The sequence below is a fragment of the Pseudorca crassidens genome, chromosome 3 (genome assembly GCF_039906515.1).
Source record: "Pseudorca crassidens isolate mPseCra1 chromosome 3, mPseCra1.hap1, whole genome shotgun sequence".
NCBI lineage: Eukaryota > Metazoa > Chordata > Mammalia > Artiodactyla > Delphinidae > Pseudorca > Pseudorca crassidens.
Genome location: NC_090298.1, coordinates 153,302,629 through 153,374,717, shown reverse-complemented (window position 1 = coordinate 153,374,717; position 72,089 = coordinate 153,302,629). Strand labels below are relative to the sequence as shown.

Sequence of the window (72,089 nt, the reverse complement as noted above, 5' to 3'; positions counted from 1 at the left end):
TAGCCATACACATGATAGAACTTCTATTATTATAGAAAAATAAATATGGGATAGAGACTAGAAATCTCAGGGTCCTTGAGGGATGGCAACATGAGTAGCATCTTTGTGGGCCTCAGCATCTGTGCAGCTCTGAATTTTTTTATGGAATGGTTCTGGCTGTAGCCAAGGCTCTAGTTTCCCTCTTATACTTTCTTCTTTATGTTCTTGTCTCTTCTCCCAACTTGCTTCTACCTTCTGGGAGTGGAAAAGCCTGTTTTATCACAGGATTTTCCTTTACTAGGCTTAGGTCAATGGCATTTTTTATGAGTTAAATAGTATTTGCACAATTGCTCTGTTTTTACAGACTGGAGAATAAGATTGATGCCTAAACATATACCTTCAAAATATAATTCTTGGGCTTCCCTGCTGGTGCAGTGGTTAAGAATCCACCTGCCAGCCACATAGCACAGGGAGATCAGCTACGTGCCACCTAGAGGGGTGGGATAGGGAGGGTGGGAGGGAGACGCGAGAGGGAGGAGATATGGGGATATATGTATATGTATAGCTGATTCACTTTGTTATAAAGCAGAAACTGACATACCATTGTAAAGCAATTATACTCCACTAAAGATGTTAAAAAAAAAAATCCATCAGCCAATGCAGGGGACACAGGTTCGATCCCTGGTTAGGGAAGATCCCACATGCTGCGGAGCAGCTAAGCCCATGCGTCACAACTACTGAGCCTGTGCTCTAGAGCCCGCAAGCCACAACTACTGATCCCATGCGCCTAGAGCCAGTGCTCCACAACAAGAGAAGCCACTGCGATGAGAAGCCCGCGCACCACAACGAAGAGTAGCCCCCACTTGCCGCAACTAGAGAAAGCCCACACGCAGCAACGAAGACCCAACGCAGCCATAAATAAATAAATAAGAAAGAAAGAAAGAAAGAAAGAAAGAAAGAAAGAAAAACCAGAATATAATTCTTCCCCATCTTTTCCCCAGATGCACAGCAGAGCCCTTGCCTCTAAAGGAGAGAGCAGATCCCCAATCCCAGCTGGGAGTGCATGAAACAGAGACATTCAGAGGCAGCTTTTTTGCCTCATGAGAATGTGTTCTCTAGAGATGCTTGCACCTTGTTAAGGAAATCCAACCAAACTAATTTTGGTCTCTGTTTAAGATTTATAAAAGACAGCAGCAGGTAACTTGCTCATTTCATATTCTCCAGGCACTTCTACTCTACCTGAAGTCTAAGGAGAAATGACATATTATGTTTCCTGACAACATGATCTAGGGATATTCCTCTAAAGCACAATTCTTGACTTGTACTTTATTTTGTCCTTTTAAAAGATACACTACTGGGGAGTTTAAAAGTTGTCATATTTCGTGCTTGAGGGATTTAGGTTCTTTCTGTCCATTATCTTGGCCATGAATTGGTGACCATTTCCCAGTGAAACTGCAACATATCCTTATAAAATTCTATGAGAAGAGAGATCTATGCTTTGGTTTCTACAATGAGTGAAGGGAAATTCTGAGTAGTCCTCCTATAGTGTTGTATATGTAACTAATAGTTTAAAAAGTGAACAGTTTATTTTGGTGGCTTGTGGTTATTTAGGGAAAATAAGCCACTAATGGGATTTTATTTTCTTATCACGTGGTGAAATCACAAGACTTTTTCTTGTAGAAACATGAGGAGAACCAGGAATAAGTTGATGTTAGGTGGGAAATGAACAGTGAGAGAACACCTGGGTCCCATCCCCTAACAGTATTGTCTGGTTTTTAGTTCTGGGCAGGTGAGGACATGCCATCTTGGTACCCAGTATCAGCATCCTGTCTTCTAAAGACGCACCAGGCTCCTGATCTCTACCATCCTCTCCCACATAGACAAAGCTTGTGTCCTATGTCTCACATCTTCAGAGGTCAATTCTCTGCTAGGTGAAGGGCTGATTGATCTAAGATGCTCTAATTGTGGGAACATCGGGCACTTAGGTAGCTAGGCCAAAGAGGTGTTTTAGGGCAGATTTTTTTGCATTCCTTATAAGTCCGTGCCTGTCTGACTTCAGAACCATGGATAAAATAACTCAAAAGTTAAATATTTCCATGTGAATGAAAAATGGAAAGAAACTTGAAGGGCATGTTCATGAGTGTGTGAAAGTTCTTTACCTCTCCTTTTTGTCTGGTGTTATAAGACTATCTCTATCTATGAATCTGCATATCTACCTATCATCTACCTATCTACCTATCTATCTATCTATCTATCTATCTATCTATCAATCAGGAGGATTCTCTATGTAAGTGTGCTGCCTAAAATCTTGCTTTTTACTATTTAAATAAAGGGTGTAGAAAGGTTGAGGGGGTGGAGGAAGACATCTGACTACTAAAATGAGGTTGGTGTCAGAATAGATTTATTGATTCATTTTGTCCTTGTGAGACTAGTGATCTTTCGTAGAGTCAGAACATTTTTGTAATAGAAATCTGAAGACCATCTTGTCCAACTGCTTATTTTACGCATGATGGAACTTTTGAGGTCCAGAGATAAGTGACTTGCCTAAGGCCACACTAATAAATTGCTCTGTTGCTTTACTTTTTAGAAAGTGAACTTTTTATTGAAAAATAACACACATTCAGAAGTACAGAAATTTTCCCAAAGGGACTAGATTTGTGTAACCAGCTTGTAGACTGAGCATGAATATTACCAAGCACTTCAAAAATCTCCTTTATGTCCCCACCCCAGTCACTACCTTTCCTCCCACTCCCAAAGGTAAATACTATTCTATTTAAAACATAGCTTAATGTTGCCTGTTTTTGAATTTTATGTAAATTCAATCACACAGAATCTGTTATTTTTTTGGTCTAGCTCTTTCATTCAACATGATGTTTATGAAATTAATCCATTTTTCATGCTGCAATAGTCTGTCCATTTGTATTGCAATACTTTATTCCAGTGTGTGAATATAACACAATTTATTTATTTTCCCATTGCTTTGTTTTTAATGACTAGAGATTCCTAGTGTTGGTTTTCATGTCCATCTTAATTATTTTGCTTCTGGACAGGAGTGTTTTCTCAAAAATCAACCTACAGGCAGTTGTCTGAGGTTGAATCTTTAAATACAGCAACCAGAAAGCAAAAATTTATACTACTACTGATTATTTGCTATAGTAATTCCTGTTTTTCTTTTTTTTAAATTTTTTTAATTTTTTATTTTTATTTTTTGACTGTTTTTCTTTTGCCTGACTTTCTATACTATTGAGACACTAGTTGAACGAGAGTCAGATGATATTCCTGCCCTTCTTCTATATTCTGCATTATGGCCATTTGCTGTTAAGAATTGATTTACAATTTGGGTTTTGAATGATTCATGTTAAAATGGTTTGTCTAGAGGAGGGACTTCCCTTGTTCATTTTCCCCAGCTCCTCTGGGAGAATCCAGATGGTTCTTGCATTTTAAGTGAATGAACAGTTGCCATCTTGCATAATCTAATTGTCTGAAACTGCCCACATGCTTACCATCTTAAGGCATGCTGTCTGCCAAAGGTGTCAGGTTAACTTTCATATGGCTTTAAGAAAGAAGTTATTTTAGCCTGAAAGTACAGCATCAAAAAGCATCACTCCTGAGTGGCTGAAACTGACAGATCTTCAACTCCTTTATTAAAAATGCAATTCACCAGGCTGAGGAAGAAAATCTAATTATTTAACTGTCAGCAGTTTTCCCCCTGGTAAAATAAACCTTAAGTGTTTACAATCAAGTTAGCTATATTTTAACCAATTTACTTATTTAAGCAAGTATTAAAAAAATCCATACCATATCTTGTAAGTTCTTCTAAACTCTTTTTGTTTCCATTGATTTTCATTAAAGAGGTAATTGGCAGTTGATCAGTAGGTATGATTCTGATGAGCTGGTTTGGATGAACCTTCTGTGTGACAGAGCTCTGGGAAGAGGGAACCGAGAGATTTGCTGACACTCCAATCTCTCTGCAATGAATGCAAGCTGGCTAATAAATATTTAATGAGCAGTTGTTTGCAGTTTAATAGAATTAGATAGTTCTATTAGAATCCTGTTTGGAGACCTATAGGTATCATATATCACAGTTGAAGACATGGTTAATAATTTAAGCTAAGTGACTAGTAATTAGAGAGACAGCCAGATTAAGCAGGAACTTTTGGTTTTAAGCCATTTGGGAATATGTGTGTGTGTGTGTGTGTGTGTGTGTGTGAGAGAGAGAGAGAGAGAGAGAGAGAGAGAGAGAGAGAGAGAGAGAGAGAGAGGAGGGAGAGAAAGAGAAAGAGAGATTGGAATTGGTAGGATTTTAGACTGTAAACTGTTATAAGGATTAGCTAATGCAGCAAGTCTGGACCAACCCCTAAATGTGATAACAAAGCATGAGGCCCCTGGGGTTTATTTAATATCTCATCCTCTCAGTTAATGAGATGGAAAATAGTTCACTGTTTATCTACAGTAGATTGAGCAGATGTTGCCAATTCCGGTTTATGGAATGTAATCTTGGTGAGATTGTCTTCTGTCCGTTACCTTTTCATGGCCTTGATGTCTCCTGTACTCTTCTTGATTGGGGGTGGGGTGCAGATACCCTCTAGGCCATGGACTAGATGGAAAAACTTCCACGTTAGGAGTTAGTGGCCTTTTTACATTCTGAGCATTCAGTCACCTCTTACAGGGCAAAGCTGGTTTGTTGACACAGAAAGGTTTGCAGACACCACAGGGCTTTTCAGATGTGAAGACTCTTGACTCTAAGGACTTCTTCCCCAATAACTGTTTTTGAAATTGTCAAGTTTGTGATTTTATTTGATTTATTTCATTTACTTCTTTGATTTTTCCCTATTCCATAAATGCATACATAATATATGAATTGGAACATTGGGTCTAAAAATCCTAATATGATTTTTTATTTTGGAAAACAATTTCAATTTTCCAGAACCATCAGGTAATTAGTATTCTCCTAAATTGTGATATCAGAAGAAAGTGGCTAATTTAGGAACATAAGGTGGTAGAGATTTAGTTAAAGGCAAAAAGCCACTTTAGGCCTGTGGACTTGTTAGGATTTGCCTTTGTCTATAGCAGGAGCTGGACTTGTAATAGGCATAAATATATAAAGGCTTCTTTTTTTCTCATGCAAAAATGTCTAGAGGTATGTGACATTTGGTAGTAGATCAGTGGGTCCAAGACATGAGGCCCAAAGTCTCTGTGGTTCTCTTGACTTTTTTCCTTATGTCCCAACGTGGCTGCTGCCACTTTATTATGCTTGCATTCCAGGCAGGAACTGGCAAACAGGGATAGTGTTTCCCAGCAATTCCCAGGAGACATCTGCATAGCTGTCATTGGTTGTAAATGTGTCACATGGCTATCCTTAGTTGTGGGGGTCTCTGGAAATGTGGGTTTACATCTATCTAGGTGGGTTTGCAGGAGAGGAAGAAAAGGGAAAGGGAAAAGTATTGCATGAGCCAACCTACAGTATTTGCCATATTCTCTTGGGATATTTCCTTATTTTGTGGTAAATACTGACTTAAATCTCTTCTACAAAGTATAAGCCCTTTGAGATTTCTTTAGGCCCGACGTTCTAAATGCTAATGACAAAGGCTTGCACATGGCATATTGGAAGTTCTTGATGAACTATGCTATATTCTTGCGAGAAGGAAGTAGAAAAGAGAAGAATTAGGGAGAGAAGAGGAAGGCAGGGACCAAAGATGGTGTGAATATATATGTATGACTAAAATATATATCATACTGCACCATTAGAATGTGCACCATTATCCTCAGTTATTCTCATTAAAGTTTAAAGTAGGGAAATTCCCTGGGGGTCCAGTGGTTAGGACTGCAGCTTTCACTGCCAAGGGCCTGCGTTCAATCCCTGGTTGGGGAGCTAAGATCCCACAAGCTATGCGGTACGTGGCCAAAAATAAATACATAAAAATTTAAAAAGAAAAAAAGTTTTAAGTTCAACTTTATTTTTATTTACCAAGAGGTTGCTATTACTGAGGTGTAATCAAGTAATATTTCCACTTGTTTTTCTTAGCCTTTTTTCTTAATGTTTTAAAAATACGTTCTTTCCTTTTAAAGTAATATGCTGTAATTGCAAACATTTTACAAAATACAGATAAAAAAAAAGAAGACGCATTCAAAACCTCACTAACTAGAAATAACTTGTGTTGATAATTTTGTTATATGGTAAGATCTTATTTTGTGCAAATTTAAGCAAATGGTGAAGTGATATAATGCAAATATTAATATTTCATTTAATGGAGAGATTTGAAATAGCATGAATTTATCAAATTAAAAATTATGCCCTATAAGGGTATAATTTCAAAGCTGTGTAGTCGTGGGAATTATAAGGGTGTTGAGGGGTGGGTACTGGAATCACTAGGTTGGCGATCTAAAAACCCCAGCAAGTTTTGTCAGAATGAGTCTTCAGTAGCTCCTCCTTTGCACTGAAGTGATCACCCTAGATACATCTATTTTGAGCTGTTGTGAGTTGTGTTTATGTAGATAAGTATAAGATTGTGCTCTACATTCTTTTTTATAAGTATCTTATTTTAATTGTTTGCTTGGTTTGTTATCCTATCTTGTGCTCAGCAGATTTGTAGGGGCCAGTGAGGGAAATTTTCAGAAATGCTTGTTGTCATGAATAATCAAGCCAGGAACAACATAGGGTCTGCTATATGATTCATTCTCAGGGTTTTTTTTTGGGGGGGTTTTTTTTTTGAGTAATATAAACAAGGTTCAGATTCAACTAATGTTTATTGAGCTCCAGTTATGTTCCAGACATCATGCTAGGCACAATTACAAGCATTAATTCAGTTAGCACTCAGAATAATCCTGTGTGAAAATGGTCCTCTTATCTACTTGGCTCAACTTTTTTTTTTCTTGTCTCCCATAACTAATTAGCAAATCATATTGGTTCTGCTGTCAAAATCTGTCTGAGTCTGATCACTTACTATCTCTACCACTAGCACCATGGTCTAAATCACTGTCGTCCTTTGCACACTCTGCTTCAAGAGCCTCCAAGCTGCTCTCTCTGCTTCCACTCTGCATTTCCCCTCCCCTCAGTCCATAACCATTTTCCTACAGAGAAGACAGAGCGGGAAAGTGTGATCTGATTAAAATATGAATATATTGTATAGTTCCTAGGATCAGTTGTATGTGGAAAGTGGAGGAGAAGGAAGATTTGGGAGAATGTTGTACACATAAATAACCAGAAATCTAAAATTATAAGAAGAGGACTCGGTCCTCATTGATGTCTATCAAAATGGAAATAGGGAGCAATATATTTGGTTATGCAGTGTAGGCAATTTAAATCGTATATTTTTTTCTATTGTTGTGAATCATGCAAAATATAATGTGTTAGAGCTCCTAACACATACAGCAAGGACAGGTGGTATCAGTACTGCAAACAGTGAGCACGCCCTGTGTGTAATGTTGCATGTTTTCTGCATCCCAATTTCGGTAATGAATTCTGATCCACTGTGCCAGAAGAAAGACTGAACTATCTTTTTATTCTCTTAGAGAAAATTACACTACAAAGTTATTGTCATGTGGAGAGGTGATCAAAGAGTAAGCAGGTAAAAGGAACAGGACAAAGTTATTACAAGAGTTTTATCAGCCAGTTAATTAACAAAAACATTAGGATATTTTTCTGGATTTTGTGGTATTTGTAACATTTGTCAACATTTAACACATCGCAATTTGCTGTGGTTTCTTTTCTCATTCTTAATAAATACTCGCTTTCAAACCTAATTTTGTGTTTGAAATTACAGAGACTCCCACCCTCCTTGCTCCCCGCAATCATTGTTTAAACTTTGAGCCCTACAACATCTGGATCCCTCTCTGCTTTTGCTTTATTTTCATAAGCTCACTCACTTACATAATCTCCAAAAGGTCCTTCTCCCTAGTTTGAAGGGTATTTCTGCTTTATACAACCCAGAGAGCTTTGACGAACACAAATAGCTTTAAAGAAATTAGTGGCAGAGTAACAGGCAGAGGGACAAAGAGGACAGGTATAGTGGGTGGGCAGAGAAAGGTCCTAATTGCGGTGCAGCTCTCAGGGAGGGCATGGCCATATGGGGGGTTGGTGGAGGGGCGTCCTCAGGGTGTTCCTGAAGATCCCAGGGGAACCTAGGAATCATAGGACAAAGAAAACCCCGCAGCCCCCAGCCCCGCAAAGAAAAAAGAGCACAGAGGGAGACGGAAAGGGGCTGGAGAATTTAGCCAGCAGCCAGTCTGCTCCTTTGCAAGTTGTACACACTCCTCCATACAATGTGTTGACTTTGTACGGGGAGGCTGAGGCGCTGCTATCCATTCAGATGACGCTGGTGTGGAATGAAAGCAGAACGGCAGGAGCTGTGTAGTGGAGAGGGCTCTTTTGATTTGCAGCTTCTTTTGTTGCTTTCCTTTTCAGTTTCCTTGGTTCTGTGGTTTGGACCTCCACAGACCTAGAAAAGTTCAGAAACTTGAAAGGGAAGAAGCCCTTCTTCCCCAGGGCTGGTTCCTCCACTTTCATCCTGTGTCAGGTGTTCACGCCTCACAAAGATGGTGCTAAATGGAACTCTCTGCAAACTCTGGGTAGCTGGGAGTCCTTCTGAGATGTTATGTTCTGGCAATAATGGAGTCTTGTTACTACAGGCTGTTAACACGCACCCTTCCATTGTTGGAGACAGACATCCAGGTAGCCACAAAGCACATGGCTTCCAGGAGGCTCTCAGGCTGGAGGATCTCTCAGAGAGTTTGGTTTTGTGAAAGGAACACAGAAACCTCGGGGCCTTACTTCTAAGAGCTCTTTTTCTCTTTTTCCCTGAGTAAGCCGTTTAATTTTATCTCTGATTCACAACATAAGGAGTTTAAAGTAGTTGGTTGTAGGAAACAACCAACAAGTACAAGCAATTTCAAGGAATGTGCTTTGAGATCAGGTTGTGTTATCTTCTTTGAAGGATCGGGATTCTAAATATCTGTATCTATGTCTATATCTATATACAATAGGCTAGATATATTGCTTTCTGGAATTTTCTATGTATCATTGTATCTTGACGCCTAGAGAGGACAAATACATGGCATATATTCTAATATGCAACCATTCCCTGTCTGTGTAAACACTGCTATTCGATCATGGCATTCTTTCCTGCTAAGCTCTGATGTGGCTTCCAAACCATTTTCAAAGAGGGTTCTAGAGAGTCCCTCTCAATTGACTGAAATTTGTGCCTCACTGAAAAAGATTGTTGAGGGGAGAAAAGTTCCCTTTACATGATTCAAAGATTCTTTCACCAAAGAACTTCTTAAAGGCCAGACACTTATTTGCTTACTGCCAAGATTAAAAAGGAGAATATGAAGTTCCAGAGAAAGTTTAAAGTAAACAAGGGATAGAGGGGCTCGTGAAATGTGGGCGAGAGAGAGAGGGGGGTGTGTTTAATTTATATTAGGTATTTTTGTCTGCTAGGCTGATGATAAAAAAAAAGCTACCTTAGCAAATCAGTTAGAGTTAGAAGGACAGGCTACAATAGTAAGAGTTGAGACAAGCTTCATTAGGCATTTGTGAGTGTGGCTTTTTTTCATCTCAGAGGTCTGCCTGGGTCACTGGAATAACTGTGAATTTGGGTCAAGGACCCGAGTAAGGAGGGGAAGGCTCATTTATCATCAGAGAAGGGAGAGACAACTGTCCTCACTCTATTTGACTCCAGCTGTGAAGTGAACAGCTTATTTTGTTTTAGTGATGATTTGAGAGAATCATCAATAAAATCACCCATACTGTTTGCAGTGCAGCAATCTATCTGTGTGTCTGTGTGTGTGTGCTTGTATACATGCACATATTCTTGATGCAAGCAGAAAGGGAAAAAGCAGGGAAAAACTTTACCTTTACACCTGTATTTACCTACGATTTCCTCCTTTCTGCTCACTGATGTTAGGGACTCATCTCAGAGTCTCCAGCTGGTCCATCTTTGTCCCTGATGGTTAGCATATTGAGCCGGTTTTGCAGATTTATTCCTCAAATGTGCTTCCGTTGCCTACTGTGCAACTCATATAACCAAGCACAGAGGATTCTTTGGAGGAAGGAGTGATTAACTGGAAGAAATGGGCTGAGTAGACTGTCATCAATCACTTTCCTTTATCTTCAAGAGCTCATCTCTTGAAACTTAATCATTTTGAAGACTCTAAGGTCCTTGTAATAATTTCCTGGGTACTTACTAAGCTAACACACACTCGGCACGTATGATGTGTGAGGCACTGTGCTAAGCATCTTCTTTTCGTGATTTCATTTAATCCTTACACCCCCACTGCGTGGTAGTAAGTTATCCTACCATCCATACAGTTATTCAGGGACCTGGGCTGATGGAGAATTTTTCCTCTTCAACAAATAGTTTTTAAGGTCACCCTGGGGGATCACCTCCATTCTAGCTAGGTGGAAGATAAAAAGAATACGATGGAGTGCTGTGTGGGTGGTCTTTATGTGTCATGTCTGGAAGTTAAGGCCCTCAATTCTGTTCATATTCTGTTGGCTAGAACTTAGTCACTTAACTGCCTCTAATGGTAAAGGGAACTGGGAAATGTAGTCCCTGGCTAACCAGTTACTTCTCTGAGACATCTCAGCTCTATGGGGGAAGGGTAACACAGTTAGCCTTTGTCCTAGTCCGTCCCTCTGGCTACCAAGTATGTAAGAAGAGCACCTTTCTTCTCAGACTGTTGCCTTGGAGAGACAATCCTGAGTGTCATTCATTTATTGCATCCATTCATTTACTGCCTATGGGCTTTCTGGGTAATGCACTGTCCTACATGAAGTGTGGGTGAATGTGACTCCTCGTGACCTGCAACACATGAACTGAAAGCTGAGTTATCTTCTCTCCCCTACCATACATCGATAAATAATGACAGTTTAAACACAAACACATAAACCCCAACCTGGAAAATGAAAGCATGGGAAGCTCACAGCCATGATTGAGCTGCAGCAATGATGAAATTATCCCTGGCCTAGTAGATGATGGACTTTTACAAAAAGGTTTTATGAACATTTGAATAGAATGCATCTTCTCTGTTTGGTACATACATACACACACACACACACACACATATATAATATATGTTACATTTAAATTTGTATGTGTCTATAATATTATATCTATATGGGTATAATATTCATACCTATATAGGAAGAGATAACACATGTATAATGGTGAATGAATTTTGTTATTCAAATTCTCTATATCTCTACTTCATTTAAAACCTTTTTGTTGCGCAAAATAAAGTATACATTGAGAAAAGTGCTTGAAACATATGTACATTTTAACATAGTAATAATGTGAACATCAGTACGATCATCATGTATGTCAAGAAATAACATTACCAGCATGCCAAAAGTCCCCCTCCCCCATCATTTTGTTATCACATCCCCTTCTATTATTGCCCAAGGTAATTACTCTCCTAATGTAATGAGATTCACTACCATGTTTTCCTATGTAGTTTTACCACCTAAGCATGCATTCCTAATATATATACTTTAAATCTGTTTTTGAATTTTGTGTGAATGGACTTATACTGTGTTTGTTTCTCATGTCTTATTCTTTTTACTAAACATTGTAATATTTATTGAATATCACTGCAGTTGATTTATTTCTATTCATGATTTAGAAGAGCTTATCTCTTACATTTTCAGGTAATGTGTTCAATTCTATGGCCTGCTGTTTTGCCAAACATTAATCAACAATTGTTCTGTGTTAATTACAAGATATATATATTTTTGTTTATCTCAGCTTTTTTTCTTTCAGTTTTTATTCAGTTATAATATGTATACAGTAAAGTACAAAAACTTTAAGTGCATAGCCTGATGAATTTTTACAAATGTAGGTATCTGTGTAATCACCAGCCGGATCAAGTTATAGAATTTTTAGCACCCCAAAAGTCTTCCTCATGCCTTTATCAGTGAATACACATCCTCCACCTATATTAACCATTCTGATTTCCATCATCATAAATTAATTTTTCTTTTTGAACTTCATATAAGTGAAATCATATAGTAAATTCTATTTTGTGTCTGTCTTCCACTCATTAGTATGTTTTGGGGTTCCATTCATGTCTTTGGGCATACCAGTAGTTTGTTCCTTTTTATTGCTGTGTAGTTTTTCATTGTATGAATATATCAAAATATGTTTATCCACTCAATTATAATGAATAAAACTGCTCTGAGCAGTCTTTTTTAAACTTTTATTTTAAAAATTTTTTATTGAAGTATAGTTCATTTACAATATTGTGTTAGTTTCAGGTATACAGCGAAGTGTTTCATTTTTTTATATATATGTTGTTTCAGATTATTTTCCATTATAGTTTATAACAAGATATTGAATAAAGTTCACTGTGCTATACAGTAAATACTTGTTGATTATCTATTTTATATATAATAGTTTGTATCTGTTAATCCCATACTCCTAATTTTTCCCTCCCTCTCTCACCCCTTTGGTAACCATAAGTTTGTTTTCTATGTGATATTAATAGACTGTGAGTCTATTAATGTTTTGTATATAGATTCATTTGTATTATTTTTTAGATTCCACATATCATATAGTATTTGTCTTCCTCTGCCTGACTTACTTCACTTAGTATGATAATCTCTAGGTCCATCCATTATGCTGCAAATGGCAATATTTCAATCTTTTTTATGGTTAATATTCCATTGTATATATATACCACATCTTCTTAAACCATTTGTCTGTTGATGGGCACTTGGGTTGTTTTCATGTCTTGGCTATTGTAAATGGTGCTGCAATGAACATTGGGGTGCATATATCTTTTCGAACTAGAGTTTTCATCTTTTCTGGATATATGTTCAGGAGTGGGATTGCTAGATTGTATGGTAGTTCTATTTTTAGTTTTTTTAAGGAACCTCCATACTGTTCTCCGTAGTGGCTGTACCAGTTTACATTCCCACCAATGGTGTAGGAGGGTTCCCTTTTTTCCTCACCTCCTCCAGCATTTACTATTTGTAGACTTTTTGATGATGGCCATTCTGACTGGTATGAGGTGATACCTCACTGTGGCTTTGATTTGCATTTCTCTAATAATTAGTGATGTTAAGCAGCTCTGAGCAGTCTTGAACATGCCTTTTGTGGATATATACACACATGCACACATAACACATACTTATTTATCTTGGGAATATATAGAGATGTGAAATTGCTGGGTAACAGGGCAGCTGTATACTTTACTTTATTCCAACTGTTTTTCAAACAGTTTTAGGAAATGCTTGTAACACTTTACACTCCAACTGGCATTGCCTGAGTATTCCAGGTGCTTCATATCATCACCAACACGTATGCTTTCAGTCTTTAAAATTCTAACCAGGGGATGGCAAACTTTTTTTATAACTGGACAGACAGTGAATATTTTAGACTTTATGAACCGTAAGGCCTCTGTTGCAACTATTTACCTCTGCCATTATAGTGCAAAAGCAGCCATTGAAAATAAGTAAATACAAGGGCATGGCTGTTTTTGCTGATCTTTGATTTAAAACATCTGTTCCATTACATCTGTACTCCAGCCAATGGGTAGAGGAAAGAGAAAGTGGAAGGCATTTTTCTTTTCTTTAAGACAATGGCGCACAGTTGCACATATTGCTTCATCCCATATCTTATTGGGTAGAATTTTGTCACATGACCAATAAGCAAGAGGGGATGAGAAAGTATTTAGCTTGGTCCTCTGTGATAAGCTAAAATTCCCAGGGCGTTTCTTAAGAGAAGAAAGGGAGAATGGATATAGTGAGACAACTAGCTATCTTTTCTACAGTGGGCCATGTCCTGTGGAAAATTTCTTTAAGTCAAGGAAAATTGATGTTTATTTCTATCATTATATTCCCTCTCCATGTTTTTCATTCTTTTCTTCTAGAACTCATGGTAGAGAGATACTGGCTTTCTAAGATCTGTCTTGAAAGATTTAAGATTTATCATGACTTTTGCCACTTCTCTTATAATTTCTATCTCTTGGTCCATTTGATGGATTTTCACCTTGCTAATGCAGTTTTAGTTGATGTCCATTTTGCTATTTTGTTGATTTATTTCCTTTTTTAAAAAATCTTAGCAATCTTGTTTTTAATTTGCTGACTGATGATCATTTTTCACAGTGCTCTTTTATAGCTGTAAGTCCTATCAAATCTCTTGAGGATAATTGTTATGTATTTAAATTTATATTCACTATTGTTCATAAGCTCATTTACAGGGATTGGTTATTTTGGTTTTCAGCCTTTTATCTCTTTCATTTGTTAGTTTTCCTCATAAGTTTTGTTATTTTGGCATTCTTATATTTATAATTTGGGGTCTAGATTGATCAGTACTAGTAGTTGGAATGGACTTCTTCAGCATAAATGAAAATAGCTGTTCTTATGGTAGATAATTCAGTTATGATTACAGGATCTGTGGCTCTACAGCTGTGTAGGGCAGAAGGGGAGAGAGACATTGGGCCGTGTAGCCTTTTCTTTAGGTGCATGAGTAGCTTAACTTTGGATGCTAGGACTTTCATGCAACATAGTGTTCCAGTGCTTGCTTGAGTTGTCTTTTGGGGGCATATCTTCCACTTTATTTAGAGGGTTGTATTTGAGGCTTTCATTCAAAATGTATTGAAGATGATTTGAAAGCAGGGACCGTTGCAGCTGCTCTCTAGCACTTTAATTTTCTCATGGACAATCACAAGATTTGTTGACTCTGCTGAAGCTTGCTACTGTACCTGATTCTCTTACTTGGGGATTATTCTGTAGTTCTGTTGGTCTTCTCTTTTGCCTGAGGTTGTAGGTTGTAGGTTGTAAGTTCTTCGGGAGTTCACTGTCAATCATATGATGTGTTTTTTCTATCTTCCTGAAGTTCCTCAATGATCAGGTTGGCTGATGCACCTTCCATGTTCAGTCAGCCATCATGAAGCGGGACTGCCTCTATCAGTTGAGTTTTGTGTCAGGGCTGTTGGAGAATGAGCCAAAAATCTCAACAGGGTCCTTGGAATAGGCTAAAACTTTGAAAGCAAACGTCCTTTCTGTGTTTCCATAACTTGTTTAAAAACATTCCAGCAGAATGTTTCATTTTGCTGGAATCTTTTGGAAGGACAGTTTTGTGGAAGTCCTGAGAGGTATATATCTGGATAACAGCACAGAGTCTGGTACAGGAGGCATTACGGGACTGTCAAGGGAGCCAGTTACCATGCTAGCTAAGGCCTGGAGGAATGGAATCGAGTGACCAATGGTGAGATGGGGAGGTTTTGTAATTTTATTTGTTACACTGTGCTGTGGTTTTGTTTCCCTTTATTTAGAATGAAGCCCATCAACTGATTTTCAAATTGACTTTTGGCATTTTGACAGTATTTAGAGGAACAAAGTTGGGATCTAGCTATTGCTTGGATTTATCACGAATTACTCTATTAAAACCATTATTTCATTAAGTTCCAGTTTCCTTAGTTAAGTTTATTATTATATGACATGTTTGTTTTTCTTTTTATAAAAATAATATATGCTCAATTGTAAAATTTTTTAGCAAATGCAGATAAAGTAAATAAAATAATTTAATGCTTAGTCCCTCTATCCAAAGGTAACTGTTGTTATAAAGATATATATATATATATATATATTTAAAAATATATATCTTCAGCTCTTCCTTCTCCCATGTGTGAATTAGGCTTAATAGAAATTAGGTAACTTACTGATAGTTATTCAGTAAGTGGTGAGGCCATGATATGAAATAAGAAAGACTTACTCCAAAGGCTTTGTTCTTAAACACTACAATTTATACTTTGCCTTATGGATCAAATCCTAGCCTTCGAAAGTCCTGGAAGATGTAGGATTATAGCAGTTGGTAGCCATCCGCCAGGAGCCGAGTGCAGGAGGTTGACTTCTGTAAAACATTCTGTTGGGTCCCAAGAGAAGTGTTGTTCTTTAGAAGGTCTATTTCTCTTAGTTTTCCAAAGGTCCTGCTCTTGTTGATGACATGTATCTTGTTGAATATGAAATTCTACTGCTTGGTTCACTGTCTTTAGTTTTTGTTTTTAATAGAAAGTCTGTACTGTTGAACTCTATAGAAAAACAAGCCAGCAAACAAACGAAAAACGCTTACATGGATTCTAATATTGTAATCATCAACTTGGGTGCGGTTTTCTCCTTGAGGTTCAGCAAAGATAGATGAGGCACTGTGCATACTACAGCCTTCTTCATTATCCTCCGATTTGCTCATCTTCTTGGCAGTCTCATGGAAGTTTTCAGGGACCCAGAGAACAGGGTTGCCATAACATCTCTCTCAGATCTGCTTCAGGCAGTGCATTTCAGCAAAGAGGAAGCCTTGTAACGTCACAGGTATCTGAAATTATAGGTGATGGTCCAAATTCTTGGCTCCAACTATAAAAGACTGATTTCCCCAACTCCTCTTCTTTGGACTTTCTTGCTCTGAGGCCAGGCTCGCACTGTTTGCATAAAGTACTGTTCCATCTGAAACAGCTGTGCCTAGAAGCAGATGAGAGTCGGCAGAGTAGGGATCATAAGTCAGCAGAACTGTGCTACAGAAGCATTTTCTGTGGCTGCTTTTGGTGGATGCTGACTAGAAAATCAGACTCTCTATAATCAACAGAACTTGATGCATTCTTAACTTCTAAAATACATCATGCATTTTATAAGTTAAGACTCTAAGCTCAGAGATCCTTAATGGCTTACTACCCTGGACATAAAGTGCAGCTCATAGATTCTGTTCTTTATGTGCATATTTTGATCTCATCAAAATGAGTGTTATCAGAATTCCTTTTAAATAGGTTTTTAAAAGTTGGCTAGCTTATGATTACAAGATCTGCCTTTTCCTCCTCTGCTGAAAGTCACATGGTCCCATCTTCCCTACTTGAGTGACGTAAGCTACTTCTACCTGCTGTCCATAAGACATATCTTGGTGGGGATCTTAGCTATACTCAGGAACAAAAGGAACACTGTCATTTCAGCATGTTAAGAAACGGGGGAGTGGTGGTTCCTATCACCTGGCTGGTGAACAGTCTCGTGCTTCCTTCGGTGCAGTTCTTATAAATGACAAGTTTTTAGGTTTTTTGTTCTGTTTTTACATTTATGACTTGGTGTTCTTTTTTCTATAACAAAGTTCAGCCATCCCAGGATGCTCTTTCAATCCTAAAAGTGGTATCAAAGATAGAATTCAATTAAGAAGGCAAGCAGGATTTTGAGACTTTAACTGATACACTGAATAAGACATTCTTAATATATCTTTCCTTCTCTCTTATGCCATCTGGCAATCATCTTCGACCACAGCCTCTATCATCTATACTCCCTTCCCACAGTTCACAGAGCCATGAGCTGTGACCCTGATTTTGGCCTGAGTGAGAATCTACTATTGATGATGGTGGCAAAGCTGGTGTTGGGCTCACATCATGATCCAGGTTCCTGAGGCAGAGTTAGACACTATAACCAGCCTGTCACCCTATGGGTGTAAAGCTTGAAAGCAGAGTGACCAAAAAAATGAAGACAAATCAATAGTTTCTCTTTCCTCATGAGGAAGGCAATAGTATGCTCTTCTCGCTCCTAATAGTACACTTCTGAGGCATCTTTATTGTCTGGTTGGGTATCCTCGAATACCTTGAAAAAACATTCAGTGTGATAGCCATATGAAGTTACTGACCAGGAAAAAGCAGGAAGTTGGGATGTAACATATCTAGTCAATGATAAAGTACAATTGAAATGATTGGGCTGTAAAAACTGGCTCCCAAGTAGACACATTTCTATATGAGAGTATGTGATTGTAGAAGAGACTAGCCGTCCACCAAAATTGAGTGCTGTGCCTTCCATGGTATAGGATCAACCTTGGGAAGAAGTTGCCCACCTAGGGACTACATTTCCTGGTCCTCCTGGCATCCAGATATGCCATGTGACTGCTCTTGCAAAGGAGCAGAGGTATTATTTCCTGGGCCAGAGTTTTAAGAAACCAGTATCTCTTTGACCATGTCTTTCCCCTGTCTGTCATCTGGTTACAGGAGACGCCAGGGGCCTAGGAATTGACAGAGCCACCAGACAGTAGGATTCTGGTTCTCTAAATCTCCATGTGGAGGAGAGTAGCCTGCTCACCTAGAACACTTTCACTAGATGCTAACAGTTTTATTTTTTATTTTTTTTTGCGGTATGTGGGCCTCTCACTGTTGCGGCCTCTCCCGTTGCGGAGCACAGGCTCCAGACGCGCAGGCTCAGCGGCCATGGCTCACGGGCCCAGCCGCTCCGCGGCATGTGGGATCTTCCCGGACCGGGGCACGAACCCACGTCCCCTGCATCAGCAGGTGGACTCCCAACCACTGCGCCACCAGGGAAGCCCTAACAGTTTTATTTTTAAGAGGAGCTGGTGTTGCCCTAACTAATACAGGCAGGGAGGCAAGTTGGGATGATGTATTAGTCACGGCAATGACCTTGTCTGTATCTGTGCTTTACGTTTCAATAGCCCAAATGATGCTGTATCCAGTTGCGAATTGCCCAGGTGCCCCGGCAATGGATGTACTTATTTAAGTCAAGCTATGTGATCCTATTCTTTTGCCACTTGATTTGCTAGCAGGTGTTTAAAATGGAATGCTCTCCTTTGTCTGAGCATGTGCTATCAAAAGTTGTCTATCAATAGCAATAGAAAATGCAACTAACAAAACCTATTTCTTTTAGATCTATTTCTGCATGTCTCATATTCTCAATGTCATTGGTAGCACCCTCCCACACCCAAGTGGTCATCTGGCCTTCCCTAACACAGTTCTTTAATTTCATTGAGAACAGACGTTTGTCAGATTTAGGTGGCATATGTGCTAATCATAGTTTAATTGGTCTCTCTTGGTCTGTGGTGGTACAGGTGTGATGCAAATAAAACATATATCTGCAATGGAGGTGATTGGAATTACGGTCAACTGACAGCAGGCATCAACCTCTCAGTGCCTGAAGAGCCAGTTTATTGGATAAGACAGGACAATTACCACAAACGGCCCATCAGAATGGTTAGAGCTCCCTGCAGGCTTTGAGGCAGGTGTTTGTGCCTTCCATTTAATCTCTTCCTTTCTGGTTCCAGGCCACATGCAGCCCTTGGCACCAGCAGAAGCATTTATACAGAAATGTGGGTCACCTGGATGCCCAGCGCCGTGGATCAGGACACTCATTGCCAAACAAGGCATGAGCTTCCTATAACGCAAGCTCAGTTTCTCCAGGGGAAAGGTAACCTGACTTGCAATCTTTTTTGGGTCATCTGTGTATTTTGTGCAGTAGCATCGTGGAAATTTAGAATGTTTTTTCGTTAGCTCTAGTGGACCTTCTAGAACATTTTCAGTTCAAATCTCTCATTTTATAATTGAGAATTTGGGGTCGCAGAGAGGTTAAGCAAGGGCCCCAGGTACAGCCTATTAGGGGCGAAGCCCAGGCGAGATTTTAGGGCTTCTCAGCCAGTGCTGATTACATGACTTCCTGTTGCTGTTCTGAGCATCCTTTCCCATCACTGGTCAGCTCCTGTTCATAGAAGAAGCTGAAGCCTCAGCAGCTTTTAGAGATTGGAGAAGTAAAACAGATACCTCCAGAAGGAGAAGTTGTGAATAACTGTTTTCTTCTTAACACCCCTCTTTTCTCCTGTAGGGATTTTTTTTTTTTATCTCATCACAATCAAAGTAGCTATTATTCCACAGTGGTGCTTTTCTTTCTGCTAGTGTTGAAGTCGTTTGAGATCTGTGACAATTCTGCTATATAGCAAAGTTCTACTTCATGTATTATGGTTGATCATCAGAGTTTCACGGAGGACATGTATTGGAATGTTAGTATCCCTCTCTCAGAGAAGCAGAACCTGGGCTTATGAAATCTCTTATAACTTTCCTAAGGCCACCTGGGCCGTGCTGGCAGAGCTGGGATTTGAACCTGAGACTGGCCTCTGCCAAACCTGTGCTGTTGACCTCATGATACCATGGTCCTGCAGAACACTCAGTGCTTCTGTAGTAATTTAACTTACGCCCAGGGAGTAGATTCAGCTTTGGGAGAGGCTGTTTCACAAGGTTGCTACATTTTCTCAAATCTCCTCTTTCAGGATCAAGATTCAGATAGAAATTTTCTTATTAGATCTTCTGAAACCATAAGTGGTCTGAACATTGTTTCAGTGATCAAACTAGGATAAAACTTGGACTCAGAGAACCGGACCAGAGCAGTGGAAAGATCCAGAGGTCTGGGTAACGGTACAGCCTTCCTGAGAAATCTGTCAGTGAAATCACGGTTGAGTTGCGTGAGATGTTAGTTCATTGTCTTTAATTAACTTACTTTCTTTGATTTTTTTTGGCAAAAATTGGTCCTGGCTACATTTTACGTGTTTACCACTTTCCTCATAGAAATATAGTCCTTGCTACTTGGATCATTGCTATCAAAACTAAACAATTTCTAGGCTAGTAAAAAAAAATTTGAGCATTACTGTTTTATGGGCAATTTATAAAACTGTCAACTTTCTAGATGGTATTTTTTATTTGTGGATTTTTCTCAGAAAATTCCATGGTTCAAAAGCCTTTTTTTTTTTTTTTTACAGTTCATTACACAAATTTTACCCCCATGATATCCCTGCTGATTGTGTGCAATTCATCCAGTTTTTCTTATTTTCATTGCAAAGAACAAAAGGGATAAAGGCAGTGGAATGGCTTGTTAAGAAAAGCCAAGTTCTGGGAGAAATTGGCAGGCACCACTCAATTATTGGTTTAGGAAAAGCGCTTCTAAATCCTTGTCTGGATGGCAGGATTGAATGTGAAATTTGGGGGGCTTTCTGATCCAGATGCTTTTCTTGTTCCCTAGCAAGTCTACGTTTTCTTCTTTTTGGGAGGATGAAGACAGAAAAATGAAAGGTAGCAAAACTCAGTTTTTCTTTAGTTTTTTATTGAGCGATTACTCTAGTCCGCCCATGTTTTGCATGTACTGCCTTTCATAATTACTAGTTAGCATATTTGAATATAAAAATGAGCATCATCACCTAGATAAAAGCATGACCAGTTTCAAAGCCTGGAGTACATGTGCAAAGAACTATTTCCCTGGATAGAGGTGCTCAAGGCTGAAGATGACCTTGACAATCTTGTCTTTACTGCCAAGAACGTGTTCAAATGCCTAGGTGCATACTTCCCGTATATCTTTACAGTCTAGGACATTTCTTTTTGTCTTTTTTTCCCTCTCTGTTTTCTTCTGCAGTATTTATCCAACTTGTGTTCCATTTTCTTTAATGTAGTTCTCTGCTCCTTGGTTGGCAGATAGTCTTATAAACAAAAAGGGTTTGTAATAGACTATTACCAGGATGAATGGAACCTTTGGACACTTGCCCAGAATCTGTCTGTATCCTTTGATATAAGAACATTGGATTGTTAGTTTGAATTGGAGGGAGTAGTTTGGCTGCAATAAAGGTTACAAGGAGGAGGAGAGACAAAAACGATGAGGGTGTTGTTTTGTCTTTCTTGCCTATGCAGTGGAATGGGTTTGAGTTCATTGCTTAATGGGGCAATGGTCAGTAGTTGCTGTAATTTTTTTTCTTATGAGAGTCTTTAGGGATTCTGGTGCCCAATCAGTTGTGTTGCAGAACCTCGGTGTCACATTATGGCACAGAATGGAAAAGATGGATGTCTCTAAGCACTGTTTTGGCACCTTTGGAATTGACGTCATGGAGGATTCTCTGGAGACCATACTCTTGCATGGACACTGGCATTCACAGGGTGGATGTGGTGAGAAGTTGCTGGGGGGAAGCTCAAAACACCTATGGAGGCAGTTGGTGCAGGAGAGGGAGAACATGGCAGTTCTGTGTGGTGGCTGTTGCTGACATATCAGTTCATGGGCATGTGTGAAGCATTCTTTTGGGAGTGACAGCGTCTGGGGAATATTTTAAACATCCCTTAGAACCACTGCAATTCAGGAGTCAAGCAATCTGTTATTCCTGTGAGGAAAGAGTTGGTTGTTCTCAAGTTACATATTAATTTGTTAAGTGTGGTGAGTGTCCAGGGCTGTGATTGTCCGAAATTTTAACTTACTTGCAAACTAAGGAGTCAGCCTGCGACAATTTCATGGATGCCGGTTGAAAACATAAGACTCCAGGGTAGAGACAACAGACCTCCTTATTCATGGCTCCCCAGGCAGCATGAGCATCATGATTTCCTTGGTTCCCCTTGTCCCCAAGTCCAAAGGATGATGCAGAAGAGGTCCAATGGGATAGCTGTGCATGTAATGGGTTTGTGTCATGGTTGAGGAACCCCAAGCTTAGGAAACTCCAGTTTTTTAAAGGGGCTGCTGATAAACCTGACCAACTTTTGTCTCAGAGGGAGACATTATCTGTCTTACATTGGTCAGGAAACAAATCTGTCCTCTGTCCCAGAGGAAGATACTATCTCTAGCTTCCAAGGCTGTTTGCTATTCAAACATTCTTGACAAGATAGTCTAGGCAAAAACTGTCAATGCCTCTGCTCAGAAAACTTGCAGGAACATGAGAAACCTATGAAGAGTTGACCCCAATGATATGTTCAAAAGACTCATATTTTTATAGTTACTGCATTTAGGTAATGCCTGAAATCAACGGAGTAATACTAGTTACGGTAAAACAGGAGCAGTGTTTTGGGGGCATATCAGTTTTTTATGTCTCCCACTGAGGCTTTCCCTCCTGTGACCTGTAACTTGGATAGATTTTCCAGGGTGGTGCCTTTTTTCTCTTGTTATTAATGCTCATCTGCCACAGACACTTAGGATCTGTCCACAGTGCTAATTGGGATACAAAGAAAAGGCTTTAGACTAAATGTTCCAGCGTCCATTAACGAATAGTGACAGGAACCAGAAGATATCATATCCTGTCACTATGTAATATGCTGGATCACCTCCCCAGATTAACTAGGGAAAAATGAAAAGTCTATGTGTGAGTGAGTGAGTGAGTGTATGTGTGATGTGTGATATGTGTGTGTGTGTGTGTGTGTGTGTGTGTGTGTGTGTGTGTGTGTGTTTGTGAGAAGAAGAGGAAAGGGGGAAAGGGAAGAAGGGAGAGGGAGGAGGGGGAGGAGGTGCTGATCACAGCCAGCATTCAGAAAGAGCATGCACATATATGTGCTTTGATGCCGTTGGGCTAGTGAGGCTCACTTAAACGGCATTTTAAAGCTCTTAAATTTATCCTCTCACACCTTCAAGACCTGCAAATGATAATCCAACCTTTTGGATGGTGATTCTCTTGGATAAACATGAAATTAGCCTCAGAAATACCTTCTCTTAATTCAGATATTGCTTAAATCATGGGCTTACAGTATTCCAAAGTCCTAAAGATTTTGCAGATAGGAGGAAAAAGGAAGTCAGTAGTTTAAGTATTTGAAAACAAAGTGAAACAAGGAAAATAATATATACTTTACAGGAAGAGCCTCTTAAGCCTGTTTGTGGCTAATCTGTTAGCTATTCTTTGGCTAAGGTGGAATGAATGTATTATAAGAGCGGCTCTATCGAGCACAGTGTGATGATAGCTTAATCTGACTGTGGCCGTGGCTCACAGATCACTGTACCCAGTCAATACTCTATTATTGCAAGTTAAGTGGTTTGCTACAGTATTCCACGCACAGGGTATTAGAAGCTGTGTTTCCTAATTTCCTAAGCAATAATGGTATGAGCAGTATGCATTTTTTATGATAAAAACTAGCAATTGCCTCCACAGAGTTAATGGTTTTTTATGTACCATTGGTACAGGAGATTCAGTCATAAATCAGAGCAAAATTAAATGTAAAATATACTAAATTTTGGCAGAATTAGATTTTCTTTGCAGAGGCTGAAGTCTTCAGTTTTGCTTGGAATCAAACTTTGGTTTTCTTCCCAGTGCTTTTATTTTTTCATTTTATTTAAATGGGTATGCTGTTTCTTGATTAAAATTGATTCCGAATAATTATAACAATAGTAAATCACAGTATGAGCCTGGGTGTTCTTTGTAGCTCCTGGAGGCTGTCTCCATCCAGCCTTTCTGTGCTCTCCAGTTTTTAAGTGTTAACTATATCTGCGGCACAGACGGGGTTATGAACCACACAACAAAGGCTGTGGAGTGAAAGATCATTCCTCCTTTCAAATGGCAGCTGTTTGCACAGGTTGGCGACCCTGAGCAGGACAGAACTTCCTTGGCGGATTGCTTATCTGCTCATTTTACAGTAAATAGAAAGTAAGAAAGGACAATGGTTTTTCCTCATTAGGAGCCTTGGTGAGGATTGTTAGTTTCCACGTATCAGGAGCCCTAGCCCAGGAAGGTGGGAGAGCAAGGGGTGGTTAGTGAGAAGGGACATGGGTGTTTCATTCAGACTGAAGGTAGAATTAGAACTGCCCGTGGGTGATACGAACAGGAAGTTCAAAGTCACCGTAGTCAAGCTTATACTCTTCTCTCTCCTGGAGGTCTCCTTTTTGCTCCTCTCGCACATCTACTTCATTTTTCTTTCTGCAGTTGGGCTTTTTCTGCATCTTTCTGCATGTGCAGAATATGGTGGCCTCAAAGGGTCTCAATTTCAGTGACCAGTCCCACCCGCTAGGTCAGAGTCAGGCCCAAAGGCTGTCAGGAGCTGGGCCACACCTTAATTACCAGGTAGTAATGGGACAGTGGCAATATGCAGAGTGCATTTCTTCCTTAAAAGCATTCAACTTAAACAATATTAGTATAGGTAAAACTAAACACAACCAAAGGGACTTCCCTGGTAGTCCAGTGGTTAAGACTTCGCCCTCTAATGCAGAGGGTGTGGGTTTGATCCCTGGTTGGGGAGCTAAGATCCCACATGCCTCACAGCCAAAATAACAAAACATGAAACAGAAGCAATATTGTAACAAATTCAATAAAGACTTTAAAAATGGTCCACATCAAAAAAATCTAAGAACAAACAAACAAAACCACACACACAACTGGAGTCTACAGGCCAAATGGAGTCTTGAGGCTGCCAGTGTAAGATCCCTTGACTGGGCTTTCTTAGACCATTTCTCAAATTCAGGGGATACCTAACTTTGTCAGCAGGGATGGGTCTAGGGTTAGGTGAGTGGAGCCTCAGCAAAATTTAAGGCAATGACTAAAAATATCAATAATCTGGATAAATAATACTTCAATGTAATATTTTACGAAATAAAAATTAATGCAAAAAATTCCGTGGTGAACAGAATACAAAATTTTGAATAAAGGGAGGATCACTATTACTGATTTTTTCTTTTTGCCTTAGGTTCTAGTATGGCTCAGAGCAGCATGGTTTGCCAGGTGTCTACCCCTAGGCCAGTTAGTTATGGGCAGGAGAGTGAGTACCATTAATACCCTGTGGGTGAAGGGGGTGTCTGTTCTCAGCAGTAGGGATGTGGGCTAGGCAGGCAAATCCCAAAAGATGTCTGCTAAAGGATATTAGAGCATGATACTTTCTTCTGGGATACGGTCCTTGTATTAGCCAGCTCGGGCTGCCAGAACAAAATACCATACACTTGATGGCTTAAACAAGAGAAATTTGTTTTCTCACAGTTCCGGAAGTTGGAAGTCCAAGATCAGGGTGCCAACACTGTCAGATTCTGGTGCAGCCTCTGTCCCTGGCTTCCAGATGACTGCCTTCTCCCTGTGTCCTCACATGACCTTTCTTCTTTGTGTGTGTGTGTGTGTGTGTGTAGAGAAACTCTCTGGTGTCTCTCCTTGTAAGAACACTAATCCTATCATGAGGGCCCCACCCTCATGGCCTCATCTAACCGCAATTACCTCCCAAAGACCCCCTTTCCAAATACCATTACATGGAGGTTGGGACTTCAACATGTGAATTTTGAGGGGACATAAACATTCAGTCTCTAATAGCCTCCCCATATTAGGAATATACTCCAAACATTGTTAACTCCCCTTTAGTCATCTTTCCTGAATTTGTCATGTATAAGTTAATCTTTTCTTAAAAAAATCTAGTTATCTTTTGACAGTTGTGTCAACATATAAGCTCAATAAAGTTAAGGTTTTGGGGCTTCCCTGGTGGCACAGTGGTTGAGAGTCCACCTGCCGATGCAGGGGACATGGGTTCGTGCCCCGGTCCGGGAAGATCCCACATGCCGCAGAGCGGCTGGGCCCGTGAGCCGCGGCCACTGAGCCTGCACGTCCGGAGCCTGTGCTCTGCAACGGGAGAGGGAAAAAAGAAAGTTAAGGTTTTGTCATTGACTTCTTATTCCAAATAAGTTGCCACAAGAGTATATTTTTGCAAAGCTGAATTAATCATCAGAAGAATGACTCAAAGATTTAACTAGAAAATGAAGTTTGGGTACTTAACCATTTCTGAAACCCCTGGGACCTGACCAGCAATTACTCTTCCCACCCATAAGAAGACAGAAACATTTAGCAATATGGTTTTTCTTTCCCACCTAAAATCAATCAGAATTATGTCACTTTGTAGCTTACTGTAGTCAATCAAAATATGCCTAGTTCTTCTAGTTGTAAATCTGCTAAAGACATTTTTCAGAAAGGCCTGTCAAATTATTAAGTGATAGGAATATTGGTAGAGAAAATAATTCCTTTAGACATTTTGTAGGGACTAAAAAATTAAGGAATTTTTTTTTTTTAAGTCTCCTCAAGGGCTGTCTTGGTTTTGATATTCAGATACCATATTGGAGAACATTTCAACTGTGAGTATAATCCTGAAAATACTTTGAGCCCTGACAGTATCTGTCCTGGGTAGCCTTGTATCAAGATGGCAAACAAATCCTGGAAAAATTGGGAAGTATTTTTGTTTTCAGAATGCTTTATATGCAGTTCCCCAGAAACAGCTCAAAAAGACAGATACTCTTTTCTAAAAGGTTGCTGGTTTAGCACTTCCCAACTTACAAAAGTTGGAATTTCCCACTGGCTCAGTAGAGGGATTTGTATCACTTATTTTAGATTCACTTAATAGCACATTTGTGTTTGAGATAAAGCATGAGTCCCACCAGACAAGTAAGATTTTTCTTAAAAATTGGCCTCCTGGGACTTCCCTGGTGGCTCAGTGGTTAAGAATCTGCCTTCAAATGCAGGGGACATGGGTTTGAGCCCTGGTCCAGGAAGATCCCACATGCCACGGAGCAACTAAGCTCGTGCGCCACAACTGTTGAGCCTGAGCTCTAGAGTCCGTGAGCCACAACTACTGGGCCTTCATGCCACAACTACTGAAGCCCGCACCTCTAGAGCCCGTGCTGTGCAACAAGAGAAGACACTGCAATGAGAAGCCTGCGAACTGCAATGAAGAGTAGCCCCCTCTCGCTGCAACTAGAGAAAGCCCACACGCAGCAAAATGAAGACCCAATGCAGCCAAAAATAAATAAATAAATTTATTAAAAAAAAAAAGTTGGCCTCCTTCTCTCTCCCCACCATATATACTCAGATCTAAAGTAGAGTCTTCTAAATGTTATTTCACCACTAGATATGACATCGTATTTTAAACCAGCAGCAGTAGCTGCTGTTTCTCTTTGTAGAGAACATGGTTGGATGTACAGCAATCAGATCTGTGAAGACTGGTGAGTTTTCAGTTCCTTAAGTGAAGTCCTAACTGTAGTTACCCCATCCCCCCCTTTGTATTTGTGTAGATGGGAATGAGGGTGAAGTAGGTGGTAACACGTGGAAAAGTACCATAAGGTTTATTAAAAAAAAAACACTGCTGAGTAACACTTGCCTAATCACATGTGACCTCAGTACATTCATTGCATTTTGTTTTCACTTTTGCCCTGGCATTCATCATACTCTATCCTTCTTTTCCCCTCCTACTTGCCACTTTTATTATAATTTTTTTTTTTTTTTTTTTTTTTTGCGGTATGTGGGCCTCTCACTGTTGTGGCCTCTCCCGTTGTGGAGCACAGGCTCCGGAAGCACAGGCTCAGCGGCCATGGCTCACGGGCCCAGCCGCTCCGCGGCATGTGGGATCTTCTCGGACCTGGGCACGAACCCGTGTCCCCTTCATCGGCCGGCGGACTCTCAACCACTGCGCCACCAGGGAAGCCCATAATTTTTTAATTAAGACTTTTTTTTAGAGAGAAATTTTTTTCATAGCAAACTTGAGGGGAAGGTACAGAGGTCTCCCAAATACCCCCTGCTCCCACACATGCATATTCTCCCCATTATCAGCATCTCCCACATAAGTGTACATCTGCTAAAACTGACGAACCTACATTGACACATCATAATCACCCAAAGTCCATCATTTACCTTGGTGTTCACTCTTAATGTTGTACATTCTATGGTTTTGGACAAATATATGGTGACATGTACCCATCATTACAGTATTATACAGAGTATTTTCACTGCCCTAAAAATGTCCTGTGCTCCATGTATTCATCCCTCCCTACCTACCAAAAACTTGGTAACTGCTGATCTTTTTACTGTGTCTATAGTTTTGCTTTTTCCAGAATATCATATTCTTAGAATCATACAGTACATAGCCTTTTTGGATTGGCCTCTTTTCACTTAGTAATATGCATTTAAGATTCCTCCATGGGCTCCCCTGGTGGCGCAGTGGTTGAGAGTCCGCCTGCCGATGAAGGGGACACACGTTCGTGCCCCAGTCCGGGAAGATCCCACATGCCGCGGAGTGGCTGCGCCCGTGAGCCATGGCCACTGAGCCTGCGGGTCCGGAGCCTGTGCTCCACAACGGGAGAGGCCACAACAGTGAGAGGACCGTGTACCGCAAAAAAAAAGGTATTTTTTAGATGAGATTAACATTTGCAAGCAGTAGACTTTGAGTAAGGTAGATCATTCTCCATAATGAGGGGATGCCTCGTCCAATCAGCTGAAGGCCTTACGAGCAAAGACAGATTCCCTAAGGAAGAAGCAATTCTGTCTTGAGATTGTAGCATGAAAACCCTGCCTGAGTTACCAGACTGCCTGGCCTGCCTTGTGGAATTGGACTCAAGACTGCCGTGTTATCTTTTACCTGAATTTTCAGTCTGCCAGCTTACCCTACAGATTTTTTTTTTTTTTTTTTGGCGGTACACAGGCCTCTCACTGTTGTGGCCTCTCCTGTTGCGGAGCACAGACTCCGGACGCGCAGGCTCAGCGGCCATGTCTCACGGGCCCAGCCGCTCCGCGGCATGTGGGATCTTCTCGGACCGGGGCACGAACCCGTGTTCCCTGCATCGGCATGCGGACTCTCAACCACTGCGCCGCCAGGGAAGCCCTGTTCCCTTGTTTTTTTGTCTAATTGTTCTATCTATTCTTGAAGGTGGGGATTTGAAGTCTCCAGCTATTTTTGTTGAATTATATATTTCTCCCTTTAATTATTTCAGTTTTGACTACATTTATTTTGGGGCTGTGTTAGTTGAATATATGTTTATAATCGTTATGCCTTCTTGATGGATTGATCTTTTCAGCATTATAAAATACCTTTTTCTGTAATAACAATTTTGTCTTAAAGTTTAATTTGCCTGATAAAAGTATATCCACTCCAACTTCTTTTGGTTACTCTTTGCATGGTATGTCTTTTATTGTCCTTTTACTTTTCACCTACTTGTGTCTTCGAGTGTAAAGTGTATCTCTGGTAGACAACATATAGTTGGAATATATATATTTAAAAAATGCATCTGTCAATATCTGCCTTTTGATTGGAGTGTTTAACCTGTTTATATTTAGTGCAGATTACTGCCAAGGTAGGATTTATGTCTGCAGGTTTGCTATTTATATCTCTATGTCTTTTGTCCTTTTTGTTTCTCTGTTCCTCCATACTGTTTTTTTTTTTTTTAATATTTATTTATTTGGCTGCTTGGATCTTAGTTGTGGCATGTGGGATCTTTAGTTGCAGCATGTGGGATATTTTAGTTGCAGCATGTGGGATCTAGTTCCCTGACCAGGGATCGAACCCATGTCCCCTGCATTGGGAGCGTGGAGTCTTAACCACTGGACCACCAGGGAAGTCCCTCCATACTGTTTTGCTTTGTGTTAATTAGATATTTCTTAGTATAACACCTGAATTCCCTAAGGCTGCTGGTTTCCACAGCTATTCTCTTTGTTAGACTGTTGGTTTTCAAGGTTATTGCAGAGCTGGGTAGAGGGTGATGGAATAGGTTAGGAATAGGTTACATTAAAACACCACAAATCTCATTGTCCTTATGAGACTCAGATGTTTTCCTTGAATAAACACTCCTTGGATTGTTTTATGTCATTCTTTAATTTCCAGTGGTCTGAATAAGTTGATTTTGACAATTTTTGCTAGTGTTCCACTGTTGTTGTTGTTGTTGTTTTTTGCTGTACGTGGGCCTCTCACTGCTGTGGCCTCTCCCGTTGCGGAGCACAGGCTCCGGACGCACAGGGTCAGCAGCCATGGCTCACGGGCCCAGCCGCTCCACGGCCTGTGGGATCTTCCTGGACCGGGACACGAACCCATGTCCCCTGCATCGGCAGGCTGACTCTCAACCACTGCGCCACCAGGGAAGCCCCTCCACTGTTTTTATAGAGTGGTTTTTCAGATATCCTTTTCCCACCATTCCAAATTTCTAGAGATTTCTTGAAACCTTTTTTGTTTTTTCTTTTGACTGTATTTATTCTCTGAGTATATATTTAAAAAAAATAATAAACGTATGCTCTTTTTTCCTGAGCACAATAGCCAAGATATTTTATCTCTCTGAGGATATTATTAATTTAAAATATTTTTTTTCACCCTATATGATCTCCATTTTCTCTAATTGGCTTCAGTGTCTTCATTTTGTCCTCTCTTCAGACAACAATGGCAACTGTAGTAGCAACCATTTATTAAACACTGACTCTGCACTAGTTCCTCTTCTAGTGCATTATACATATTAACTTATTTAATACATACTAACTTATTTAATCTTCACTTTAACTATTGGAGATATCATTTTCTTAATTTTACAAAGCTGAGACATAAAGAGGGTAAATACTTGTACATAGTACAAAGTTGCAGAGTTGCAATTCAGGTATAGTCTGACTTTCACATCTTCTTTCTCAAATATTAGCCCATACTTGGGTCATCTGCTCCTATGTACCAGTGGGGTTATGAATATTTTGAGCATATGTGTGAGGCTTGTTGACTATGGCGGTGTTATCTGTAGGGTAAATTGGGTACTTCTTGGCTTTTCTGATTGTTACTTTAGAATGTAGCCTTTTCTTGTCTACTAGTAAATTATCACTTGTCCATCAGCTTTCCATCCTTCAAAATTTTTTTGTTTAGTTCTTACTTTTTTTCTTTTTACATCTGTGTGTTTATGCCTTAGGGAGGAAAAAGGTTTACTATATTTTAGAAGGGTTTTGGGAAGGACCAGAATTAATTGCATGTTTTCAATACACTGTCCTTTTAATCATTTTAAGCATACTTAAAAAGAAATGATCTCTGACAGTTTTATTATCTGAAGTTTTGGGGTGGGGCATCTAGTTCTTCTTTTTATCTGCTGATTTATCATGAACATTAGATTTTTCCTCTTGAGCTCTATAATTTTGTTTTGCATGTGCATTACCAGTAGAGCTTTCTCCATGGGATTTTTATGCGGTTTGGGCTGAGTCTTTCTCTACTGAGGTAAATTTCTCCTTTTCTCCTGCCAGGTGTTCCAGGATAACTTTTTATGTTAATTTCTTGCCTTAGGAATACAGGGCCCTGCAAAGACAGTATAAAATAAACCCAGACTCATGGGAAGAAAGGCTTCAGGTTAAGAATTTTCAGGGAAGGCTTCCCCCACTCCTCCTGCCTGGAATGTAGAACTGCATCTGCCTCTTTATTACCTTCCTGTGCCAGTGAGCATATAAAACACCATTTAATTGAAAGTGCAGTCCTCTGAAGGTTCTAGATTAAGGGTGAAGGTCTCATTTTCAACTGTCTGTTTCACATAGGTCCCAGGTCTTATGTCCTATGTGTGCAGCTATTAAAATCGAAGACCCTGGGCTGAGACCAGACCAATCCCTTCCCCAATCACCAAACCAGGACAACTTGGTACTGTCTCACTGAGTTTCCTTCCATCTTCATTTTTGATTCCTGGGGATTTTCCTTAGTTTTAAGCTCAGACATGTATTTAAAAGGATACTTGTGATTTTTTAACCAGAATATCTATATATTTCATAACAGGAGGTATTCCAGTTATCTGATCTGATATTTTTGCTTGAAGCCCTAAAATTAACTTTTCTTGCTGAATTATTTCATGTATACTCCATAGATGTTATCCTTACATTGAAAGTATGTGTAATTTTTTCCATGACATTGCTGCTAAATCAAAGAATATATATTTTACTCAGCTTTATTGAGATATAATTGACATATAACATTGTGTACGTTTAAGGTGTATAATGTGTTGATTCGATACAGTTATATACTTAAGAAAACTTAAAGGGGTGTGATGGATTGTGTTGTGGAAAACCTATCAAATATATCCTCTGTCTCTTCAGAAAGCTTCACAACTGACGGAAGTTATAGAAGGAGGTAAATTTGGGCTTGATATGAGGAAAACCTCTTGCTGACTAGAGGCAGCTGCACATGAAAAGATAGTCCACCTTACAAATGGTTGACGACTTTGTCCTTTTCTCATCAGTGGGAGCAATCAAACACAGGTAGACATTATCTTATCTGCAATAGTTAAGTTCTCAGACTCTAAATGTAGGTTTCAGTACTTGTGATTACATTTAGGACCCACCCAGATAATCCAGGGTAACCTTACCATTTCAAGATCCTTAACTTAATCATATCTGTAAAATTCTTCTTTGCTATATAAGGTAACATTCACAGATTCCAGTGTTTAGGACAGGGATATCTTTTGGGATCCATTATTCAGCTTACCACAGCAAGCTTTGTGGACGTCAAACAAATATCTTCATTGCCCTAATACCACTCTTTACAGTATCTTGGGCAAGTGTCCTCCAGCCTCCACTTGAGTAATGTCACTGTTAGGGAACTAATATCATTGACCATTAGTTTGTACTACAATAACCTTTAGCCCTTTCCTATTCTCAAGAATCTATGGTTTTGGAATTACTGTTTTGAAGTTACTTTTTCAGGAACTGATTTATATTTACTAACTTCCATTTGTACCATCTATTACAAAAAAGAATATGCTAATATGCTAAGCTCAGGTGAATTTATCCCAATCCATGCCTGAACGGTTGAGGTTTTACAGTGACCTATCACATTTAAAATAAAGAAATATATTAATCAAAATTCTTAAGTTTGCAAGTGTTAAAAAGTAACCAAGTGACTTAAGCAATGACAAGAATTTATTGGCTCACATACCAGAAAAGGCTTGGAATAGGTATAGCGGCGGCAGGATCTGGGGCTCAAATGGTGACTTGTTTGCTGAGGACTTGGTCTCTTCATCTCTGAGTTCTGGTTCTTTTTGATTGATTGTATTCAGCCGGCTAATACTTAGATGGCTAGATTATCACCAGGATGACCCAAGCAACCTGGATATCTTCTTAGACCTCAGTGGAAGAAGCTCCATTTTTTCAACTGTTTTTAGAATTTGCATTTATTGGGTTGGCCAAGGTCATAAGCACAACCTTGGATCATGTCAGACCCATTGAAACTGCAGGGACATAGGGTAAGGAGTGATGGTTCCCCTTTAAAATATTAAAAAGCCACTATCAGAAAAAGGGACATATTTGTTGGTCAGGCCACAATAACAGATGCAATACGCAAAACATTACATGTAATATGCAAAACATTACATATGCTATATGTAATCATAGTTTCAGCTCTAAGTTTAGCCGGAGGCTTATGGAGTCAATCCCATTGCTTTTAAAGCCGTGCGTCAGGCTCTGGGTACATTTATGTTTGTTTACATTTTTAGATAAAATTTGCCAGATGGGACAAATCCATCGGTGCTGCCTAGCCAGTAAGCTGGCTTCGTGGAAGTGATCAGAGAATGTGGGTAAATTCATCTTTGAACAAATGAATTAAATATGCACAGTAAATGGTTTGATGCACAGCAGGAAAGTGCTGCCTAATCGTTGAGGAAGAGAGCAAAGCTGGCAGAGCAGCAAGCCTCACGCAGTCACTCCTATGGTAGGGTCTGAGAGGTGGCCATAGCCAGGAGGCTAGCAGAGTGCTTTGTAGCACAGCGCTCATCTGAGTGTGCAATATGTTACCTACAGCTGGATCTGGCATAATCATCCCTGACTAATGGGAGGCGAGAGGAGGGGGTTCAAGCGCTGAATAAATAAATTACTTAATTACATATTATCAGAGAGAAGAACAGATGGTCAACTTAGCCCATCTCCTGATGCCTTTGGCTTTGGAACGAAGAATAGATCCTCAGAGATTGTAGCAGGTTGGGCTCTTGGTTCTGTATATCCGTTGGTCCTACCAGAGGCTCATGGTCTTCAGGAATAAACAGGCTCATTTCTCCAAGGCTGAAAGGCACTGGGTGCTCTGGTGCCTACTCTAAGCTGAAGCTGGACAGGCCTAAGCAGGTCGGCATTTTCCACTTTGTTAATTTTGGCACCAGATGGAGGTGGAAATTGATTTCATTTCCTGCAAAATGGTTGAAAAGTGATTTTCAAATGAGGATCTAATCAAATGTGAAAGGGGTAGTTGAGCATTTACTTAATGTGCTCAGGAGCATCTCCTATCACTGCAGACCATATGCTCGTTTTCCTCAGCTTTGGATGTCCCCATGGAGAATCCACTTCTTTTTCTGAGTACTGGTTGCTCTGGTGTTAGAGGGAAGTATAGCTGGGGTTGTATTTTGGAAGCACCATGTTTGTTTTCAGATGATTCTCTTTGGTATGGTAGGATCTGCAGAGCACTTGTTCCCAAATGCTGGTCTGGGGATGGTTGCGTCAGAATCACCTGGGTTGTTTATTAAAGTTACGTGTTCTTTAGCTCCAGGCATAGAGATTCTGTTTCACTCGGTTTTGGGTAGGATCTGGGAATCTATGTTTCTAAAAAGCTCAACAAATGATTATGAAGCAAGTGTGGAGATTACTGTGTATCAGTTGAGGGGCAGGAAACAGACAGTAAATTCAAAAGGGTTATTAAAGAGATTTTAATAATGAGTTATTTACAAAAGTGTGGGCAAGTTTATTTTTTTTGTTACATTTAATGTTTAGCATTTTTATTTTTTTTTACATCTTTATTAGAGTATAATTGCTTTACAACGGTGTGTTAGTTTCTGCTTTATAACAAAGTGAATCAGTTATACATATACATATGTTCCCATATCTCTTCCCTCTTGCATCTCCCTCCCTCCCACCCTCCCTATCCCACCCCTCCAGGCGGTCACAAAGCACCGAGCTGATCTCCCTGTGCTATGCGGCTGCTTCCCACTAGCTATCTACATTACCTTTTGTAGTGTATATATGTCCATGCCTCTCTCTCACTTTGTCACAGCTTACCCTTCCCCCTCCCCATATCCTCAAGTCCATTCTCTAGTAGGTCTGTGTCTTTATTCCTGTCCCTAGGTTCTTCATGACATTTTTTTTCTTAAATTCCATATATATGTGTTAGCATACGGTATTTGTCTCTCTCTTTCTGACTTACTTCATGCTGTATGACAGACTCTAGGTCTATCCACCTCATTACAAATAGCTCAATTTCATTTCTTTTTATGGCTGAGTAATATTCCATTGTATATATGTGCCACATCTTCTTTATCCATTCATCCGATGATGGACGCTTAGGTTGTTTCCATCTCCAGGCTATTGTAAATACAGCTGCAGTGAACATTTTGGTACATGTCTCACAAAAGTGTGGGCAAGTTTAAAGGAAACTATTAAGGGATGATGGGCCCCCACAGCTAGCAATAGCAGGAAATAGGTGCAAGGGGCAGGAGTAGTTATCAGAACTTGGTCAGACTTAGAGGACTCCTGGACAAGAACTGTGGACCAACCCGTGGTCCAGCAGAGAGAAAAATATTTTTTCTCCTTTTGCTCTTTGATCTCAATCTGGTGCTTTCCATTGGCTAAATCCAAAGGGCCAGGGAGTCCAGATGACATAGCCAATAAAAATCAGACTCCTGAGATGCAAAGCAGGATGAAGAAGGCTGGAGAGTGGACCTAGAGGGGCAAACAGAGAATATCTAGCACGCGTTGGTATAGATAACATTTTCTAGTCACACATTTGTGTGCTAAGTTGTGGATGGCAAATGTATGGATCTGTTTTGTTCTGCAGACATACTTCTTTTCTCAGTGTAAAATTGCCTCTACAATTTCATCATAGAGTCTGGAAACTCTGAAAGAGCATGGGTGACATCTTTAGAATTATCTTCCTGTGTCCTGCCCGCGGTTCAGTCTGTTCACATTCTGTCTCTCGAAAAGGCTACGAGAAGAATATTTTGGAAGATCATAGTTGTCTGCCTGGTTGTCAACTTTAAATTTGGCAATATACCTATAGTATACTTTATCCTCTCTTATTCAGTAATTGTGGGCCTATCATTCTGATTTTTATTATTTATTTATTTTTGACTGTGCGGCGTGTGGGATCTTAGTTCCCCGCGCCCCCTGTATTGGAAGCGCGGAGTCTCAACCACTGGACAGCCAGGGAAGCCCCAGGCCTATCATTCTATATTCTATGAATTTACTTATATTTTCCATGAAGCTATTTTTATTTGTAACGAATGTGCTGACTATTCAGGCTGACTGTTCTAAACATAGCTCCTTAAAGAAGCCACATTGCTATACCTCCTAAAAGACTGCATTCAGCCATGTTGCTTGGTTTTGATTTTATGTTCTATATTTCGTTCACTGTATTTAAAGCATACTTTGAATGGTCACTTGTAATTAGAACTCCACATCAGAAGGATTGGAATAATTTTGATTTTAGTATGCTGCCTGTGGAAATTTGAGCACATCTTAAAATATAGCAGAAAAAGAAAATTTATAGAAATTGTCCATGAGATCCCTGGAGATTTATTTGTGGCTTCCGTTTTAAGTCTCCAGCTCCCTCCCCCAGTGAAGAAGTTTTTGGCATTTAGAGTCCCCCTTGATGATAAAAACTAACAGCTCAAAGACAGAGGCTTTCATTACAGCTATTCATTAGGACACCTGTTCTTGGTTAAGAGGACAGTCACTAGTCTCACCCCAAGGAAGTAATATGCATACTGATTGCTGGCATCTCTTAGCACCTACTGCCTCCTGGCGCTTTATCTGCAACTCGCTTATTCCAGTTGCTCAGGCAGGAACCTTGGAGTAAACTTTGATTCTTTATTTTTCATTATGCTCCACCTAAATCTATCAGCATGTCCTGTCGTCTTTATTTTAAAAACATATTCAGAATCTGACCAGTTCTCACCACCTGCACTGCAGTGCTGTGGTTCAAGTCACCATCCTCTCTCGCTCAGATTATTGTGGTCGTCTCCTAATTTCTCTGCCTGCTTCTTTTCCTTCTCCCTGCCATCTTTTCTCTACAGAGCAAACAGAGAAAGCCTTATGGAAGGTCATGTCATGTAGCTCCTCTGTTCAAAACCCTCTGATGGCTCCCATCTCACTCAGTAAAAGCCAAAGCCATCACCAAAGCTTATAAGGCTTCGCATTATCTTTTCTTCTGCTCTCTCTCTGACCTCATCTCCTTTCACTCTCCCCTTCTCTCACTGTAATCCAGCCACAGGACGCTCCTGCTGCCGAGCCTTTGTATATGCCGCTCCTTCTGTCTAAAATGTTCTTCCTCCCGTTATCTTCCTGGTTGACTCTCTCATTTCATTCAGGTCTCTTAAAATATGACCCTGTAAGAGAGGCCTTTGCTGATCACCATATATAGAGTGCCTACCATCACTCTGTTTTCACTGCAACTCGTTATTTTTCTTTATAGGACATATCACCATCTGACATATTTACCTGTTTGTCTCTTCCCCACAAGAATGAAAGCTTCTCGAGTGCTGAGACTGTTGAGTTTAGGGCTGTATCTCTGGCATCTATTTTAGTACCTGGCACATAGTTGGTGCTCATCAAATATTGGTTAAATGAATGAGCAGATAAATGAATAAAAAATAAGTTGTTCTTAAGAAGTACATTGTCTAGCATTTAGCAAAAATAACTCGGCAATTTTCCATTTTAAGTAATATTTTATTGAGTACTTATCTGATACTTCACTGAGCATTCTATCAGTCATATTGCCAGTGACGGATGCTTTGGTTTATAGACAAGGAGGGGGATATACATATCCTATATACACACTTACATAAAATAAATATATGCGTGCATATATTACATGTGAATGTGTCTGTGAATATATGTATGAATGTATGTGTTTGTGTGTGTATGTGTTCATTAGTGTGTACGTGTATAAAATTTTTTTGGCCCAGGTAGGAGATGCCTTCCTATTCAATGTCTCCCTGGAAAAGTCTTCATCTTCTGCCCTAGGAGGCAGTGCCAGAGGCAGGACATCAAAGGAGGTAACAGTGGGGACCTGCGCAGTATTGGGGAGACCTGACTGTGGAGTGGGGGGGAAATTTATGAAAGGACTGAACAGTATTCCTCATGGGCTTTGTGAACCTGGGGTTACTAACTGCCAGTGGAATAGGGTATAACAAAGATAATGGCCCTTAGTAGGAGTTCAGCCCTCTATTCCTACCTTGGGAGCAGTAAACCTGAGTGGTCAACATTTATAGTAGTCTTCACTCTCTTCCAGGACCCTTTGAAACATATATTTTTTGAGTTTAGTTTTTGCCTGAAAAATCTGCATCCCATTTGAATGAAATTGAATAAGTTTCAGGGCCCAAGCAGCATGTCTTCCATCTGAAGCAAAATGGAGATGAATTTCTATTAGATGTTCCCATTATAATCTGTTTCTACCTGTGGTTTTCATCAAAAATTGCTAGGAAGTACCACGTAATGTATGATCAAGATTTACCCACTGGCAGCAGTGTCCCATTATCTTAGTAAAGAAGCACAGAATAATTAGTCTGATGCATATAGATAGCAGCTTCTTACAGCGAGTGACTTTAATTGTGGTGAGTAATAGATATGGAGTTTGAAGCATTATATATTTCCCTCCCAAGAAGACACCAGTTACTAATTCAGTTGACAAACTAATAATGTTTCAGAAGATTTAATGCAAACTGAACATCGTAGTCAATAGCCACTGTAAAATGTCCACTTTATGGCCTTATTTTTGCCTGAGCTTAATTTATGATAATTTGGTGGTTGCATATAGCCTGAAAGTGTGCTCTTGGCTTGCGAATTAGTACTTGGGTATTGCATAAATCATGGCTGAATGTGTCGGCTTCCTCTAATGCTCTTCTCTCTCCTACAATTGGAATCCTTCTCGTCTTGTCATTTCCCTTGCCTCATTCATACCTGCGAATTCACGGGGCTCTGAGAGCTCAGTATTTAGAGGACCACTTCCTCATAGAGTAGCATCTTCCAAATGCCAGGTAGAGTGCTTCCAGACTTCAGAGGGGGAAAATTCAGCAATTCTTTTTATGAGATGGAGTATTTGTACCAACCCACCTTAAGTGCTTTAAAAGAAAATGTAATTCCCCCACCCCACCCTCCCATTTGGCCCTAAACTCTGTGCTAATATAAAAGGTAAGATTTAAAAGTATATTATCTGAATGGTTTCTTTTCAGGACAGGTTTATATTGGTTGTTTTTCTTTAATTAATTTGAAAAATAGGACAAGTAAGCTAGCATGTTCTAGGCCCACAGGTAATCTACCTGTGGACCTAAATATGTAATAGGAATCCACTAACTATGCTGTAGGATTTAGTTTAGGTGACTGGTCTTCAAAGAAATACATGAGATATTTCAGAATTAATGAGATAATTGCCTACCTTCTACTGCTCTTTATAGTCATCTACAAAGATTTAAAATTTTTAGTTGTGATTAGTCATTTTCAGAAGTGATTAAAAATTTTAAGTAAACAAATATCATATATCTAATTGTGGACAACCGTACTCTAAATGTTGTGGGAAACCATGTTTTAAAATTTAGGTTATTCCGAGGAACTTCCCAGGTGGTCCAGCGGTTAAGACTATGTGCTTCCACTGAAGGGGGCAAGGGTTCGATCCCTGCTGGGGTAACTAAGATCCTGCATGCCGTGTGGTGTGGCAAAAAAAAAAAAAAAATTAGGTTATTCTCTTGAACACCCCCAAATCATAATTCAAATATTACCATCTATTTTTCAGTTGTATAACAATGTTCTTCTACATCAGTTATGCAACTGTCTTCCTTTACTTATGTATGTTATAATCATAATAGCTAACATGAAAATAGACTGTACAGAACTTTTATGTGCATTATTGCTTTTAGTCCACATATCAACTCCATGTTTTTGGCGTTCTTATTCATAATTTAAATGTAGAAGAAGCAAATTTAAAATGTATTTAAAATTATAATATTTTTCTTACTATAAAATAACAAATATTTATTATAAGGAATCTGAAGTGTCAAAAGTAGATGTTAATAAGACTGACCAAAGAATAGAAAAGATAAAAATTACAGATAAAAATATCTGTACAAATATCAGAAATAAAATAAGTGGATATCACTACAGAGTGTGCAGAATTAAGAGGATAATAAAGAAATCCTACAAAATACTCTATACATGTGAATTTGACATTCAGCAATAGATAAAAAGTACTAATTCCTTAAAAAATTTAAATTATCAAACTCACTGAAGATAAAATAGGTAACAGGGTTAGTCTTATTACTATTAAAAAACTGAGTACATAGTTTAAAATCTTTTGTAAAAGAAATCTACAGGCCCAGGTGGTTTCACTTGTGAATTCTAACAAACACTTAAAGAATTAACACAAATTCTATATAATTTCTTCCAGAGAATAGAAGAGGACGGGATACTTCCCAACTCATTTTATGAAGCCAGCATTGTCCTGATATAAAAACAAGACAAAGACATCACAAGGGAAGAAAACTACAAAATAATAAAACAATCTATCTCATGTGTATCACTGTAAAAATTTTCTATAAAATATTAGCAAATTCAATCCAACAATGCATAAAAGGAATAATATAACATGACAAAGCAGGTTTTATTCTGGGAATGTAAAGCTGGCTTAGTATCTAAAAATCAATCAAAGTAATCTACTGAGTTAACACTTTTAAAGAAGAAAAACCATATGATCATATCAACCAACACACACACACAAAAAAAAATTGCCAGAATTCAACGTCTATTTCTTATAGTGACTCTCAAAAAACTAGAAATAGAAGGGCATTTCCTTAACCTAATAAAGAGTATTTGTAAAAAAGCCATCGCCAAAATCTTTAATGGTGAGAGACTGAATGCTTTTCCCAGGAAGATGGTAACAAGGAAAGGATACCTTATCTCACCACTCCCATTCAATACTCTACTAAAAGGCCTAGCCAATGTAATAAACAACAAAAAGAAAGAAACAACATGAATTGAAAAGGAAGAAATAAAATTGTCCCTATTTGCAGACATGATTTTCTACATAGAAAAGCCAAGGTGGGCTTCCCTGCTGGCGCAGTGGTTGAGAGTCCGCCTGCTGATGCAGAGGACACGGTTCATGCCCCGGTCCGGGAAGATCCCACATGCCGCGGAGCGGCTGGGCCCGTGAGCCATGGCCGCTGAGCCTGCGTGTGTGAAGCCTGTGCTCCGCGACGGGAGAGGCCACATCTGTGAGAGGCCCGCGTACCGCAAAAAAAAAAAAAAAAAAGCCAAGGAATTTACAAATAACAGCAGCAGCAGAAGCAACAACAACAACAAAAACAAACCAAACTAAATCAAACTGAATAAAAAACTCCTAGAACTAATAGGTGAATTTTGCAAGGCTGCAGTCTACTAGTTGTAATTTTTTATTCCTTCTCTTCTTCTCCTTATATTGGATATAATTTGCTCTTCTTTTTCTAGATTTGTAAGGTGGAAACTAAGATGATTAATTTTTGATCTTTCTTTTTTTTTGGCAGTACGCGGGCCTCTCACTGCTGGTGGCCTCTCCTGTTGCGGAGCACAGGCTCTGGATGCACAGGCTCAGTGGTCATGGCTCACGGGCCCAGCCACTCCATGGCATGTGGGATATTCCTGGACCGGGGCACGAACCGGTGTCCCCTGCATCGGCAGGCGGACTCCCAACCACTGCGCCACCACGGAAGCCCGAGTTTATTTTTGTGTATGGTATTAGGGAGTATTCTAATTTCATTCTTTTACATGTAGCTGTCCAGTTTTCCTAGCATAACTTATTGAAGAGACTGTCTTTTCTCCATTGTATATCTTGCCTCTTTTGTCATAGATTAGTTGACCATATGTACGTGGGTTTATGTCTGGGCTTTCTATCCTGTTCCATTGATCTATATTTCTGTTTTTGGGCCAGTACCATATTGTCTTCATTACTGTAGCTTTGTAGTATAGTCTGAAGTCAGGGAGTCTGATTCCTCCAGCTCCCTTTTTTTCCCTCAAGACTGCTTTGGCTATTCGAGGTCATTTGTGTCTCCATACAGATTTTAAGATTTTTTTTTTGTTCTAGTTCTGTAAAAAATGCCATTGGTAATTTGATAGGGCTTGCATTTAATCTGTAGATTGCTTTGGGGAGTGTAGTCATTTTCACAGTATTGATTCTTCCAATCCAAGAATATGGTATATCTCTCCATCTGTTTGTATCATCTTTAATTTCTTTCATCAGTGTCTTATAGTTTTCTGCATAAAGGTCTCTTGTCTCCTTAGGTAGGCTTATTCCTAGGTATTTTATTCTTTTTGTTGCAATGGTATATGGGAGTGTTTCCTTAATTTCTCTTTCATATTTTTCATCATTAGTGTATAAGAATGCAAGAGATTTCTGTGCATTAATTTTGTATCCTGCAACTTTACCAAATTCATTAATTAGGTCTAGTAGTTTTCTGGAGGCATCTTTAGGATTCTCTGTGTATAGTATCATGTCATCTGCAAACAGTGACAGTTTTACTTCTTCTTTTCCAATTTGTATTCCTTTTATTTCTTTTTCTTCTCTGATTGCCATGGCTAGGACTTCAAAAACTATGTTGAATAAGAGGGGTGAGAGTGGACATCCTTGTCTTGTTCCTGATCTTAGAGAAGATGCTTTCAGTTTTTCACCATTGAGAATGATGTTTGCTGTGGGTTTGTCGTATATGCCCTTTATTATGTTGAAGTAGGTTCCCTCTATGTCTACTTTCTGGAGAGATTTTATCATAAATGGGTGTTGAATTTTGTCAAAAGCTTTTTCTGCATCTATTGAGATGATTATATGGTTTTTATTCTTCAGTTTGTTAATATGGTGTACCACATTGATTGATTTACGTATATTGAAGAATCCTTGCATCTCTCGGATAAATCCCACTTGATCATGGTGTATGATCCTTTTAATGTGTTGTTGGATTCTGTTTGCTAGTATTTTGTTGAGGATTTTTGCATCTATATTCATCAGTGATATTGGTCTGTAATTTTCCTTTTTTGTAGTGTCTTTGTCTGGTTTTGGTATCAGGGTGATGGTGGCCTCATAGAATGAGTTTGGGAGTTTTCCCTCCTCTGCAATTTTTTGGAAGAGTTTGAGAAGAATGGGTGTTAGCTCTTCTCTAAATGATAGACGTCACCTGTGAAGCCATCTGGTCCTGGACTTTTGTTCGTTGGAAGATTTTTAATCACAGATTCAATTTCATTACTTGTGATTGGCCTGCTCATATTTTCTGTTTCTTCCTGGTTCAGTCTTGGAAGGTTATACCTTTCTAAGAATTTGTCCATTTCTTCCATGTTGTCCATTTTATAGGCATAGAGTTGCTTGTAGTAGTCTCTTAGGACGCTTTGTATTCCTGCAGTGTCTGTTGTAACTTCTCCTTTTTCATTTATAATTTTGTTGATTTGAGTCCTCTCCCTCTTTTTCTTGATGAGCCTGGCTAATGGTTTATCAATTTTGTTTATCTTCTCAGAGAACCAGCTTTCAGTTTTATTGATCTTTGCTATTGTTTTCTTTGTTTCTATTTCATTTATTTCTGCTCTGATCTTTATGATTTATTTCCTTCTGCTAACTTTGGGTTTTATTTGTTCTTCTTTCTCTAGTTCCTTTAGGTGTAAGGTTAGATTGTTTACTTGAGATTTTTCTTGTTTCTTGAGGTAGGCTTGTATAGGTATAAACTTCCCTCTTAGAACTGCTTTTGCTGCACCCTATAGATTTTGGATCATCGTGTTTTCATTGTCATTTGTCTCTAGGTATTTTTTGATTTCCTCTTTGATTTCTTCAGTGATCTCTTGGTTATTTAATAACATATTGTTTAGCCTCCATGTGTTTGTGCTTTTTACGTTTTTCTTCCCTGTAATTGATTTCTAATCTCATAGCATCATGGTCAGAAAAGATGCATGATATGATTTCAATTTTCTTAAATTTACTGAGGCTTGATTTGTGACCCAGCATGTGATCTATCCTGGAGAATGTTCCATGCGCACTTGAGAAGAAAGTGTAATCTGCTGTTTTTGGATGGAATGTCCTATAAATATCAATTAAATCTATCTGGTTTATTGTGCCATTTAAAGCTTCTGTTTCCTTATTAAGTTTCTGTTTGGATAATCTGTACATTGGTGTAAGTGAGGTGTTAAAGTCCCCCAGTATTACTGTGTTACTGTTGATTTCCTCTTTTATAGCTGTTAGCAGTTGCCTTATGTATTGAGGTGCTCCTATGTTGTGTGCATATATATTTACAATTGTTATATCTTCTTCTTGGATTGATCTCTTGATCATTACATAGTGTTCTTCATTGTCTCTTGTAACATTCTTTATTTTAAAGTCTATTTTATCTGATATGTGTATTGCTACTCCAGCTTTCTTTTGATTTCCCTTTACATGGAATATCTTTTTCCATCCCCTCACTTTCAGTCTGTATGTGTCCCTAGGTCAGAAGTGGGTCTCTTGTAGACAGCATATATATGGGTCTTGTTTTTGTATCCATTCAGCAAGCCTGTGTCTTTTGCTTGGAGCATTTAATCCATTCATGTTTAAGGTAGTTATCAATATGTATGTTCCTATTACCATTTTCTTAATTGTTTTGGGTTTGTTTTTGTAGGTCTTTTTCTTCTCTTGTATTTCCCACTTAGAGAAATTCCTTTAGCATTTATTGTAGAGCTGGTTTGGTGGTGCTGAATTCTCTTAGCTTTTGCTTGTCTGCAAAGCTTTTGATTTCTCTGTCGAATCTGAATGAGATCCTTGCCAGGTAGAGTAATCTTGGTTGTAGGTTCTTCCCATTCATCACTTTAAGTATATTATGCCACTCCCTTCTGGCTTGTAGAGTTTCTGCTGAGAATTCAGCTGTTAGCCTTATGGGAGTTCCCTTGTATGTTATTTGTCATTTTTCTCTTGCTGCTTTCAATAATTTTTCTTTCTCTTTAATTTTTGCCCATTTGATTACTGTGTGTCTTGGCGTGTTTCTCCTTGGGTTTATCCTGTATGGGACTCACTGCATCTCCTGGACTTGGGTGGCTATTTCCTTTCCCATGTTAGGGAAGTTTTTGACTATAATCTCTGCAAATATTTTCTTGGGTCCTTTCTCTGTCTCTTCTCCTTCTGGGACCCCTATAATGCGAATATTGTTGCATTTAACGTTGTCCCAGAGGTCTCTTAGGCTGTCTTCATTTCTTTTCATTCTTTTTTCTTTATTCTGTTCTGCAGCAGTGAATTCCACCATTCTGCCTTCCAGGTCACTTATCCGTTCTTCTGCCTCAGTTATTCTGCTATTGATTCCTTCTAGTGTAGTTTTCATTTCAGTTATTGTATTGTTCATCTCTGTTTGTTTGTTCTTTAATTCTTCTAGGTCTTTGTTAAACATTTCTTACATCTTCTCAATCTTTGCCTCCATTCTTTTTCCAAGGTCCTGGATCATCTTCACTGTCATTATTCTGAATTCTTTTTCTGGAAGATTGTGTATCTCCATTTCATTTGGTTGTTTTTCTGGGGTTTTATCTTGTTCCTTCATCTGGTACATAGCCCTCTGCCTTTTCATCCTGTCTATCTTTCTGTGAATGTGGGTTTTGTTCCACAGGCTGTAGGATTGTAGTTCTTCTTGCTTCTGCCGTCTGCCTTCTGGTGGATGAAGCTATCTAAGAGGCTTGTGGAAGTTTCCTGATGGGAGGGACTGGTGGTGGGTAGAGCTGGCTGTTGCCCTGGTGGGCCGAGCTCAGTAAAACTTTAATCTGCTTGTCTGCTGATGGATGGAGCTGGGTTCCCTCCCTTTTGGTTGTTTGGCTTGAGGCAACCCAACACTGGAGCCTACCTAGGCTCTTTGGTGGGGCTAATGGCAGCCTCTGGGAGGGCTCACATCAAGGAGTACTTCCCAGAACTTCTGCTGCCAGTGTCCTTTTCCCTTGGTGAGCCACAGTTGCCCCCGCCTCTGCAGGAGACCCTCCAACACTAGCAGGTAGGTCTGGTTCAGTCTCCTATGGGGTCACTTCTCCTTCCCCTGCATCATGATATGCACAGTACTTTGTGTCCTCCAAGAGTGGAGTCTCTGTTTCCCCCAGTCCTGCCAAAGTCCTGCAATCAAATCCCTCTAGCCTTCAAAGTCTGATTCTCTAGGAATTCCTCCTCCCGTTGCCAGACCCCCAGGTTGGGAAGCCTGACGTGTGGCTCAGAACCTTCACTCCAGTGTGTGGACTTCTGTGGTATAAGTGTTTTCTAATTTGTGAGTCACCCTCCCAGCAGTTATGGGATTTGATTTTATTGTGATAGTGCCTCTCCTACCATCTCATTGTGGCTTCTCCTTTGTCTTTGGATGCAGGGTATCTTTTTTGGTGAGTTCCGGTGTCTTCCTATTGATGATTATTCAACCAGTGTTCTCAAAAGAGGGAGTGAGAGCATGTCCTTCTACTCCGCCATCTTGAACCAATCTCCGCATTTTATGGTTTTAATTGAGCATTTTATATGATTCCATTTTTCTCTCTTATCATATCCGTTATACTTCTTTTTACTTTTTTTAGTGATTGTTCTAGAGTTTGCAGTATACTTTTACAAGTAATCCAAGTGCACTTTTAAATAATACTTCATGGGTAGTGTGCATACCTTATAATAAAAAAAAATCCTAATTCCTCCCTTCTGTCTCTTTTATCACTACTGTCATTTATTTAACTTATACATAAGTACACATAAGCATATATATTAAATAAATATATAATAATAAATAATAATAATGTATATCAACATATATAAATATATAAAGTTGAATAAAATTATACATACTTGAATTCTTTGTTGCTATTATCATTTTAAACAAACTGTTTTCTGTTAGATTAATTAAGAATAAGAAAAATGAAAGATTTTACTTGATTTTCACTTGTTCCTTCTATGTTTCACCTCCCTTTTTTATGTAGATCTGAGTTTCTAAACTATAACTTTTTCTTCTCTCTAAAGAGCTGCTTTTATATTTCTTGCAAGGCAAGTCTACTGGCAACAAACTTGCTTATTTTTTGTTTGTCTAAGAAAAAGCTTTATTTCTCCTTCACTTTTGAAGGATGATTTCACAGTGTACAGAATTCTAGATTGGCTCCCAAAGTGAAATTGTTAGGAAAAATCTAACAAAATATGTTGTATGCTGTCTGCTGAAAGTACTAATGCTGCTGAAAGAAATCTAAGAAGATATATATACATGGAGAGACAAACCATATCCATAGACAAGAAGACTCAGCAGAGGAAAGATTTAAATTCTCCCCAAATTTTTCTATAGACTTAACAGAATTCTAATAAAAATCTCAGCAGGATTTGTGTAGATACAGACAAGCAGATTCTAAAATATATATGGAAAGGCAAAGAAATTAGAATAGCTGAAAGAATTTTGAGAAAGAAGAATAAAGTTACAGAAATCAAACTGCCCAATTTAAAAACTTTTACTATAAAGCTACAGTTATCAAGATGGTGTGGTATTGCCAACAGGATGGACACACGGATCAATGAAATGGAACAGATTCCAGAAATAGACTAACACAAATATGACCCTTTGATTATATTTGCACTTGAGGAATTTTATTTATTTAAAAATAAACTATTTTAGAACAATTTTAGATTTACGAAAAAACTGAGAAGGTAATACAGATTTCCCATATATCCTGTCTCTACAGTTTCACTTATTATTAACATCTTACATTAGTGTGGTACATTTGTTACAATTAATGAACCAGTATTAATACATTATTATTAACTGGAGCCCATGCTTTTTTTCAGATTTCTTTAGCTTTTACCTAAAGTTCACTTTCTGTTCCAGGATTCCAGGTAAGATACACATTACATTTAGTTTTCACCTGTTCTTAGGCTTCTCTTGACTCTGACAGTCCCTCAGACTTTCCTTATTTTTGTTGACCTTGACAGTTTGGAAGAGTACTTGTCAGGTCTTTTACAGATTGCACCTCAATTGGGATTTTTCTGACATTTTAACCGTAATTAAACTGGGGTTATAGTTTTTTGGGAAGAAGACTGTAGAGGTACATTGCCTTTTTCATCACATCATATCAAGAACACATACCACCAATATGACATCACGGTTGGTGTTGACCTTGAGCATCTGGCTGAAATAGTGTTTGTCAGGTTTCTCAAATGAAAAGTTGCTCATTTCTCCTCCTTTTTGAACTTTACTAGTTGGAGACAAGTCTCTATGCATAGCCCACACTTAGGGAGTGAGCAGTTACGCTTCCCCGTGGAAGGACTATGCAAGTAAATTATTTGGAATTTTTCTGCATAAAATATTTAGTTCTTCTTCCCATTCATTTATTTGTTGAGTCATTTATTTCTATCAGTATGGGCTCATGGATAGTCCATCCTGGTATCCCATGTCATTCTAGTAATTTTTAAAAATTTGCATACATTAAGGTCCATTGTAAAGTGCTATAAAATTGAATAGGTTTTGACAGATGCATAGTGCCCTGTATCAGCAATTATATATCATGCAGAATAGTTTCGCCACACTGAAAATTCTCCCGTGACTCAACTAGCTAACCCCCTCCTCCCTGCTAAATCCCTGGCAACCACTAATCTTTTATTGTTGCTATAGTTTTGCCTTTTCCAGAATGCCACATAATTGTAACTAGTATGTAGCCTTTTCAGATTGACTTCTTTAACTTAAATGTGTGCATTTATGACTCATCCATGTATTTTCATGACTTGATAGCTCATTTCTTTTTGTTTCTAAATAATATTTCAGTGTATGGTTGCCATTTGATTTTTTTAAACATCTTTATTGGAGTATAATTGCTTTACAATGGTGTGTTACTTTCTGCTGCATACCAAAGTGAATCAGCTATACATATACATATATCCCCATATCTCCTCTCTCGTGTCTCCCTCCCACCCTCCCTATCCCACCCCTCCAGGCGGTCACAAAGCACCAAGCTGATCTCCCTGTGCTATGCGGCTGCTTCCCACTAGCTATCTATTTTACATTTGGTAGTGTATATATGTCCATGCCACCATTTGATTTTTACAAAGATGCATAAGCAATTCAATGGAGAAAGAATAGACATTTCAACAAACAGTGTTTTAACTCTTTGAATCTGTATGCAAAACATAAGCCTCAATTTCATTCTTACACCTTATATAAAAATCAACTCAAAGTGAATTACAGGGACTTCCCTGGTGGCGCAGTGGTTAAGAATCCACCTGCCAATGCAGGGGACATGGGTTCGATCTCTGGTCCAGGAAGATCCTACATGCCACAGAGCAACTAAGCTCGTGCACCACAACTACTGAGCCTGCAGTCTAGAGCCTGTGAGCCACAACTACTGAGCCCGTGTGCCACAACTACTGAAGCCCGTGCACCTGGAGCCTGTGCTCCACAACAAGAGAAGCCCCCTCAATGAGAAGCCCATGCACTGCAACAAAGAGTAGCTCCCGCTCACTGCAACTAGAGAAAGCCCACGCACAGCAATGAAGACCTAACACAGCCAAAAAAAAAGACACCAAAATGAATTACAAATGTAATTTTAAAATTATTAAACTTTTAGGAGGATATCTTCATGACCTGGGGTTAAGCAAAGTATTCTCAGATGGAACTGCAAAAGTAGGATCCATAAAAGAAGTTGATAAATAGGAAGTCATCAAAATTAAATATCTTTGTTCTGCAAAAGACATTATTTAGAGAATGAAAAGACAAACTATAGACTGATAGAAAATATTTGCAAAACACATGCCCAACAAAGGACTTTTATCCAAAATATATAAAGAACTCTCAAAACTCAATAGTAAAGAAACCAGCAAACCAATTCCAAAATTAGCAAAGGCTTGGACAGACACTTCACCAGAGAGTATGCATGAATGGCACATGAAAAGATGTTCAACACCATTAACCAACAGGGGAGTGAAAATACATCATCTGGCTTCTTAGCCCTTCTCTGAATTCCTTTCCTACATCTCCTGCCTCACTTGCTCCACATCAGCCATTTGCTGTTCCTAGAATATCCCAGGTACAGTCTTGAGCTCCACCTGAAATGCACTTCCTCCAAATATTCAAGTAGCTAGCTAGCTCTCTCACCTTCCTCAAAATTTGCTTAAATGTTACAGCCCTAATGAGGCCTCCTATCTCCACCTTGTTTAAATTGCAATTCCACATTCTTCTACTCTCAACTCTTCTCTGGTTTTGTTTTTCTCCATAGCATTTGTCATCTTCCAACAAATTATATAATGTACTGATTATACTTATTACTTATTGGTTATATTTACCTGGTAATAGCTAAATTTTATGGAGACAAATCTTGGATTTTCTTTACTCATGGATCCCATTGCCTGGCATATAGTAGATAATCAATAAATATCTGTTGCTTCTCTTAAAGAAATAAGGTTTTTGCCCATGAGTGGAGAGAATTTTGATATTGTGATGTCTGAATATCAAATACCATTTTATGTGCTTTAAATTGTTATAATTTAGTGGTTAGTTTAGGGGGTACTTTAATATAAATACTATCGCATTTTTCTGTATTAGAATAACATGATGATTTCATACAGAATCCCTAATTCTGAGACTTATGACTAATTATTCTGCTTTCTAAATATTGCTTTATCTTTTTATATTTTTGTCTTTCCTCCTCTTCTTTCTTGTTATTTTTTTCTGGGAATTTATAATTGAGCTGTATTAGTGACATTCTTCTATTCTTTTTCCACAGTGTAAAATAATACCTTTTGAAAAACTCAGAAGTTTAAGGTAGTGTTAATAAACACATTTATGAAATAGTTTTTAATTTTCAAAGGAAGGAATGATGTCATAATAGAGCAAGGCTTTGCCTTTTTAGTTCACTTAACATATGGAATTGGTACCAAGAATCCAAGCAGGACTTAACAGAATTAAGCAAGTAGATATTCATTTTCACTAAATAAATTAGGTAAACTCACAGAAGCAGAAGATTAGGTCAGTTCCATTTTTACCTTGCTGCTTATGTCCACAGCTGAGTTTTTTGGATAAAACTTCAATGAGAAGAAAAGAGTAGATAAAAGTCTTTAGTTCTGCAAATGTTACTCACAACAAATGTTATGGGCAACTCAGCTCTTAGTTCAGTTCTTAGCTCAAGCTCATGTTTGAAAATATTGATGTTGCTATTTCTCCAATATAAAATGCATCAAATGGCATAGGCTTGAAAAACTTATACAGGCAGTGTTTATACTGAGAGCCATTTAGGTTTAAATGGTTATTTGTTCTTTGACAAGTCTGTTCAAAAAGGAGTGTAATGAGCATGAGCTTCAGAATCAGAAAATGCTGGGATTCAAGAGGTGAGAAAAGCAAAGTCCCTGGCTTCTTGGTGAATATATCCTAGTGGAGGGAGATGGGCATTCAATAAAATAATCACAGTGACATGTAATTACAAACTATAAAAGCTTCAGAAGTAGGGTAGGGGGAACTATAGAAAGGAAGGCAGGTGATGGAGCTGTCTGGGAGTGCAGGGCAGGTATCTCTGAGGAAGTGGTGTTAGAATTGGAATATGAAGGGTGATGGTTTAGTAGGTGAAGTGTGATGAGGTTGGGAAGGATTTCCAGTCTGAGACAACAGTATTAAAATATCCCTAGGGCAGAAAGGATCATAGCATGTTGGCAGAACATAAAAAAGGCTGATAGGACTAAGGTATGGGGAACAAGGAGGGTGATGTTGTTAGATAAGAGCTAGGCAAAGGCTAGATCATGCATCACCTTCAGGGTGCTAATAGGAATCATGATTTATCACTAATAAATAATCTCTAGCAGCTCTGGGAAGCCATAGAAAGGTTTTAATCAAAACTCAAATGTTCAGAATTTGGTTTCAAAAATGTCACTTAAGGGACTTCCCTGATGCTACAGTGGTTAATGTTGTTTCCAATACAGGGGGCATGCGTTCGATCCCTGGTTAGGGAACTAAGATCCCATATGCCATGTAGCGTGGCCAAAAAAACCCAAAATCTCTTCACATAGCTAAATGTGGGAAAATCAACTGGGGTAAGGAGAGCTAGAGTGGAAACATGCTAGTTAGGAGGCTACTTAGTATTAATAATGATCAGGCAAGTGACAGTTTGGACTAAGGTGGTTTGGACCAGATCAGTTAGGTGGCTATTGTAATCATCTAGGCAGCAGATGGTGGTGGTTTGGACTTAGAGCAGTGGTAGAGGAGATGGAGAGAGATGAATGCATTCTCCATAGCTGTCTCATTTCTTCAATGTCACATGGACCACTATAGGCCATCCGTGTTATTGATGCAAATGAATTAACTGCCCAGTGCCAGTTGATATAAAACTTGCAGGCATAACTATAGTTTAATGGATCCCATTTTGGAGTGTTTTTTTTTTTTTTTTAAAGACAGATTTCCATCAGGATATTCCTTCAGTTTTAAGAAAGATGGCATGATGACTGCAGATAATCTGTCAAAGCTCCAAGAAAACACTAGATGAGGAGGGCCCTTGACTCAGGAGCTGCTATGATGGCTGGCAGCTAACACAGCAGCAGGAGGTAGGGAGGTGACAGACACACAAGGCAGATGTTCTACTGAGCTCCTCCATCTGGATGGGGCCTTTTGGTTGTACTGCTCTTTCCCAGCCATGCGCGAAGCAAGTGCCAATGATGCATCTTCATTAGGATGAACAGGACCTTGGATAGTGGAAAAGCAATTGCGACTCACTGAAAGGGTCAGTGAGAACCGAAATACTCTACTGATAGCACTGTGGGAAAGCGATGGGGCCATAATCTGTTCAGCAAGTGTTTTTCTGCAAAGAGGACTTGTTGACAGTATTAAGGAAGGCTATCTAATCCTAACTTGCATCAACAACACAGGGATGAAATATTTTAAAAATAACCACCTTTTGAACACTTGCTCTGTGCCAGGTTCTCCGTGATCTGCCTCTACTCCCTTCCCCTTATTTTTCAGACCTCACTTCCGCCTACTCTGCCCATTGGCCACTGAACATCAGCCACAGTGACCTCCTCATTGTCCCTTGAAGACCCCAAGCATGTTGCCGTACCATGGAACTTGCGCTTGCTCTTTTCTCTTGTCTAGAAGTCTCTTCATCCACATATGTGCATGGCTTGCTCTGTCACTTTAATAGATCTTCACTCAAATTCATTGCCAGAGAGAGGCCTTGCTTGACCACCTTTATCCCCAATAGCACTTTTTGTTACTCTCTAGCCTTTCACATTGCTTTTGTTTCTCTACATAGTTCTTGGCACTGCTTAACTATAAAGTACACAAGTTTGTTTATCTCTTTGGTTAGAATGCAAGCTCCATTATGTGGAGATTTTGACAGTCCTTTCCACCGTGCTAACCGAAGTGTCTAAACAGCATCTGCACAGAGTAGGTACTTAAGAAGTACTGGAAGAAATGACCAAACGGATCTCACTTAATATTCACAACACAGTCTGGGAAGTAGGTATTACTGTTACCCAATTTGACAGAGGAGGAAACAAGATTAAGCATTTTATACAAAATCAAACAGATATTGATTTCAGAGCCTGATCTTTTTACTCAAGCTATTCTGTCCCATTTTAATCTTTGATGTTCTCTGAATCATATAAGCGGAAGAGAAAGATCAGAAAATACTATTTACCTTTGTTATCAAAGCTGTCCTTCTGCCAGGCCAGAGGGTATAATACAAAGAGAGAGTGAGGGTGTGGTTGTTGTCTAGGTATTAGAGAATCCACATAGGAAAATTGTTATGGAGTGAATGTTTGCATCCCTGATATCAAAATTCATATGTTGAAATCCTAAACCCAATATGACAGTATTAGGAGGTAGGGCCTTTGGGAGGTAATCAGGTTTAGATGAGGTCATGAGGGTGGAGGCTTCATATAAGATTACGTGCTCTTATGAGAACAGACAGTGATCTCTCGAACTCTCTTTCTCACTCAGCTGTCCCTTCCCTCCCCTCTCCTTCTCCTCCCTTTTCCTTCCCTTTCTTCCTCTCTCTCTCTCTTTCTCTCTTCCATGTGAGAACACTGCAAGGAGGCAGAAGTCTACAAGAGGGCCTTCACCAAAAACTGAATCTCCTAGCACCTTGATCTTTGACTCTCCATCCTCCAGAGTTGTGAGAAATAAATGTTTGCTGTTGAAGCCCCCCAGTCTCTGGTATTCTGTTGTAGTAGCCCAACCTGCCTAAGACAATAATATTCCCTGCACGTTTCTGCTCAAGGTTGCCTCTAGCTTGAGGGGTATAAGAAAGAGTTGAGAGGTATACATCTCACAGAAGAGGCTTGGCGTGATACTTCTTCTGAGGAGCAGACAATGACCTTTCTGGACAAAGGACAAATGAGAGAAACTGAAGACAAATATTCAGGAGATCCTCAGTCTCTAGACACAGGTCTCCAGGAAGGAAAACTGTAACCTCTCAGTCTCCTGAAGATGAAGCTCTGAAATCCCATTTCCTTTTTTAGCATTCTGTGTGGTCAGAGGCAGAGAGTGACAGCACTGATGAGGATTTAATGATGTGAGGCTCTATTTGCGTAAATAACTTTGGGAAATCCCAAAGCTTACAGGTGGTAATGAGCATAGACTCCAGCTCCCTGAAGCCCCGTGTGCAGTACAATCTGTTCACTCATATCCTGGTCTACCTCATGTGGAATGCTTTTGGTGTGTGGCTATTATGTTACATTACTTTTCCTATTTCTCAATTCTGGGTTAGCTTGTATGGAAAACCAGAAGCCTTCCCCACAAAAGCATCTAAGCTGCTGACTTTGTGAACTTCTATTACGAGTTTGTCCTCGAGTGGTTATTTTTCGTGTTACTGGTTGCAGAAATATGTATTCTTTGTTAGCAAGCACCTTACCAAATTATGTGCATTTCAAATAATTTTGCCAGCATAAAAATCAGAACTATAAATGTGGTAAGCAGTATGCCCAAAGTGAAATCAAGACTTAGTAATATAACTTGGATAAACTTCAAAGCTGGAAGAATGGGGTTAAAAATTTTTATATTTTAGTTAGCTAAAGGTTAGGCATCCTTTGTTTTTCCAGCTCTGAAAATCTTTAATGTTTGAGTTCACTCACTCTCCTGTCTTTAAAAATAATAAATTAAGCATAATAAGAACCACTTTTAATTAAAAATCTTACAGTGCATAATGTAAATCATCCCAATTTATCAATTTCATTGATTATAGTAAATAGATTGGCCTAAATATTGGTTGATTATAAGCCATATCTATTTTTTAATTTTAATTTTTTTGGCCATGCCATGGGGCTTGCGGGATCTTAGTTCCCTGACCAGGGATGGTACCCGCACCCTCAGCAGTGAAAGTGCAGAGTCCTAACCACTGGACCACTAGGGTATTCCCTAAGCCATAGCTAGAATTTTTTTAAATTTAACTTTATAAATACTCATAAGTTTCAATCAAATGGGAAACTCTAGCTAGTTGAAAGTTAGGGTAGTTCGAATTTCAAAGCTCCACTGTATTTTTATCTTTTCCCTATGAAAGACTGATAGTTATGTTTCCTTCTTTTCTTTTTAAATATCAATTTAATATCTCCACAATCTTAAAATTCCTTTATTTTAGTGCTATTTCCAAACTTCTAGTACTATACTAGAACCTCAGTTTTATTTGTAGCTGTTTCATTGGCTTACTTGATTTAAGCCACTTCAAAATAATAATTGCAATTGAGGGTTCCCCCCTTTTCTGAATGTGATAAAGAAAATAAAAATGACTGATTTAGAACAAAAATAAATGAAATATCCCAAGAAAGCAAAATGCACAATTTACACATTTTATCATCATGGTCTTAATGTGTTACCATATTAGTTTAATTTAACAAATCTTTATGTAGAGCTCATCATGTGCCAGGCACTATTCTAAGAGCTGGATAGATAATAAATCCTTTTATTAATCTGTGTAACACCCCTATGAGGTTGTTACCATTATCCCCATTTTACACGTTAGGAAATGAGACATAGAGAGGTTATATAACTTTCCCAAGGTCACAGTCCTAATAAAAGAAAGAGCTGTGGTGTGGAATGTCTAGAATATGTACTTAACTATTATACTATGTTGTTGGTCTTGATTGCTTAAAAGACAGAAGTGTTTAAAATGTCAACATCTAGGGCTTCCCTGGTGGCGCAGTGGTTGAGAGTCCGCCTGCCAATGCAGGGGACACGGGTTCATGCCCCGGTCTGGGAAGATCCCACATGCCGCGGAGCGGCTTGGCCCGTGAGCCATGGCCGCTGAGCCTGCGCGTCCGGAGCCTGTGCTCCTCAACGGGAGAGGCCACAGCAGTGAGAGGCCCGAGTACTGCCAAAAAAAAAAAAAAAAGTCAACATCTAGAACCCTATTAATAGTGTTTGGGGCTATTAATATCTGGAAGTAGATGAATTTTATGACCATTTCTCTTACCTCAGGAATATACGATAAATATTTTACAAGTATGCACATTTATGTGCATTTTACAATAAAATTTTACATTTTATTTACATGTTATTTATTTATTTACATGTTATTTTACAATAACATTTTACAATAAAAATACAGTTATAACTACATTATGGTTCTAACATTTCCTTACAATTTGTCCTCTCCAAGGATTCAGACATTTCTAGATAATCCCAGAAGAGGCTAATGGAAATGTCCCAGTCTTGGTCAATTTGTGAGTCTTACTCCTTTTACCCTGCTTCATCTTTGACTGCTGATTATCTATGTGTTCCATGCTTTTCCACATTCTGTGTGGATCCACCATATACTCATGCTTAGCTTATATTGTGGTTGATTTATTACAGCCAAGAAATCAGTTAGCTTTCAGTTACAAAAATTTCTCTCTGTGAAATAGAATCAGAAAAGCTAAAATTTTCATTATGACTTAAATGTGAATAAACATGTAGCTTTCTTGGTTTTCTAAAACTAATTTCATATTGCTATCATGTTTTTCTTTTACTTATTCCCTCTCATGGAAAGAAAAAACCCGTAAACGTTGGGTTTACAAAATACAGTCAATTCAGAGATAACACTAACCTCTCGGGACTGTTTTGTCCTGAGCTGATTCCCATCCTATGTGAATTGCTGGTGCGGCCTAGGCATGCTGGCATCTGCTGTGGATCACCACAAACCCTTTTTGTCTCTGGTTATGAGGTCTCTACTCTCTGAGATTTCCTTGTCCTGAGCACTGGTCTTCTCTTGTCCCCTTCCCCTCAGGAGCATCTGTAATAGAAAGTTTCAGTAGGATCTTTCAAAGGTAAAATGTTACAGATGCTCCTTAACTAAGTAAGGTGCCAGATTAAAAGGCAGCCTATTTAAAGAAGGATCTTTCAGTCAAATCAAAATGGTAGCAAGGGGTCAAAATGTTGAGAAGAGAGGCTTTGATGAGGAGACCTTCTTTAGAGAATGTTATGCTAAACCCTGAATTAGAGTTCTCCAGAGAAACAGAACCAATAGAATGTGTATATTTATAGGAAGAGATTTATTTTAGGGAATTGGCTTAAGCAATTGTGGAGCTTGGTGGGTCCAAAATCTAATAAAGAGGCCAACAGGCTGGAGATTCAGGAAGGAGTTGTGGTGTAAGTCCACAGGCAGTCCGCTAGAAAACCAGGAAGAGTCGATGTTACAGACCAAGTATGAAGGCTATCTGCTGAAGAATTCCCTTTTGTTCTGGGCAGACCAGTCTTTTGTTCTCTTCAGGCCTTCGACTGATGGGATGAGACCCACCCACATTATGGAGAGCAATCTGCTTTACTCAAAGGTCACTGATTTAAATGTTAATCTCATCCAAAACACCCTCACAGAATTACTCAGAATAATGTTTGACTAAATACCTGGGCACAGGCCAGCCAAGCTGATACATGAAATTAACCATCACAAGTTCTCCTTTTGTCAATTTGGTACCTGTATGCATCACCTTAGACCATTCTTAATCTCCAAAGACAATGACAAGGTCGTATATCCACCTAACGTGATACAACCATTCTGTGTGCAACCAGAACTGCAGTAATCTTTCCCCTAGGAGAAGATGTAAATTCCTTGAATGATGTTTACTCTTCTCCTTGATTTTATGGAACTTAAATACTATGCTGTAAAGTTAACAAAACTTAAATACTATGATATAAAGTCAATTCATGTATGTTACATGATAAGGAAATAAGAAAGGGGAGAAAACAAAGATTTTTGTTTTTTTTTATGAACATACACAAACATATTCATAACAAAATAAGGAAGAAGGACTCATGACATCATTACAACTACAGCCCTCATTTCTATAACTAGTCATGTGCTCACAGCTGATATTTATAACTACTTTCTTCTATCACCCATTCCTTATGCCACTTGTACTCAGCTAGTCGTTGTTCTATACCCGATAGGCTGCCCCAAATCTTCATTCCTGAAGGGTCTGGGCCATGGTAGGATGGGGTTGTTGTAGTTTTCCATTGACCTTAATCACAGGGCATAGTAATATTAAAAGATGCCCCAATATTCCAGACATATTCCTCCTTGCCTTCATTGTGGAGAAGCAGTCCAATTTCTTGCTAGTTCTCCAACCAGGTGAGGTGGGGATTGTCTGCTCCTTACCTTAGGCCTAGTTAAGAACTGGGGGCTTCATTGGGACTGCTAGGAGAGCCTACAGCTGCCACAGCTGTGGACTGTGGGGCCTCACTCATGTCAGAGGGAGCCAGAGGAACCTGAGTAAAGGTGAAGAGAGCCTCTGGAAGACTGTATTTAGGAAATAACTACATGTCTGCTAACGGCCAAGCAGATAATGCACATTTTCCATGGTCCAAATGTGGGCCACATGAAAAGCAGACCCGGCCCTGAACTGCTTTAGGTTTTTCCCAAGAGGGGGACAAAGAGCTTCCATTGATGAGAGTCTCTGTGCGGAGGGGCCACTGGAGAACCATGCTGAAGGAGAAATACCACCCATGTCATTGGAGCTGTTCCCTGATAGGCCCAGAGGGGAAGCAGGATCTGAAACATCCACAAAGAATCTGGTTTAAGTATTTGCCAAGCCCAGAGGGCATGATGCTGTTCTATCATTTTCAAGCCAGGTGGAATGCGGCGCCACGTTGAACACTCAGCCCTCTCTGAGATGCTCATGGCTACCTCAGCCACAGCCAGGAAAATGGGGCACCCACTCGAATGTTCTCAAATTCCTACAAAATTATGGTTGGCATTTCTGGGCCTTTTTCTCCCCTGAAGGTGGTAACTTGCTGGGATGCTCCCATCCTTCTCTTTCTTTCTTTTATTTCTTCCTTTAATGCCAGCACTGGAAAGGTTTTCCACTTCATCCCCTTTCTGGCAGGAATTTTTGCCTTATGTTATGGCTTGTTCTTTTTTTATTCCCTATTGGTGACGTAATCTTAATGCCAGAAAGGTTTGTAGGAAGCTAAATGTATTTTAGCCAAACCAAAGACCAAAAGATATTTTGGGAGGTAATCTTATGGCTGTTTCTTCAGAAAAACTTCTCTCCTTTGCTCTGCTGATATCGGCGGAATTTTAAGGGTTTGCCTTGCTTGTGGGCGTTTAAGAACCCTCAGTGCAGTAAGAACCCTGACTCACGGTTATCTCCTGCTTTCCACAACCAATTTCTCCCCCTTTATTTAGCTACAGATCCCTTTTATTCTTCTTTTTCCTTCTTTTTTTTAACTTAATAATCATAAGTTTACTTTTCTAGCCTGAATTAGAGAAGAATTATAATAACTTTATTTCAGTGTTTTACTCTCTTTCTTATAAGTTGTTTGTACAAGCTAGGGTCAGTCATTGGATTCAAAGGAATGGATCAGTTGGGCAATAATTGTATTAAACTCCATTTAAAGTTACACACAGAAAACAAAACCCTGGCTTTTATTTAGACAAAAAAGATAAATGAATATTCAATCAGAGTAATTTCTACTAACTTCAGGATTTTGTCTCAGTAGATCAGGGAGTGATTTTCCATTTTCTAGTCCTGGGGTAGAGGCATATTTTCAGTAAAGATTTTAATTGTGTAATTTGACTTCTTAAAAATAGGATGCTAGATGTAATATCTGTATATGCATTTTCATTAAACATTCTTTTCAATGAGCTATATTTAAAGATTCTTGTTTGGGTTAAGTCAGATTTGTCAGCTCTTCAATCAGTTTGTAGTACATTGTAAAAGAATATACTCAAAACAGAGTTAAGCTGTCAAGCTGTGACAACTTTGAATGAGGAAGATTTTCAAAAATTATGAGTGAGATATTTTAAATGTCTCCTTGACATCTATAGCACTATTCAAAATACTTCATCAGAGGCATGTGCTTTAAAAATGCACTTGAAAATTAATGTGAGGAGCGCAATTTGTCAGTCTTTGTCTTAGCAGACACACCACTGACAGTCACAGAGCATTCGCAATAAGACAGCACTGAATCTCTCTACCTAGATGCTGCCAGGATGCAGGAGAGATGGAGTGACCTGTTCAAGGGGCAGTTAGATGGGCCTCAAGCAAAGCAGAAACATAAGAGGCTTGATTCCAAGTCCTGTTGATACCTGTTTGAGCCGGTGGTGTCCTTTGCCAGGAGGACCATGTGATTTAGTGATTCCTGGAAGGAGCCAACTCATCCTTAGCTGTGAGTCAGGGACATGAACTATCTGTCCTGACCTCATCTCATAATAGGGAAGGCCATGGCAAAGAGGCAAAGCCTTGGCTATTTATTTTAAACAAAAAACCCTCCAGGGACACCACTTAATTGGTGAAGGGGCTTTAGGAATGACTCACATTGAGCCATGGACTTTTTTTTTTTTAATAAATTTATTTATTTTATTTATTTATTAGTTTTGGCCGCGCTGGGTCTTAGTTGCTGCGCACAGGCTTGCCACTCTTCGTTACGGTGTGCGGGCTTCTCATTGCGGTGGCTTCTCTTGTTGCGGAGCACAGGCTCTAGAGCGCAGGCTCAGTAGTTGTGGCGCACGGACTTAGTTGCTCCACGGCATGTGGGATATTCCTGGTCCAGGGCTCAAACTCGTGTCCCCTGCATTGGCAGGTGGATTCTTAACCACTGCGCCACCAGGGAGGCCCCACGATGGACTTTCATGTTTCTTTTCACCTCTTCCCAGTGCCTGTCAAATGCATATGTTATGTGCTTGTCTGTTGCCAAAGCTTAAGAAATCAAGGTGTGCGAGGGGACACAATGCAGGCTATTGAAGAGAAAAATTTAAAATTGACTAAATGGTGGTCCTGTCCATCTGTATAGTGTCTCTGATCTTTTAAGGTACCCCAAAGGGACATTCACAGCAAAGATTCATGACAGGGTCACAGAACCCAAAGTCAGGAAGGCTGGAACCCTAGTTCCAAGAGCCCAAAGAAACTCAGGTAGCTGCTGTCCCTTGCACCACAGCGGTATCTCTTTTGTGCATCTTTCTGCAGAGAGAAGGAGCTGTTTCACGAAGGCAGAAGTGGCCAACATTGTTCCATGCTGTTGAGGCACTGTGGTAGCACAGTGGGGGCTGGGAAAGTGGCCATTGGCTTGGGACAAAGGTGACTTTGTGACAAAGGTGACTTTAAGGACAGCTGTTTCAGTGGAGTGGGGAGGCAACAAGCCATACAGGAGTGGGTTGAGAAGTACATGAGAGGCAAGAATATGGCGATAAGATAGCCTTTTGATACTTTACATAGGCTTATCATTCCATTGCTAACCAATTAGTAAAAGGGGCTTTAGAAAGGTTCAGTACTTTACCTGGGATTATACATCTAATGAGTGGCAGATGCAGGATTCCAAAATACATCTACCCCGTGAGGCTAGGCTCTTAACTGTGGTTAATTTTTCTACCACTTTCATCAAGGCGGTGGGTCTGTGGTCACCTAACGGAACAGAGAGCCTTCTTGGTCCCAGGGCATGCTGAGGACATGTGTGGCCGTGGACACTGCACAGAAGAGGTGGCTTCCATGTTTTGCTTAGCCTCACAGAAATATCACACAGCACAGGGAAGGAGTTTTTCTTCCTAATCCTGTTATTTAGCTGGATTTACCATAGACATAATGTCTCATTTGCCCTAGCCCTCCAATATCACTTGAAGTAAATAAAGCATTTTGGTGGCCTATTGTCCCTTATCAGGGTACCTGTAATGATACGGCATTTTATTATTTGACTTCTACATTCTATCTGTAGCTTTTAGAATAAAAGAATAATAGAGACAATTAGTTCTGCTAAATGCATCTTGGAGCCATGTGTTAGCTTATCTATGGATTTTCTCCTTAGATGTTTAAATATTCCCCCTGCAATTTAAGTTTCATCAAACAAAGGAGATCTGATTTTAGATAATTCTCTTGGTGAGAAAGCAATTGCTGCTGCAATCTGCCATTCACCCAGAACCACTGATCCCAGAATAAACATTCATTTATCAAAGAATTCAAAATAAAACACAACATATGCTGTTGTTTATAACAAATTGATGGGTAGAATTCTGCATTCTTCCTAGGTTCTCCTATTGAAGCATTGTTTCATTTACTTTGGTGAAAATTCTTGTAAAATATTAGTTTCATCTCCTTTTACCCTAATTCTTACTTCAAACTACATTTATAGAGTCAGTCCATTATCTTAACCTCTGTGTACAGTGATAGTTATTTAAAATTGTCTTTTAAAAGCACTTGAAATTGTCTTTTGAAAACATTTTAAAATTAAAATGACATTTTGAAAGTCTCTTTCATAAGCCACTCCATCGTTTGGAGCCATTCATTTTGCAATGTGCTGGTAAAGTGCTTGGGAGGAATTCAGGTATCTGGATTGTGACTCTAGCCTTGTGTGGTGACCTTCTTGCAGCAGCCATATAATCATCTCCTGAAAGCCAGAGTCCAGGTGTAAAGAGGTTGTGGCCATGAAGAAATGCTTTTCATTAGAGTTGTTATTGGGTTTTGCAATCCGCACGTAGCAGGCAAAATGACCATGAGTTGATAATTAAGTGGTCTCTTTATTATTTCAGAGAGGAAAAATCTTCACAATTCTGATAATTGCAAAGCCTCTGAATTGGAGATAAAAAAAAAATACAACATAAAACACTTGTGTAAGCACAGATTCCCTCCTTTCATTTTTTAAATGTAGATGATATTTTTTTTCTTGAATAATGAGTGTCTTGTAGGACAAGAGGCTCTTGACTGAAGGTTGGTATTAAAATACTTGCTATCTAACAGCAGTATAGCAGATTGTACAAAGGAGACCACTGTTTAATCACTGAAGTTCAAAACCAAGGTTTCTCTCTATGAAGGGTGTTTGGAGCCTCTAAAAAATGCAACAGATGGGTACCTCAAATTTAAATTCTTTTGATAATGATTAAGGATTTGCTACTTAAAAATGATTAAGGATTTGCTACTTTCACTGATAGTCTTTGAAGATGACAGGAGATCTATCAGGAAATTATAAATTTTTTGTGGGATGCATTTTAAAGTAGATGGTTTTTGCTTCTCTGCACCATATGATCTGACTTTTCTGCATTTTAATAAAAGTTTTCACTTGAGCTCACATAAAACTCAGAAAGAAGATATAATTATAAATAAGAGTATGTACATTATTTCTTGTACTTTTACTAAATTGAAAAACTTAAAGGGACTTCCCCAGTGGTCCAGTGGTAAAGAATCAGCCTTCCAATGCAGGGGACGTAGGTTCGATCTCTGGTTGGGGAACTAAGATGCCACATGCTGCAGGGCAACTAAGCCCGCGTGCCACAACTACTGAGCCTGCACACCTCAACTAGAGAGAGAAAACCTGCATGCTGCAACCAAGAGCCCATGCACTGCAACGAAAAAGATCCCGCATGCCTCAACGAAGATCCCACGTGCCGCAACTAAGACCCAATGGAGCCAAAAAAAAAAAACACTTAAAAATATTTTTAAAATTTCTGGTGTAAAAAAAAAGTCTCATCTGAACTGTTAGATTATTTATCTTCCCTCTCTTAATTGTCGTATAGAATATCACCACCCCAGGCAAACAAAACTCACCAGTGACCTACAGGACACAATGATGCTGTTCAAATATTTGTCTGCTAGTTTTCTCATCTGGAATCTGGACGGGATTATGTAAAATTCCATAAACATCAACTATGAATATATTTTTGTTAATTCCTAATAATTTCTTAGATCATTTTCCCCATGTCATTAAGAAGTTGTTTTGAAAATTTTCCACTGTAGTAGGTCCTTCAAGCATTTCCAGGCAATTTCCACTCATGGTTTCATGCCCAGAGGAAATCTGTCCCAAACATACTCACCTTTGATTATGCTCAGTGTACAGGCTAATGTGATGTTTATTACGTCTCCTTATAAAATTGACCATTTTGGTAGTATGCCAATGCTTTGCTAATTCAATAGCCACACATCTAAGAAATTAATTCTATATCTTTATAGAATCTCATAAAACACATTGGATAATATACTTGCTTAGTATCTGGAGAAACCCTTTTTATTTTATAAACTATCAACAATTATTGATTGGACTACAGAAGGCTGAGGAATTCTGGAGAGGCAAATTTGTACTAAGTATAAATGAAACATCATATAGAATCATAGAAGATTTGTTAAGCTCCAGAAGGGACTTTTTCTACCATCAGTATATTTTGTGGTTTGGATGGCATACTGAATATGGATGAAAAAAATCAATATTAAATGTATTTTATTTAAATTAAAAAATATGCATCATATTCAAATGCAACAGCTCAATGGTTGCACTAGAACAATCTAAAAGTTGTTAATTCCACAGCATGAGGCCCTATATATGCAAAATGAGATGAAATCTACTATGTGCCAGAGCTCCAGATTGCTGGCTGCTTTTGCCTTCTGATATATGCAAAAGCTCAGTAAAATATGCTGTGTGAGAAAAGAAATCAGTGGGTTTATATTATTATTATTATTATTTTTTTTGTGGTATGCGGGCCTCTCACTGTTGTGGCCTCTCCCGTTGCGGAGCACAGGCTCCGGATGCGCAGGCTCAGCGGCCATGGCTCACGGGCCCAGCCGCTCCGCGGCGTGTGGGATCTTCCTGGACCAGGGCACGAACCCATGTCCCCTGCATCGGCAGGCGGACTCTCAACCACTGCGCCACCAGGGAAGCCCTATATTATTATTTCTAGTAGATAAGCTACATTTCTTTGTTGATGAAAAACTTTAGTGGTCCATTGTTTGCTTTTCTCTTATTTTTATTTTGCATTAGAAATTCCCCTTAGACATTAGTGTAATTTTTTAGAAGACTTTTTTTTAGATCATTACTTGTAAAGCACTAGTCATAAATCTACATATATCAGGCTTCTTAAAGCTGTATTTGCATAACTGATTTAAAAGTAACATTTGTTATAAGCTTAAGTCTTGATGCTATTATCCCATGGCAATTACTTCAAACCTCTGTGAAATGTCAAGGATGATCTGTTTATAGTGTGACCCTTATTCTTTCCCTTGCCAAAGCAGAAGGCATTGGATAAGCACTTAGATTCTAGGAAGTTGAGGAACAGGCACTTAATATCCCTGAGGATTAGTTATCCCTCTCCACCCTCCCTATGGAATAAAAGTCATCCCCATTGTTGGGTACCTCCACTCTTTTCTCCCTTTGGCACTTCCTTTTGGCTGCTATTAGGGTTAAATCCTAAAATGCACATTTGATCATGGGCCTTCATTGCTTTCAAGTTTATATATTTAGAGAGGCCTTCCTTGACCACCCTGCCGCTCATAATATAGTTCTCAAGTGGTATACTTTGCTTCGTAGCGTTTTTTCCCTACCTGACTTTAGATTCATTTGTTTATTATTGTTACACAGCACAATTATAATGTCCAAGGGACTTGTCTGGTGTCCTGAAGATTGTACCTGGCATATAGTAGATACTCAATAGACATTTTTTTGTACAAGTGAATGCATTTTCTTTAAAGGCAAATTATATCTTAACATTCCCTCCTACAGTCTTGTGGTTCCACTGTTTGACCATAGCAGTATGTGTTATTCCTCATTTATTATCCCAAAGAAAAGTATTTTCCTGTTTGGAGATGACCTGTGATCTCTTTATTCTATGTTGAAGATAGCCTGGTTAAAGATGTATTCATGAGAAATAATCAATACAAATTACACTATTTATGTTAAGCTTTTTGTTCTATGAAATGATTTCTTTAGAAATGTTGCTTCCTCTAATCTTTCCAACCTGCCATAATATTATCTGTGAAATTGCTACAAGATTTGCTTGGGTCTTGGATGTGTAGGGGCTGCAGCATGAAAATTACACTAGGGTATTCTAGAAAAGTACATCAGGATTAATTTGTTGTTGTTTTTGTTCTGATCTATAAGCAGTTTAAATTCATACTGGCCTCTGCTGTGTGTGGGAGAGATCCTTAGATAATTTGTTCTTTTAATGATAGAGGTTCTCATAATTCCTTACATGAATACCCTGACAGGAAAGGCAAAATTGCCTTTTTGCCACTTAGAAACAAAGGACAAAGCAGCTGACACATGTCATCTGGAATTTTATATCATACAAACATACTCCCTGTGTCAGCCAACCTATATGATTCTACCAGTTTCCTTCCAGTTTCTCTAGAAATAATGGGTTAGTTCACCTAAGACAGTCTTGAGATTATTGATACAATCACAGATTGAAATGGGACCGTGAGCTCTTTGCTCCCAGAAAAGCATGCCTGGCTCTCTCTGTATTTGAAGTGATTAACGATGCTGCAGCATTATGGGAAAATGGTATGTCTATAATTATATGAAACCACAGGAGGGAGAAACCCTTTCTGTTAGTGGTCTTTGAAGGCACCCAAGTTATCTGAGTCTGAGCCATTAGAGGGGAAAAGCAGGAAGAAACAGAGTAAGACAAATATGAAAAAAAGAAGAGAAAGTCAGAATATCGAGTAGTGATATTGGTCCCAGGGGAAACCGTGTGTGTGAGACAAAAAGATTGGTTGGGGCCATGAAAAGCTAACGGACAGGAGGAGAATTGGTTCAGCAGTTAAACAAGGGACTATAAAACTCATAGAACACTTACCTGTTCTCTAATACTCTCCCTATTGTTCTTATCACTTCACCCCTTCTTTTTTATCTGTCATATGGAGACAATATTTCTCATTTTCTTTGTGGGGCACAGTGACACAGACAGACTTTAGTAAAAATAGAAAATACTATGTGACTTATAAACAGCGATATAGAATAGGCAGTCCTCATTGCTATCCACCCCAACCCCGCCCCTGTTTTGGTGATCTTTAAAATGTAAGTCTCCTTAAAATTAGGAGAGTTTAGGATTTATGTGAGTTTCAGAATCACCTCTAAGGTATCAGGGGTATGTGGGCCTCTGTTTTCCTCTCTGGTCCTGGTCACCATTCTGAGGAGACGGGGCTGAGACCTCCTGCAGCCCTGGGAGCAACATTGTGTTGACAGGCATGCAGCCTGGCCAGAGGCTGTGAATACAAACTGATTCCTGTCCTGACCACTTGGTGCCACTCTAGCTTTAGGAACTGCTCCGCTGCAGCCAAATCCTGGGAAAAAACGGCTTCCTCCTAGGTTGGCTTCGGTGGTTTCAGAGACAGTCATTGTTTTGCAGAAGGTCATTTGGAGAGTTAGGTGGCAGATGTGATTAGAATGTGTATGGCGAGCTGCATTCCAGGTGCTTTGTGTGCTAACATTTCGGTGTTATTACCAGCATTAATTATCCAAGGGACATGCAACAAACACAGGTGGGCCCTTGTTGGTTCATTTAAAAGGCAAGGCTCTACAGAACGCTAATTTCCAGGTAGCCACCCAGGCCTTTAACTTGGAGTTTAATTTGGTGATAGGCTGTAGCCCATTAGACTTCATCTATTCATAGATTGGATGTTATATAAGAATTCCTCCCAATGTATGTTACACACACACACACACACACACACACACACACTATAGTAAAAACAGAAAGAACTTGAAAATGCTGTTGTTGAGTGTGCTTCCTGGTATACAATAGTTGAGGGTTTTTTTTTCCAGCCCCACCCTCTTTACTTGCATAATTTTTATTCATCAACAAAAAAGACATTTTCCTTCACAGGAAGAATCATCTTTTAAATCAATTAACTACCTCTAGTGTTATCCACAGTATTACCCAAATGACATGTTAACCAAGATGACACATCTTCATTTCTTTCCTGCTTCTCTTTTTTTTCTGGGACCAAAGGAATTCAAGGAAGGGATCTGTGCACAGGCTTTTACAGTTTTGAGATGACTTTCTAGATTGGAGGACATTGCAGCATTTAGCTGAAGGTCCTGTGTTTTAATGGGAGCCCAGGAGGGGGGCTTGCCCATTTCTAAAGATGCTATTGAGAGGAGTGCTTTTCTGACTCGTTAATTTGGAAAGTCAAGAGGATGCTGCCATTAAGAAATGTCTTTGCAATTAATTGCATGTAAAACCTCAAGTTTTTTTCTGACACATTTATAGAAACTGCTTTGCCTTATTTATACCGGTACACTTCTGCTGGCCTTAGCATGAGTGGAACTGGCCCTAGCCAAAATTGAGTGGCTGGCGAAGTCTGTTTCTGAGCCCCTTCTGATTTCATTGTTCACCTTTCCTCTCACTGAACCTAAGCCTTCCTTCCATTTCCCCTTAAACTTTGTTAGTTTTCAGTTTAATTACCTCTGGCATCAGGCTTGCCTACTTGGGGTTGTCTTTGGGTTTGGGGGGTCTGGAAGCTCTGTTAGGATCCTGAGTCTGCCATTTCCTTGCTGTGTAAGTTTAGTTGAATTATTTTTCTTTCGCTTTATGTCCCCCTCTGTAAATAGGGCTATTTTGAGCAGTAAGTGCAACACCACATTTAAATCTCAGTGTCTGGATCGAACACTTCATGTACTTGTTAAAAATGGAGCTTTCTGAATCTTATTCTAGATAACTGACTTGAAATCTTGAGGGAAAGGTCCAGGAATCTGCATTTTTAAAAGAGCTTCAAGAAATACTTATGCTCACCAAAGTCTGAGGATTCCTGGCTTAAGGCATAAATCTGCTGAGGGGGAACTGTCTTTATAAAAGGATCAGGGAAAATAGCATAACCGAAAGGAGGGTGTGAGTAATGGAAGGACAGTTGTTTTGTCGGGGAGAGATTTGGGGGCAACTGCAGGGTACAATTTGATCAGGGCTCTCCCGAATCCTATGTAGAAAGGAAAACGTGGAGAATTGATGCATTATGTTGCTGGATAAAGTATGCAGTGCCTCCTTTCTGAAGTGAAGATGCGAAATCCATCTACTTTACTACTTGGTCACTTTTTTCCAACTTGGTTTTACTTGTTTTGGGTCCCCTCTTTGTGTAAATGAGGCAAGGGTTGTTCCCCTCTACTTCTGAATAGCGGACTCTTACTAGACTGCAGGCTGCATAAGGGAAGACAGCATGATTTAGTGCTCCTTTGAGATTTCAGGGTCTTGCATAGAGCACGCGTATAGGGTAGGCATTTGATCAATGAGTACATGAGTTGGGTAGGAAAACAGTTTCTTAACCTCTAGTGCATACTAATTAATCTCCCCCTTTCCTCTTTTTGTTCACATTCACACACATCCTTAAGGCTTGATCAGATTCTGGTTCCTTGAATAATAGACCGTTTTGTGGGAACGGATGCTCTGGATGAAGCTCGGTTCCATTAATTGAGAACTGGAGATGACCAGGTATGGAATGCAGATTTTAAGGGAAATGAATTCAGTCTTGGCTTGCTGCTGGGCCATCTTTCCTGTTCAGATCATCCAGGAGATTCAAGATCCACTGACCCAATACGAGTCCGATTTGCAGAGCTCACTGACCATGTGGAAAATCGAGGGAGGGAGGGTGAGTTGCTACCTGCTGGGCTTTGATGTTGACCCCAGTACTTAACACCTAATCAGAACATTGTAAGAAGTAACGGCGGAGAGGATTGCTTTGGATATGGTTAATATTTCCCTGAGGCATGAACAACCGTATAATTTTTCTCAAAATTCTGTGTGATTGGAGAAATGCAGATTTCTGGGCCCCACTCAAACCTACATACTGCAAACTCTAGGTGTGGGCCAGGGCCTAAGAGAAGTTCAAGAGATTCAGCTGAACTTGGTCTGGAGGAGGCTGTTTACAGGGTCCAGGGCACCCCAAGTCCCCCTACTCTGCCATCCTGGGCACTAAGGGGAGTGATGTCTGATACCTGTAATGTACTTATTGCTCTCCATGTGTAAAACTCTAGCATCAGAGTAAGAAAATTCTTTGGTTTATATGTCATATAGCCTTTGATTCCAAGCCTCAGCCTTGTCACTTATAGAAAACCAAGGACTACCTAATATTTTTTAAAAATTAAGATTATCCTTTGTCAGAGCAGTTTTAGGTTCACGGCCGAATTGAGTGGAAGGTGCAGAGATGTCTTTACACTTCCTGCCTCAACACATGCACAGCCTCCTCCATTACAAACATCCCCCTCAAGAGTGGTACATTCGTTCCAGCTGAGAAGCTACAGTTACTCATCATTGGCATCCCCAGTCCATAGTTTATATTAAGGTCCACACAACTGTTCTGAACCTCATTTGCTTCACCTGTAAACGTTTTAAGGGTGCAAACTTCTCTCATGCGCTCTGCTTGTTCCTGTTCCCATGTGTCAGGCAGGTAACAAGAAGAGTTTTGTAGATTTTGTTGTTGTTAACTTTGAACTCTTTACGTTAGGTGGGCTAGAAGCCACAGTCATTGTTTTAGAGTAGGGCTTCTCAGAACGTTGTTCCTAAGCTAGCAGTTTCAGCATCCCTGGCAGCCGCGTCAATTTTTGGGCCCTACCCCAGACCTACTAAATCAAACGCTAGGTTGGGGCCCAGCAAGCTGACTTCGAATCAGCCATTCAAACAATTGTAGTATTGCTGTAATTTGAGAACCACTGGACTTTAGGGAAACGTTATTCATTGGCTTAAAATTTTAATGAGCACCAATTTGGCCGAGTGGATGATCCCTCATATAGAGGCCTTTAAGGAGACTAGAAAAAGGCTCTTTGTGGCAAGGTGAGGGCAAGACAGTACCATGGATCAGCTATATCACAGTCACATTTATGTTTTTGCCTAGGGATGACCCTACCAGTATATGAGACAAATGATTTAACCTCTGGGCTTCGTGGTCCTTGTTTGTAAATGTGGGAAATAATCAGAGTCCAACTTGATGCAGTTGTTGTGGGCTAAACTGAGGTGGCAGGCTAAGTGCCTTGTACAGTCTGGTGAGCAGTAGATGTTCAGGGACAGTCCCTTTGCTGCCCTCACCAGAGGCAGTGTGCAGCGTGTGATTCCACCAGACCGTAAAGCCAGGGACGGGCAGGGCCTGCATCTCCTTTGGTCAGTGTTATAACTCTAGCAACTAGCACAGTTTCTGACCCAGAACTTGCTCAGTAAATGTTGGTTATGTGAACAAATATGATGGAATAAACGCAAAACATTGAATGAACGAAGACAGTTTTATTGGCTATGTTGGCTGATACAGTGTAAATATGAGGAAGAGTTTTTGAGGCAAAGCTTAGACCCATCATAAAAAGTTTAAAAGGGCTTTCCCTGGGGGCGCAGTGGTAGAGAGTCCGCCTGCGCGTCCGGAGCCTGTGCTCCGCAACGGGAGAGGCCGCAACAGTGAGAGGCCTGCGTACCGCAAAAAAAAAAAAAAAAAAAAAAAAAAAAAAAAAGTTTAAGGGCTGATGCTGAGGTCCGGGTGAGAAGCACTCACACCTGGAGTCAGATAGGTCAGGTGGAAGGAGGAAGGGCAGTGATTTAGGATCCCCGCCCCCGGCTCAGCCAAGCCCGAATAAGCCCAGCCCCACGCAGCCAACTTCCTCCTCCCAGCACGCGGCCTCGCCCTCGCCCTCGCCCAGCCCCAAAGCCGTTCTGCTGGCTCCGCCCCAAGTGGGGTGAGTGGGATTGCTGGCTCTTCCCCTCCAGGGTCTGCGCTCGGCTAGATCCCGGAGCCCCTCACAGTGACACAATATCTGGACAGCAAGCTGATAGCCGTGGAGGCCGAAGAGAAGATGGACTGCTTTCAGGAGTTCCCTG

At 39.5% G+C, this 72,089-nt stretch overlaps 1 long non-coding RNA gene across 1 annotated transcript; it reads left to right on the top strand.

The window, feature by feature from the left end:
• Positions 1-19,035: 19,035 nt before the first annotated feature.
• Positions 19,036-54,353, top strand: LOC137220893 (uncharacterized). Its single transcript, XR_010941831.1, has 3 exons — positions 19,036-19,156; positions 47,956-48,003; positions 54,173-54,353. It is a non-coding gene; the product is annotated as an uncharacterized lncRNA (long non-coding RNA).
• The last annotated feature ends 17,736 nt before the right edge of the window (positions 54,354-72,089 follow it).